Source organism: Molossus molossus, unplaced genomic scaffold (genome assembly GCF_014108415.1).
Source record: "Molossus molossus isolate mMolMol1 unplaced genomic scaffold, mMolMol1.p scaffold_m16_p_3, whole genome shotgun sequence".
Lineage (NCBI taxonomy): Eukaryota > Metazoa > Chordata > Mammalia > Chiroptera > Molossidae > Molossus > Molossus molossus.
This window is the reverse complement of record NW_023425366.1, coordinates 105,031,632-105,103,720: the sequence shown is the minus strand read 5'-3', so window position 1 is coordinate 105,103,720 and position 72,089 is coordinate 105,031,632. Positions and strand designations below refer to the sequence as shown.

At 42.7% G+C, this 72,089-nt stretch overlaps 2 protein-coding genes and 1 pseudogene across 3 annotated transcripts in view; 2 read left to right on the top strand and 1 right to left on the bottom strand.

Annotated features, from left to right (window-relative positions):
- Positions 1-3,605, bottom strand: part of ASL (argininosuccinate lyase) — a 9,930-nt gene extending 6,325 nt beyond the window's left edge. The window contains exons 1-3 of one of the 2 annotated variants that reach the window (XM_036279308.1): positions 3,555-3,605; positions 3,318-3,372; positions 140-334 (exon numbers count right to left, since the gene is read on the bottom strand). In XM_036279308.1, coding sequence (XP_036135201.1) covers positions 140-334; positions 3,318-3,329 — 207 coding nt within the window. In that variant the 5' untranslated portion in view covers positions 3,330-3,372; positions 3,555-3,605. Of the gene's footprint in view, positions 1-139; positions 335-3,317; positions 3,413-3,554 lie in introns of those variants that run through there. The other variant, XM_036279309.1, reaches the window with a different exon arrangement.
- A 21,136-nt stretch (positions 3,606-24,741) lies between these two features.
- Positions 24,742-62,679, top strand: LOC118642775 (CGRP receptor component). The gene is made up of 6 exons (XM_036280719.1): positions 24,742-24,795; positions 37,868-37,904; positions 40,179-40,277; positions 44,215-44,309; positions 57,286-57,343; positions 62,403-62,679. The coding sequence occupies exons 1-6, from the start codon at positions 24,788-24,790 to the stop codon at positions 62,544-62,546; spliced, it is 441 nt and encodes a 146-aa protein (XP_036136612.1). The 5' UTR covers positions 24,742-24,787; the 3' UTR covers positions 62,547-62,679.
- Positions 53,136-53,780, top strand: LOC118641497 (annotated as a pseudogene).
- Positions 62,680-72,089: the final 9,410 nt, after the last annotated feature.

Here is a 72,089-nt window from a genome sequence, read left to right as displayed (position 1 = left end):
GGGTACCTCTCTAGGCAAATAATCACCACTAGGGGATGCGAGGGGCTTGGGATGGCAATGCAACCTGTGCTCGGGGATTTGCTGGGAGCTGAGGGCCACAGGAAGGGGTCCTCAGGGGACCCTGGGGCACGGAGAGTACCTTGTCCAGGCCGCGGTGTATCTGGTCCATCTCGGCCTTGGTGAGGAGTCCTGCCTTCTCCAGGCCTCGGCTATAGGCCTTGCTGCCCTGCACATCCACTTCCCACAGCTGCCGGTCGTAGGTGATGGACGAGTTGAACTTCTCCATGATGGGGTCCACTGCTCCCACAAACCGGCCACCCCATAGCTTCCCGCTCTGGTCAGGAGAACAGGAACAATCAATCTCCTTCTCCCCAACCTCAAGAACAGTGCCTCTCACAAAGGACCCTCGGGAGCCAGCAGGCAGGGTTATCTCCCTGGACAGAGAAGGAGACTGACACACGGAGAGCCAGGCATTTGCCCAAAGTCACTCAGGGAGTGGGTGTGGGAACGAGGCTGGACACTGGAGTTAGGGCTCTTTCCCACCACGTCACACTGCTCCAGGAAGGGTGGCAGGGTACAAGGCGCCCCTGAGATCACAGAACTGGGGCCTTTCCTGCCACTGATCAAAGTGGAACTGATCAAAGTTTGAATCCGGCTCTTATGTACCAGTGATAATGACAATACTGGAGAACATCCACTGCATTCTCACTGTTTACCAGGCACCGTTCTAAATGCTTGGCACGTGCTGACGGAAACCCTCTATCTAAGTAAACAGCGATGCTATCCCCGTACAGAGGCGGAGATGAAGCACAGAGCAGTTATGTATCTTTTGCCCTTGCTGGGGGTGGTAGATCCAGGACTGCAGCCAGCAGTCTGAGGACAGTCCAGGCTCTGAGCCCACACTCTGAGCCCACGCTCTGCCAGGACCTCTGCTGGCTCTGCTATTCTGAATTTTTGTTGCAACAACAGGCAAGAAGACACCTGAGGGACCCCATCAGGTGCAAGTTACCTGCATCTCGCTCCCATAGCTTGGGCAGGACCTAAGGTCCCATTCCCTGAAACTTCTTTGGAGAGAACCTCTGACACACATGTTATCACTGGCCTTCTAGGAGGTCACCAGCTGACCCTCTGTCCCCCAGGAGCCAAGGGCAGAGATATGGGATAGACACCTCTGTTTTGAAAGAGGGCACAGGCCAGGGCATGGGACAGATGGGGGAGGGGGTGCAGAGCACCTGTGAAGCAGTCCGAGTGCCCAGAGTGCCAAGGATTAGGGGAGCATGCCAGCAGGGAGGTGCATGCTACTTCACTGGCATCTCTTCTCTGGAGTGGGATTTATATGGCTACTGGGGACATGTCCTCCTTTGTCCCTCTGCAATGTCTTGAATCTCTGTTAGCCACCTGACCACAGGCATGTTTTATAACCTCTCACAGTCTCAGGATTGCCCTTCTATCAATTTGATAAAATTTGCTAAGTGCATACATAGCCCAGTGCCTGGCACTCAATAAGGATTCAGTAAATTCTAGGTATTACTAAAGGAGCAGCTGAGGACTGCTGGGCCAGGGTGTGCCTCAGCTTGGTTCCTGTGTGCACCATGGGACCTCCACCATGCTCTGGCCCCAGGCTGTGAGCTGACCCCTCAGTGCCCAGCAGCCTTGGCCACCAGAGGACTCTGCCCTGCAGAAGCAGCCTCCACCCCCCTTCAGCCTTTTGAACTGGGCCTGCCCCTTACCCTCTGCTGCCCAGCAAGCCTCGATTTCCAGCAAAGCATGGCATGGGGCCCCAGTCCTGACTACTGGGGCCAGAGGGCCAGGGCCAGCCAGTAAGGATGGGGTGCAGGAGGGGCAAAGATCTCTCTTAGGCTCTGACAGGTACCCATTGCCTGGAGCCAGTAAGGACCATTACCAGGAGGATGGCCAGTGGCAAGTCTGGCACCAAGAGATCCCATGTGCAGGTCAAGGCCCTGCTCCTTAGCCAGAGATCTGGCACCACCTCCGCGATCAGGTTCCTGGACTCCCTGCCTGGGTTGTTAGTAATAACAACTACTTAACAAGTGGGGCTACAGCCAAACCAATTAGTGAGAACCCACAGGACAGCCTGGGGCAAGCAGAAGTCACCTGGCACCCTGGTCTCCTTAAAGCAGCCTATTCTGCTTGGGGCCAAGCTCCCACCCCACTGGCAGGCTTCAAAAGACCCCCAGAAGGATGTCAAAATGAGGTGCCACAACCTGGACAATGAGGAGAGGGGGAAGCCCTTTATGGGGGGGAGAGGGCACTGCTCCAGGCCAGCAAACATCTGGACCAGAATGATCTCATTAGGAGGGGCAGGGGCTCTGGGTTGGACTGAGATAAATGAGCAATAGCCAACTGAGAATTCACAAGGGAAATACCAGTGTTGTTATTGTGAGTATAATTTGCCACCACTTTTTGAGCACCTGCTGTTGCTTGGCTCTGTCTAGGCATTCATTATGTGCTGTTACACTCTCCTACGAGGTGGGCACTGTCACCCCTATTTCACAAACGAGAAAAGAGGTTCAGGGAGGTAGAGTGCCTGCTTCAGAAACCAAGTTTGTTTGGCTCCAAAGTCCAGGCCCTGCCCCCAGCCCTTCATCAGGACCTAGAAGCTAGCAGGGCGGGCATTTTTATCCCATTTATTCTGATACACAACAGGTCCAGAGGGAGGAAGTGATCTGCCAGCTAATGATGGCCAGAAGGGCCTGGAACCCAGACCTCCTGCTTCCCAGGCCCAGTGACATCAAGCGAACAGTGCCTTTTACCAGAAGGGTTCAAAGCTATGACCTCATGATCTAGTGCCTTACAGAGGGAGGCAGAAAACTATTATTACCCCCATTCACCAGATAAGTCAACTGAGGCCCAGAAAAGGAACCTGTGCCTCAGACTCCTGTCACTCAGTGGTCAGGAAGAGAGCCCCGGAGTCCTCTGGCTCTAGGAAGAAAGGAAGCTTCTGATCCCTGGGGCCACTGGGGCGGCAGGGCAAGGTCTCCTACCTCCTGGCTCTTTCCAGAGGCCAGAGTCACGTGGATTCTGCTACACAGGGACCGCCTTCCCCAGCAGTGTGCTTTGGTGGGTTTGCCACACACATTGCCCGGGGAGGGCTGCTGGAGGGACAAAGGTCTCTCTCAGGCTCTGGCAGGTGCCCACTGCCTGGAGCCAGGAAGGACTATTACCAGGAGGGCGGCCAGGGGCGAGTGTGACACCAGGAGATCCCGTGCGCAGGTCAAGGCCCTAGCGAGCCCCCAGGGCGCCCCTCCCCCTCGTCGGGAGTCTTGCAGGACCGGCGTCCCCGAGGTCCCACTCACCTCCGATGCCATGTTGGGTGTTTCTTCGTCGTCCGGGAGCCTCGATCCTCCGGGTCTGGAAGACAAGACGGGACTGACGACCTCCTCGGCCCCGGGGCGGGGTCCCGCGGGAGGAGCTGGCTTCGGGCTCCGGCTCGGCGCTTGGCCGAGCGCAGCCCTTGGGAAGATGGACGTAAGCAGCGCGTCGGTGCTTAGTGTCCTCCGCTCCCGCCCCTCGCCCGGCCGCCACGCACTCACCACCGCCTGCCCGCGCCGTCTGTCCCTCGCCTGCCGGCCCGCGGCGCTTTTCTGGCGGAGACAGCGTCAGCGACAGCCGGGACCTGTCCCCGCCCCCTGGCGGCGGCTGCACCAATCCCCAAAGGATCGGCTTGGTGGGCTTTGCCTCCGCCCTTCAGTCCGCGGTGGGCGGGGCCGTCTCCAGGGCGGCGGCCCCGGGGTGTGGGGACCGTGCCTGCGCGAGGGCGCTCCAGGCAGCAGCTGGAGACTCCGGCTAGGGGTGGAGGCGGAGACCGGCCCGGGCCAGGGAGGCCCACAAGATATACAATGTGGAATGGCGTGCTGATCATGTATTCATTCAACAAACACGTCCTGGGGACCTCCTGTTTGATAGGTACAGACTCAGGCACCGAAGAAAAAGCGATGAGCCTAAGAAATGACGCCTGCCTCAAAAAGCTTTAACAAAGCACGGACAAAAGTGTTCGAGGGTGGGGGAGTGTCACAGGTCACCCAAGGCAGCGCAAAGCAGAGGGGGTGTCTGTCTTGGATACTCGTAGATTTCCTTGACATGATTAATTATTCAACAAAAATAACAGGCTGGGTTCCAGGCACTGGGGGTGCAGCCCTGGACTCCTGCTCTGGAAGGGCTTCTAGGGGAGATGTCTCCTGAGTTGGGTCTTGGAAGATGAGAGGGAATTAGCGCAGTGAAGATTAGAACATTCCGCCCTGGCCGTTTGCTCAGTGGTTAGAGCGTTGGCCTGCTGTCCAGAAACCCCGGGGTTCGGTTCCCGCAGTTTGTCCCCGGCCCTGGTTGGGTTGTGCGGATGGCAGCCACTCGATGTGTCCCTTTCACGTCGATGTTTCTCTCTTTCTCCCTCCCACTCTATCTGAACAAAAAAATGGAAAAATGTCCTCTGGTGAGGATTTAAAAAAAAAAAAAAAAGATTACTGCAAAGGGAGCAGCCAGTCCAAAGGCCTGGAAACCAGAATGTGAATGGCCTGTTCACAGGGGCTATAACAAAGGGTCAGGGGCTTGAGGATGGAGGTGGGGAGGAGATGGGAAGCAAGGTGAGGCAAGATTGTGAAGGGCTTTGAATGTCAAGGGAGAGAGTTTGGTCTCTGTCCTGTAGGTCATAGAGATCAACGACTGGGATGCCTTGTGAGTTATGGGTGTTTAGCCCTCACTCAGGACTGGGCTTCCCAGAATGTATCAGACTTTCCCATGTCTTCTTAAATGCTCTTCCCTATGCCTGGAATGCCCTTCCCTCACTGTCTGTCTTGCTACCTCCCATTTGTCCATCAGTATTCTAGCCAAGCATCATCCGTGTCAGGGAGACTCTCAGCTGATCCAGGTGCTCCTGAGGGATCCTGAGCATAGGAGCATCTAGCAGTCTTTCCTTGAATTGGGAGTGCTGAAGTTGTGGCTTCAAGGTCTTCTTCCACAACCAAATGCGAGCTCCTTGTAAGCAAGATCTCATCCATTTTACCTCTGTGACCCCCAGCAGGCCACGAGGTGGAAAGGAAAGCCATGTGGTCCTGAAAACTGAGAGAGCATGTGGCAAGTCCCTAGGACCCACCTGCCAGTGTCTGAGGCCTGACATCCCTTTGTGGGAGGCCAAATGTGAAAGCCAGCAGTGCTCTGCAAAATGGGGTCACATTCTTTCCTTTTTTTTTTTTTTTTTAATCCTCACCCGAGGATATTTTTCCATTTTTTGTACAGATAGAGTGGGAGGGAGAGAGAGAGAGAGAAACATCGATGTGAAGGGACACCTCGAGTGGCTGCCACCCGCACGACCAACCAGGGCCGGGGACAAACTGCAATGGAAGTACGTGCCCTTAGCGGGAACCGAACCTGGGTCTCTCCAGACCGCAGGCCGACGCTCTAACCGCTGAGCCAAACCAGCCAGGGCTGGGGTCACATTCTTGAATACCCAGCAACATACAGGAGCCAAACCCTTTGGCAAATGAGTTGAGACTGGAAAGGGAGTTGAGAAAAATGTATGAGAGCAGGGCTGTAACCACAATGCCTAATCAGTTTCCAGATTCTATACTAAATATTTCCCATGATTAATCTCATTTCATCTTCACAACAGCCCTGTTAAAGGTGAATAAATTTAAGTTGCAAGGGCTTAGGGGTGATAGGATGTGCCCATGGGCACCCAGTTAGAGGGGGACAGTCTGGCTGCCCACGCTATACCACATGACAGAAAAGAGACTGTCATCCTAGGTTTGCTTGCTGCAAATAGCAAGCTTGGCCTCTGTAGAGGCCACTGCAGGCTTGGGAAAAGGAACTCAGAAGGAGGAAGACAGGGAGGCAGCATAAAGGCTTGTGAAGAAAAATACCCAAACAATCAAAAGAGTCTGCAGGTAAGGCCCCGAAAGTAGATATTAAAGTGGACATGACTCTTGACCTTGAAGAAACGTCCTTAGCATAAAAGACTCATGAGAGCTGAGTAGCCAAGTTCCTTCTGAAAAAGTTGAGACCTCTGAACAAAACCTCTGGGAGGCTAAGAGAGGCTCTGAGAAGCCTGCCTGCCAGTGGTCAGTCTGTTACCAGTGCAGGGAAGATGGGCAGGAGGGACAGATCATCTGTAACCACCAGGAGGCCACCCTTTGCTATCTGTAGTCCATAAAGAGATCAGAAAAGGGGCTCTGAAGGGTGACATTATCAGGCCTTGAAGAGACAACACTCAGCCCACATAGCAGTCTAGCTGCTCCTGCTCTAGCAGGAGGTTTAGGTGGACCCTAAGTTCGTTGTGGGAAAACAACCGGAAGGAAGACTGGGCTTTGGGCCACTGTGGGAAGCTATTGCAGGTACCTCATTCTCGGGGACCTCTCTGATCACCATCAGACCCAGCTCCTCTTCAGACTACCAGGATTGGGGTTGCTGGGGTTGGGGCCTGGGGTCAGTGTATTCCCAGGAAATTGCTAGTGTTGTCTGAATCCTATAATGCAACAAATGGTAGCAAGCCTTATTGAATGACAGGTGCCCAGTTTCATTGCCTGGAGACCCAGACCATAAAAAATGCTAAGGAAGTTCTTCAAGCTAAAGGGAAATGACATTAAGTGGAAGCTTGGGTCTAGGGGAAGAAATAAAGAGCACCAGAAAAAGCAACTATGTATAAAGGACTTTTTTCTCTTTTCCTCATTTATTTGAATACAAATAACTATTATTTATTTTTCCATTTATCTTTGGACAGATTAGGAGGGAGGGAGAGAGGGAGACAGAGAGAGAGAAACATCGATGTGAGAGAGACACATCGACTGGTTGCCTCCCACGCGACCCCGACCAGGGTCGGGGAAGAACTGCAACCGACGTACGTACCCTTGGCTGGAATCGAACCCAGGTCTCATTGGTCCATGGGCTGACGCTCTAACCGCTCAGCAAAACCAGCCAGGGACAAATAACTATTTAAAAATAACAATATATTGTTAGTTTTATAACAAGTGGGGGAAGATACTAATGGAATTATACTGTTGTAAAGTTCTGACATTGTACATGAAGAAATATAGTATTAATTCAGGCAAACTGGGATAAGTTAAAGATTCAGATTGTAATTCTTACAGCAACCACCAAAAAAATGTACATCTAAAAACCCAATAGCCCTGGCCGGTTTGGCTCAGCGGTTAGAGCGTCTGCCTGTGGCCCGGAGAGACCCGGGTTCGGTTCCCGCTAAGGGCATGTACCTCGGTTGCAGTTTGTCCCCGGCCCTGGTCGGTTGTTCGGGTGGCAGCCACTCGATGTGTCCCTTTCACATCGATGTTTTGATGTTTCTCTCTCTCTCTCTCTGTTCCTCTCTCTCCCTCCCACTCTACCTGAACAAAAAATGGAAAAATGTCCTCGGGTGAGGATAAAAAAATAATAATAATAAAAACCCAATAGAGGAGATAAAATGGACTTTTAAAATATTCTCAATCTACAAGTCAGAAATAAAAGACACAAGTACAGATAGGAAAAATAGCAAGATGAGCCCAGCTGGTGTGGCTCAGTGGATTGAGCGATGTCCCATGGACTGAGAGATCCCGGTTGGATTCCCAGTCAGGGCACATGCCCGTGTTTCAGGCTCAATCCCCATTAGGGGACAGGCAGAAGACAGCTGATTGATGTTTCTCTCTCATATCGATGTTTCTCTCTCTCCTTTCCTCTATATCTAAAAAATCAATAAAAACATTTTTAAAAAAGAAAGAAATAATAGCAAAATGGTAGACAAACAGCTACAGTTGACCCTTGAACAATGCAGAGGTTAGGGTGCTGAAGCCCACACAGTTGAAAAATCCATGTATAACTTTAGACGCTCGAAAATTTAACTATTGTTGACTGGACACTTTACTGATAACAGCTGATTAACACAAATTTTGTATGTTATTTGTATTATATACTGTAAGAATATCTAGACCTGGCCGGTTTGGCTCAGCAGTTGGAGTGTTGGCCTGCGGTCCAGAGAGACCTGGGTTCAGATCCTGCTAAGGGCACGTACCTCGACTGCAGTTTGTCCCCAGCTCTGGTTGGGTCGTGCGGGTGGCAACCACTCGATGTGTCCCTTTCATGTCAATGTTTCTCTCTCTCTCTCCCTCCCTCCCACTCTGTCTGAACAAAAAATGGAAAAATGTCCTCAGGTGAGAATAAAAAAAAAAAAGAATATCTAGAGAACATGCCACTCAACAACTGCAAAATAAATTACTGGAGCGCTTTACTAGCAGCAGATAATGATAATAATTTTGTATTTTAAAATGACTCATAAAAATATATTACAGTATAAACATATACCATGAATATAACTCAGCAATAAAAAGAAATAAACTATACATGCCACAACTTGAGTGAATCTCCAGGAAATGTTACGCTTAGTGGAAAAAAAAAAAAGCCCAATCTCAAAGGAATCAATTAGTATTGATTCTACTGATACAACAATTTTGAAATGACAAAATTTTAGACCTAGAAGACAGAGTACTGGTTGCCAGAGATTAGGGATGGTGCGGGGAGGCAGTTGTTACAAATAAAACATGCATATTCAAGTTTTTCTATGGACATATGCTTTCATTTCCCTTGGGTAAATACCTAGTAGAAGGTTGGGTCATATGGTAGATGTATGTTTAACATTTTAGGACATTAACAAATAGTATTCCAAAGTGGTATAGTTTTACTTCTCCCACTGGAAGTATATGAGTTCCAGTTCTGCACATCCTTATCAACACTTAGAATGGTCCGTCTTTTTAACTTATTCACTCTTATAAGTGCATAATGGCATCTCATTATTGTTTTAATTTGCATTTTCCTAATGACTGATGCTGAGCATCTTTTCATGTGGTTATGTGCCATCCGTATACCCTCTTTAGTGAGGTGTCTGTTTAAATTTTTTGCCCTTTTTTAAATTGGGTTGTTTGCTTATTGTTGTGTTTTCAGAATTCTTTATATGTTCTGCCTATAAGCCTTTTATTCAGATTTTTGCCCAGTCTGTGTATTGTCTTTTCTTTCTCTTAGTAGCATCTTTCTCAGAGCATAATTAATTAATTGTTATTTTGGTTAATACTCACCCAAGGATATTTTCCCATTTATTTTTAGATATGTTTTTTATTGATTTCTTTTTTTTTTTTTTTTTTTATCCTCACCCGAGGACATTTTTGCATTTTTTGTTCAGACGGAGCGGGAGGGAGAGAGAGGAAGAGAGAGAGAGAGAGAAACATCGATGTGAAAGGGACACATCGAGTGGTTGCCACCCGCACGACCAACCAGGGCCAGGGACAAACTGCAACTGAGGTACGTGCCCTTAGCGGGAACCGAACCCGGGTCTCTCCGGACCGCAGGCCGACGCTTCAACCGCTGAGCCAAACCGGCCAGGGCTTTTTTATTGATTTCTTAGAGAGAGAGAGAGAGGGGAAGGGAGAGAGAGATAGAAACATCGATGTGAGAGAGAAACATCAATCAGCTGCCTCCTGCATAACCCTCACTGGATATTGAGCCCACAACCCAGGCATAGAACCAGGACCTCTTAGTCCATGGGACAGTGCTCAATCTACTGAGCCACACTGGCTGAGCTTCCCATTGATATTTATTTATTTATTTATTTAAATTAATTAATTTATTTTTGTTTCCCATTGATTTTTAGAGAGAGTGGAAGGCAGGGAGCGAGGAAGGGAGAGAGACAGAGGTAGAGAGAGAGAAACATTGATGTGAGAGAGACACATGGATATTCTACCTCCCACACACCCTGACCAGGGCCGGGATCAAACCTGTAAACCAGGTATGTGCCCCTGATCAGAAGCAAACCTGCAACCCTTCCAGTCTGCATGCTGATGCTCTAACCACTGAGCCAGGGCAAGTTTTAAATTTTGATGATACAAGTCCCTTTTCAGATGCGAAAATTTTTTTCCATTCTGTGGATTTTTTTTTTTTTTTTTTTTTACTTTGTAGATTGTATTGTCTGTAGCCAAATGATTTGAATCTTGATAAAGTCCAATTGATCTATTTTTTCTTATGCTGTCTGTACTTTTGATGTCATAGCTAGGAAAATATTACCTAACCCAAAGTCATGAAGATTTATCCCTGTGTTAAATTTTTTTTTTTTAGTCCTCACTCAAGGATATTTTTTTCATTGATTTTTAGATAGAGTGGGAGGGAGGAAGGGAAAGAGAGGAACATCGACGTGATAGACACATTGATTGGTTGCCTCACGCACAACCCTGACCAAGGCTGGGGATAGAACCTGCAACTCAGGTACATGCCCTTGAACAGGAATCGAATCCGCGACTCTTTAGTCTGCAGGCCGACACTCTAACCACTGAGCAAAACCTGCCAGGGCTGTTAAATTAAAAAAGAATTTATTGATTGGTTTTATTTTATTTTTTTGTTTTTAGTTTAAAGCATTTTTATTTATTTATTTTTAAAATTTATTTATTTTTTTAATATTATTTTTGCTACAGATGTTTCTCCTTTTTTACCCCATTGGCACCCCCCTCCCCACCCCCTACCCCCTGCCCCATCCCCGGCTTTGTTGTCCATGTCTATTGGTTACGCATACATGCATATAAGTTCTGTGGTTTATCTCTTCCCACCCCACCACCTCTTCTGAGGGTTGTCAGGCTGTACCCTACTTCCATGTTTCTGGGTCTACTGTATTCCTCAGACTGTTATGTTCATTATATTCTGTATATAAGTGAGATCATGTGGTATTTGTCTTTTTCTGCTTGGCTTGTTTCACTTAGGATAACACTTTCCAAGTCCCTCCATGTCGTCTCAAAGGATAAGAGATCTTTCTTGCCCTGGCCAGTTTGGCTCAGCGGTTAGAGCGTCGGCCTGCGGTTCGGAGAGACCCGGGTTCGGTTCCCGCTAAGGGCACGTACTTCGGTTGCAGTTTGTCCCCGGCCCTGGTTGGTCGTGCGAGTGGCAGCCACTCGATGTGTCCCTTCACGTCGATGTTTCTCTCTCTCTCTCCCTTCCTCTCTCTCCCTCCCACTCTATCTGTACAAAAAATGGAAAAATATCCTCGGGTGAGGATAAAAAAAAAAAGAGATCTTTCTTACCGCTGCATAGTACTCCATTGTGTATATGTACCACTGCTTTTTTATCCATTCATCTAATGATGGACACTTGGGCTGTTTCCAGATCTTAGCTATTATAAATAATGCTGCTATGAACATGGGAGTACTATTGATTGATTTTAAAGAGAGAGAAATACCAATTTGCTGTTCCACTTATTTATGCATTCATTGTTGTTTCTTGTATGTGCCTTGACTGGGGATAGAACCCGCAACCTTAGCATATCGGCTGATGCTCTGAGTTACCCAGTCAGGGCTTGTTAATTTTCAATTAATTTATCTGAAAGGTATGAAGTAGGCATCCAATTCCATTCTTTTGCATGTGGATATGTTGTTATTTTAGTACCACTGATTGTAAAGACTATTCTCCCTCTCCTCCATTGAATTGTCAATTCAATGTAAGGCTTTATTTCTGGATCCTCAGTTCTATTCCATTGACCTATAAGTTTATCCTTATGCCAGTACCATACTATCTTGATTATTGTAGCACTGTAGTAAGTTTTGAAATTGGAAAGTGTAGGTCCTCAACATTGTTTTCCTTTTTCAAGATTATTTTGACCCTGAAGATCCCTTGCATTCCCGTATGAATTTTATAATTATCCGTGACAATTTTCGCAAAGGAAAGGCAGCTGGAATGGCGTTGAGTCTGTAGATCAATTTGGAGAGTACTGATATTTTGACAATGTTAGTTGTTCCAGTCATGAACATGGGATGTCTTGAATTTAATTTGATATTTAAAATTTTATTTTAATAACATTAGTTTTTAGCACACAAGTTTTGCACTACTTTTGCTAAATGCACTCCTAAATATTTTGTCATTTTTAAAGCTATTGTAAATGGAATTGTTTTATTGATTTAATTTCCCAACTGTTTACTGCTAGAGTATAGAAATACAATTGAATTCTACATACTGATCTTGTATTCTGCAATCTTGCCGAACTTGTTTATCTAGTACTGTTTAGTGGATTCCTCATGATTTTCTGCATACCATATCATGCCATCTGTAAAAACACATAGTTTTCTTTGTTTTCAATCTGAGGGTCATTTATTTATTTATTTTTGTTGCCTAATTCCTCTAGCAAGAACCTCCAGTACAATTTTGAATAGAAGTGGTGAGAGTGGACATCTTTGTATTGTTTCCGATCTTAGGGGGAAAGCACCCAGTTGTTTGTTGTTGTTGTTGTTGTTTTTTACCATTAAATATGTTAGATGTGGGTAATATTACTTTCCTATCATGGCCATAACAAAATGCAACAAACCAAGTAGCTTAAAGCAACAGAAATCTATTCATTCACAGTTCTGGTGGCTGGAGTTTGAAATCACGGTGTCAGCATGGCCATGCTCCTTTGGAAGGTTCTGGGGAAGAAGGCCTCCTTGCTTCTTCCTAGCTTCTGGTGACTCCTAGTAATCCTTGGCATTCTTTGACTTGTAGCTGCATCACTTTGATCTCTGCCTTCATTTTCACAATATCTCCTTCCCTGTATCTCCTCTGTGTCTTTGTAGCCAAATCTCCCTCTCTTTTCTCTTATAAAGACACCAGTCATTGAATTTAGGGCCTATAAACTAATCCAGTATGACCTAATTTTAACTTGAGAACAATGCAAAGACCCTATTTCCAAATAAGGTCACATTCACCAGTTTTGGGTATTAAAACCTTTCTGGGAGACATAATTTAATCAACTACTGTGGGGTTTTCATATATGCCCTTTATCAGACTGGGAACATTCTCTTCTATTCCTAGTTTGTGGTTATTTTTATTTAAACAATCAATTATGTTTATAGAGATTTAAACAGTAAAAAAGATTTTTATAGTCTGGCTGGTGTGGCTCAGTGGATTGAGCATTGTCCCATGGACTGAGAAGTCCCAGTTTGATTCCTGGTCAGGACACATGCCCGGGTTGTAGGTTTGATTCCCAGTAGGGGGTATGCAGGAGGCAGCTGATTGATGTTTCTTTCTCACATCCATGTTTTTATCTCTCTCTCCCTTCCTCTCTCTCTAAAAGTCAATAAAAACATATTTTAAAAAAAGATTTTTATATTAGCCTATATTACTATTTCCTGTGTTCTTTATTCCTTTGTGTGATCCAGATTTCTACCTGCTATCCTTTTCTTTTTGTCGAAAGCATTTCCTTAACATTTTTTTTTTTTTTTGAAGTGCAGGTAATGAATCCTTTCAGCTTTTGTATATATGAAAATATATTTATTTCATCTGTGTTTTGAGAAGCATTTTTTTCAAATATAGACTTCTAAGTTGAATTGTCCCCAGTATGTTAAAGATGTTGCTCCTCTGTCTTCTTACTTGCATTGTTTCCGATGAGAAATCTGCTGTCATTTTTATCTTCGTACCTCTACATGTAATATCTTTTCTCTCTTTCTCTAGCTGCTTTTAAGATTTTCTATTTATCACTGATTTTGAGCAATTTGATTTTGATGTACTTTGGTGCAGTTTTCTTCATTTTTCTAGTGTTGGAGATTATTGAGCATCTTGGTTCTGTGGGTTTATAATTTTTAACATTAAAGTATTTTTCAATTAAAATAAAATAATATATTTTTTCTACCCCCTTCTTTCGTCTCCTTTTTGAAGATTCCCAACTATTTGTACATAAGTTTGAAGTGTTCCACAGTTCATGATGCTCCTTTCATTCTTGTTGACTCTTCTTTCTGTTTCATTTTGGATGGTTCCTATTTTTATAGCTTCAACTCACCAGTCTTTTCCTCAACAATGTCTGATCTGCTGTAAATTCAATCCACTATATCAAATCTTATAGATTTCAACCCTAGAAGTTTGGTTTGGGCCTTTTTTATATCTTATATGTCTTTATTTAACTTTTCTTTGTATAAGGTGATAATTTTATCATTTTCATAATATCATGACATATTATTTTTTCTTGTGGTAAAACATGTAGCATTAAATTTACCATCTTAACCATTTTAACTGTACAGTTAAGTAGTGTTAAGTATGTTTAAAATGGTTTTTTTTGTTGTCGTTGTTATTGTTAATTGATTTTTAGAAAGAGTAGAAGGGAGGGGGAGGGAGAAAGAGAGAGAGAGACACATCAATTGGTTGCCTCCCACAGCACCCCAACCAGGGCCAGGGATCAAACCTGCAAGCTAGGTACATGCCCTTGATCAGAATCAAACCCTCTGGTGTGTGGGCTGGTGTTCTAACCACTGAGCACACAGCCAGGGCATGGTAAGTATGCTTAGATTGTTGTGAAACAGATCTCCAGAACTTTTTCATCTTGTGAAACTGAAACTATATCCATTAAACAATAATGCCCTTTTGCCCACCCCCTAGTAACCACCATTCTACTTTTTATATATAAAAATATGACTACTTTATATATCTTATATAAGTGGAATCAATATATTATTTTTGCGTGTGTATGACTGGCTTATTTCACTTAGCATAATGTCCTTAAGGTTTATCCATGTTGTGTGATGTGACAGGATTTCCTTCCTTTTTAAGACTGCATATTATTCCATTAAGAGAGTTTTATGTATCAACTTGACTGGGCTAAGGGATACCCAGAGAGCTGGGAAAATATTATTTCTGTGTGCATCTGTTGAGGGTGTTTCCTGAAGAGACTAGCATTTGAATTGGTGAGCTGAGTAAAGCAGATGGACTTCCCCAGTGTAGGTGGGCATCATCCAACCTGTTGAGGGCCAGAATAGAAGAAAAAGTCAGTGGAAGGACAAATTTGCTCTCTTCTTTTAAAATGCTTTTTTTTTTCTTATCCTCACCCGAGGACATTTTTCCATTTTTTGTTCAGGTAGAGTGGGAGGGAGAGAGAGGAACAGAGAGAGAGAGAGAAACATCGATGTGAAAGGAACACATCGAGTGGCTGCCACCCGCACAACCGACCAGGGCCGGGGACAAACTGCAACCGAGGTACGTGCCCTTAGCGGGAACCGAACCCGGGTCTCTCAGGACCGCAGGCGGATGCTCTCACCGCTGAGCCAAACAGGCCAGGGCTGCTCTCTTCTTTTAAATTATTATTATTTTTTTTAATCTTCACCTGAGGATATTTTTCTATTTATCTTCAGATAGAGTGGGAAGGAGGGAGAGACAGAGAGAAAAACATCAAGGTGAGAGAGACAGATCGACTGGTTGTGTCTCGCACAACCCTGACCAGGGCTTGGGGACAAACTGCAACTGAGGTATGTGCCCTTGACCAAAATCAAACCCGTGACTCATTGGTCCACGGGCCAAGGCAAATTTGCTCCCTTTTGCTTGAGCTGACACATCTGTCTTCTCTTGGCCCTTCTGGTTTGCAGGCTTCTGGATTCAGATTGGGACTTAACACCACCTCTTGGTTTTCAGGCCTTCAGACTTGACTAAATTACACCATTGGCTTTCCTGGCTCTCCAGCTTACATATGGCAGTTTGTGGGGCTTTTGGGCCTTAATATCTGTATGAGTCAATTGGAATAAATCTTATATATCATATATATCCCATTTGTTCTGTTTTTCTGGAGAATACTAAGACATTCATTGTATGTATATACCACATTTTGTTTACATATATTTTGTATTTTTAATTTTTTTTATTGTTTTATGTGTGAAAGTAAATCAGGTCCAACTGACTCCATCTTGGCCAGTAGCAAAAGTCTGGTGGCAGATATTTAATATAAAAGAAGGGTGATGGAGTTGGACTTACCTTGGTTTAAATCCCAACTCTGTCAATTATTGTAAAATGGGGAGAAAGCCCGTATATCCAAATGCCTATTTGGTTCTTTTCCTTGGATATTTAAAAGGCAACTAAAACTCAACATATTCAATTCTGAACCCAATGTTCCCTGCAAATGTTGTCATCATTTGGTTCTTCAGATGATAGGAAATGGCAACACCATCCATCCAGTTGCTCAGAAAAAAAACCTTGGAGTCATCCTTGACTTCTTTTGTTTGTTGTTAATCCTCAACTGAGTATATTTTTCCATTGATTTTTTAGCTAGGGTAGAAGGGAGGCAGGGAAGGGGGGGGGGGGAGAGAGAGAGAGAGAGAGAGAGAGAGAGAGAGAGAGAGAGAGAGAGAGAAAACATTGATGCAAGAGAGACATATCGATTGGTTGCCTCCTGTATGTATGACCCAGACCAAAGCGGGGATCAAACCTGCAAGCCAGGTACTTGCCCTTGACCAGGAATTGAACCCGAGTCTCTTTGGTAGGGGGGCTGATGCTCTAACAGCTAAGCCAAACCAGCCAGGGCCTTTTTTGTTTTTTCACACGCAAATCTGATCAGTCATATAATCCTGTTGGATATATTTCAAATTATACATCCAGAATCTGACTGCTTCTTCCTGGACTGAACCACTATCATCTTTTGCCTGGACTAGTAATTACAGAAACCTTCCCCCTGGTGTCCTGCTTCCACCCTTGCCCTTCTAGGATCTCTTCTCAACACAGGAGCCAGAGGGATCCTTTTATAACTTAAGTTAGAACATGCCACTCCTCAAAACTCCTCTGGTTCCCCCTTTCTTTCTTGAGAGAGAAATATTGATGTGAGAGAGAAACATCAATTGGCTGCCTCCTGCACACCCCCTACTGGGGATCAAGCCTGCAACCCAGGCATGTGCCCTGACCGGGATTTGAGCTGGGACTTCTCAGTCCATGGGACGATGTTTAATCCACTGAGCAACACTGGCCAGGCAGTTCCCCATTTCATTAAAAGTGAAAGGCAATGGCCTTCCAGTGACCTGGAACTCAGTGACCTGCCCTGCTCCCTCCTTCCTTACCTCTCTGTCCTCTTCTCCCGTGACTCTCCTGATACTCAGTCACTCTACTCCAGCCACACTGGCTCCCTGAGTTCTTAGAATTTCCAGGCATGTTTCTGCCTTGGGGCCTTTCTACTTCTTGCTGTTCCCCTTGTCTTAACTGTTGCCCCAGGTCTCCCTACATCTCACTCCCTCACCTTCTTCATGTCTCCACTTACATGTCACCTTCTCAGAAAATGAGGACTTTCCTTGACTACTTTGTTTGGAGGAACAATTTGCTCCTCCTCCTCTCTCTGCCTCTCACCTTCTTCTACACTGCACGTACCACTCTCCGACATACTATATTTATCAGCGATTTGTTTGTTTGCAATTGTCCCTGCACACTAGAATGTGAGCAGGGATTTCTGTTTGTTTTATTTTTTAATGTCTTCCAAGTAACTAGAACACTGAAAGAATACAATAAGTATTTGTTAAATGAAAGAAATGAGTCAATGAATAAAAATACCTAACTCATATGATTTGTTGTGAGAATCTGAGTTAATGTTACATACATAAAATCTTGAGATGGTCTGGCAGCTACATGATCAGCACTCATTAAATGTGCTGTCCTGGCTATTATTTTTTATTTTTTATCTTCACTCGAGGACATTTTTTGTTGTTGTTCAGATAGAGCGGGAGGGAGAGAGAGGGGGAGAGAGAGAGAGAAACATCAACATGAAAGGTACACATTGAGTGGCCGCCATCCACACTACCCAACCAGGGCCGGGGACAAACTGCAACCGAGGTACATGCCCTTAGCGGGAACCAAACCCGGGTCTCTCTGGACCGCAGGCCAATGCTCTAACCGCTGAGCCAAACAGGCCAGGGCCTAGCTATTATTGATAATAACAAATGTGTTCTCTGGAGAAGGGGAAGAGAAGAGGGAAAGGAAGAGGCTCTTACCTGATTGCACCTCCTGAGCATCATCCTAGGAAATCCCAAGCCCTGGCTCCTGCCTGAGAAAAGGAGAAAACGTTAAGGAACACATTTAGAGGTAGGCTGAGGCTTTTTCTCTATATCAATAGGACAATAAATAAAATAACAATGATAGCTATTAACAATTTCAATAACAATTTCTTGAGCTCTAAATGTGTTCCAGGCACTATGCCAAATACCTTATACACAGGGTATTGGTTATCTCCTTAAATCTTCACAACTGCCCCTTGTGGTCAATGCTATAATTACTCCCATTCTACTGATGAGAAGATTGAGTCTGGGAGAGATTAAGTGTCTGGGAGAGATTAAGTGACTTGCCCAACAACACCCAGCTAGGAAGTGGCCGAGCTGGGAATTGAACGCCAGCAGTCTGGCTACAAAACCATCATTCTGTGCAGGGCAACGATAACATCCACCTTGGGAGCATGCCAAGAGGTTGATTTATCAGAAATTTATTACCTGAGGGATCAAGGTAAGAAGAACTGGCTAATAGAATCCTTACTGAATCTCACATGACAATCAGCTGTCCTTATAGACCTTGTGGTGAAAACAAAGTTGGACCAGGAGTCTGGAGGCCTGTGGGCTGCTGCACTCTTCAAATGCTGAATTAAGATAGACTGTACATAGTGTTGAGAGTGCAGAACCCAGCCTGAAAGAATGCTGCAGAGGATGGCAAGAGCCCCAATCCTGTGAGTGATTAATAGAGACAGTTGTTGGTGACCCAGCCTGGCCAGAGGCCTCACCACTGGTGGCACTTTAGTAGGGCTCAAGCGACAGTTACCATTCTAGAGTATAGTTCCTGACAGGCTCCGAAAGTCACAGGAGCCAGGGGTTGAATCTCAGCCACATCACTCCGTGGGTGTGATCTCAGGAAGTGACTTAACCCCTTGGAGGCTCATTAAAAAGAGGATACTGTCCTGGCAGGTTTGGCTCAGCGGTTAGAGTGTTGGCCTGCGGTCCAGAGAGACCCAGGTTCAGTTCCCGCTAAGGGCATGTACCTCGGTTGCTCTCTCTCTCTGTCTCTCCTTCTCTCTCCCTCCCACACTATGTGAACAAAAAAATGGAAAAATGTCCTCGGGTGAGGATAAAAAAAAAAGGATCCTGGGCATTGAGTGAAGAAGAAATTGTATTATGTACTATGATTTATACTAAGTAATCAATAAGTGGTACTTGTTATTATTAATAAATGAAACCCTAGTGGACCAGGATATGCTGCTTTGAAATAATAATAATTAGGACTAGTATTTATTCAGTGCTTTTCATTTGGGATAGAACAAAACATCCCAAATTGTGAACAACTCATAATTATTGTCACCTTTGATCATCCTGGGGGTCGAATGAGTTTGGCTAGGAGGTTCAGTCTTAGGGTTTCTCTTGCAGTTGCAGTCAGACACTGGGGTCATTTCAAAGGCTTCCTTTGTCACATGGCTGAGCAGGAGGAAAATCTGCATGAAACAGGATTTGCATGGGAGTGTATCCGTTTTCTATTGCTGCTGTCACAAATTATTGCACGAAACCCCAAAAATGTATTGTCTCATAATTCTACAGGTTAGAGGTCCTACCTGGCTTTTACTGGGCTAAAATTAAGGTGTTGGCGGGGCTGCAATCCTTTCTGGAGGCTCCAATGGAAAATTTATTTCCTTGCCTTTTCTGGACATAGAGGCCACCTACATCCCTTGGCTCATGGCCCCCTTCCAGCATCTTTAGAGCCTGAAACATTGTATGTCTCTGACCATTATTCCACAGTCACACCTGACTCTGACCTCAGCTGGGAAAGAGTCTCCTCTTTTAAGGACCCATGTGATTAGATTGGGCCTGTCCAAATGATCCAGGATAATCTCCTCATCTCAGAGTTCATAACCTTAATCACATCTTCAGAGTCCCTTTGGATTAGGGTGTGGACACCTTTGGGGAACCATTACTCTGCTTACCATATGGAGAGACTCCAGACACATGTCCCTGAATGGGGCTGACCACTTCTCCCTACCCCCACCCCCAGGCCTGCATAGACAGGTAACACATTTTCTTACCTCTAACTCAACTCATGTCAACTGTTCCAAGGTAAAGTGGGCAATGAAGGGCTCCATGATCTTCCCAAGAAGATGGACAATATATCTGCAATGAGAACTAGATGGAATGCATATATCACCTTATACCCAGAGCTTTCTTTTTTAAAAAAATTTTTTTTTCTTTATTGATTTTAGAGAGAGAGGAAGGGAGAGGGAGAGAGAGATAGAAACATTGATGAGAGAGAACATAGATTGGCTACCTCCTGCATGTCCCGCACTGGGGATTGGGCCCACAACCTGGGCATGTGCCCTGACTGGGAATAGAACTGGTGACTTCTTGGTACTTGGGTCAATGCTCAATCACTGGGCCACACCAGCCGAACTATTCAGAGCTAGCTAGCTAGCTAGCTTGCTTGCTAGCTCGCTCGCTCCCTCCCTTCCTTCCTTCCTTTCTTTCATCCTCACCCAAGAATATTTTTCTATTTATCTTCAGATAAAGTGGGAGGGAGGGATAGAAAAACAGGGAGAGAAAGAGAGAAATATTGATGTGAGAGGGACACACCAACTGGTTAACTGATTGCTTTCCACATGGGGATGAACCACAACCGAGGTACGTGCCCTTAACCAGAATTGAACCCGTGACTCTTTGATTTGTGGGCCGACACTCTAACCGCTGAGCCAAACCGGCCAGGGCCAGAGCTTTCTTTATTTAGTATCTTACTTTCTTGCTTTGGATATATAGAAGGATAATAGTTAACATTTTCCTCCCATGCTTCCCATTTGCCAAGTGCTATTCTAAGCACAACTCTGTAAGGGAGGTACTGCTATTATTGTTTTATAGATGAATTAACCAAGACACAGAAAGGCTGTTAAGAAACTTGCCTAAGGCCACACAACTAGTGAGTGACAGAGCCTGCATTTAACTCAGGTGTCTAGCTACAGAGCCCACACCTGTAACCATTACATTTGACTGCCTCATTCCTGTGTGTCCCAGGAATATACCCATGAGTAGATGTCAGCAAGGGTCTACAATTCCTGCTCCTAGGATGATTTAAAAAAATGGATCACAACCCCATTCTACTTTGTTGGTGTTTCTTTCCAGGCCGTGACCATAGGCAAACTTTCTGTGTCTATCCTCATTTTCAGCTTGGGGGTCCAGGGCTGATCAACAATGGACAATGCCTATATTCAGCTGAGGGCCGAATGCTGTACAGGATTTATCTTTCTTAAGAGTTAAAGTCTTGCCATCAAAATAACCAAAGAAGGGTCTAGTGCAGAATAGGGAGGTACCCCTAATGTTGGCAGGCCCTAAAATTGAGAGAGGTCAAGTCGGGGTGGTGCTGGTGCCTATGGGTGTTGGAGTTGGCCAGAAAGGAGTGAGAACCACGGCCCTGCCACTTCCTAATTCCTCTCTGTGAAATGGGCTGATCATAGCACTCAACTCCTGAGAGAAGTAAATGAGACTATGCTAAGGCAGTGCCTGGAGCACATCCTCATGGGAACTTTGTGAGGGTTAAATGAGCACACACATGTGAAGGGCTTAGACCAACTCTCGGGCACCTGGTAAGCACCAAGGAAGTCATACTCTTCTAACTCTTTCTGGGTGATTTAACTTTAAGGGCTTTAATTCTACTTCAAAAGCTCTATCTGCTGATTTTCTTCTGAGCTGTAGACCTAATCACTTCAATGTTTAATAGGACTTTCCACTTGGAAGACTTACAGGGCTTGCTCATGCTCTGGTCCTCTGTGTATATTTGGTAGCTCTGCTTAAAAAGCCAGCTGTTGAGGAAAAAAGGCCCTTTACTTGGTTTGTATGTTTTGGGTGGCAAAGAATAAAGACTCATAAAGAAAGCTCAAGTTAGAAAAGCTGCAGAGAGGCCCTGAATGGGGCCAGACCAGGCTGGAGTTTCAGCCCTTGACTAGCCCAGATTTGTTGGCTGGGTTATCTCGTTCTGCAGGCTCCTCCTTTGGGCAACCTTCCCCTGGGAGCAGGCCTGAGTCCTGACTACTCATCTGCCCCTAAGGGGTAAGCTGGATGACTGCATATGGCCCCAAGGTCTTAGGGTGGCTTTCCTTGGAGATCCTGGAGCTCGGCCATTTTATTGTGAGGCCCTCAGAGGCACTAGCCTCTCTTCTATGGAAGCTCATTTCCAAAGCTTTGGCCTTGAGTGCTTCTCCCCTCTCCCAGCTCACACACCCTTGGCTTTGTGACGCCTCTCCACCTCATTAGTCATTTCCCTTCTGCTCCATCGCGTCTAAACACTACATATTGTAGTTATTGATGTCCAGAGCTGGTTCTCCAACTAGGCTGTCAGCTAGCCAGGCAGGGAGTGTGTATAATTCACATTTGCATCACCACCACCACCAAATGGGCCATCACTGTTTGCTGAGTGAGTGACACATGAGATCTTCAGTACTTCTTTGCGGGGGTCACTCTCCTAAAGAGAGGCACAGGGGACTCTCCAGCAGGGCCTGGGGTGGCATTTTATTAAAATTTTTTAAAAGTAAATTAGTTGTTTTAAAAATATTTACATAATTAAAAAATAACATGTGCATCAGAAAACATTTAAAAAATTCTGAATGTGTAAAGTTAAATGTTAAAAATTCCCCTCACTTATTTTCCAATCCAATATGCACAGGGAAATACCAATAAAAATTTTTTAACAGCTCTATTAATATATAATTCAGATACCCTACAATTTGCCATATAAAGTGTAAAGTTCAGTGTTTTTTAGTATATCCCTAGGGATGTGCAACCATTACTACAACACAATTTTAGGATATTTTTGTTTCCTACAAAAGAAACTCTATTAACTGTCATTTCCCATCACCATCCCTCTCCCAGCCCTAAGCAACCACTGATTGATTATCTTCCTGTCTCTATAGATTTGCCTATTATTGGACATTTCATATAAATGAATCATAAAACATGGGGTCTTCTGTGTTTGGCTTCTTTCACTGTGCATGTTTTTGAGGGTCATCCATGTTGTAGCATGTATGGGTACTCCATTCCTTTTTATCGTTAAACAGTATTACATTGTATTAATATAGCACTTTTTTATCCAATCACTAGTCACTATTAACAGTTTAAGACATCTCCTGTGTTTTTTCAGATTGTCTGGATTTGAATCCCTGATGAACAAGTTCCTAGATAAGTGACCTTGGGTAAATCATAATCTTTCTAAGCCTGCCTCTGTTTCCTTAATAGTACATTTTGAATAACAATGGAATTTACTTCATATAGAGTCATGAGTGTATGTCAAAGTAATTAATATTTGTTGAGCACTTAACTATATGCCAGGCATGTTATAAGGATTACCTAACAGCTCTATGATTTTGAGATTAGGGAACTGACATTATCTCCCAAGGTCAAACAGCCCCTAAGAAAATGCTGGAAGTAAACAGAATCACAGGCTGACCAACTGCATAGCCTTCACAATATCATGGAGTAATGAAGTGCTTAGTCACAACCTTGCAAAGAGAATGAGTTTAGTAAATAATAACTGACAACTATAAAAAAGCAGAAAAGGCCCTGGCCGGTTTGGCTCAGCGGTTGGAGCGTTGGCCTGCTGTCCAGAGAGACCCGGGTTCAGTTCCCACTAAGAGCATGTACCTCAGTTGCAGTTTGTCCCCTGCCCTGGTTGGGTCGTGTGGGTGGCAGCTACTCAATGTGTCCCTTTCACATAGATGTTTCTCTCTCTCTCTTCCTCTCTCCCCCTCCCACACCATCTGAACAAAAATGGAAAAAAAAAAAAAGTCCTCTGGTGAGGATAAAAAGCAGAAAAAATTGACTCACCATCTAAAGACACACACCACTTAATATTTTGGCACTTTTCCTTCCAGTCGTTAGGAAATATTTCAAACATACCAAAAAAAAAAAAAAAAATCCAGAAGATAATAGACATCAATCTCCCACACCTGCCTTTTAAAAATACATGAAATGTAGATTAGGTGGCTCTACCTCCCAAACCCTTCAATGGTTCTCAAACTTCCTAATGCCACCACTCTTTAATACAGTTCCTCATGTTGTGGTGACCCCCAACCATAAAAATATGTTCGTTGCTACTTAATAACTGTAATTTCGCTACTGTTACGTCTTAGGCAACCCCTGTGAAAGGGTCCTTTGACCCCCAAAGAGGTCGCAACCCACAGGTTGAGAACCACTGCCTTAGATATTTTATTCCCTCTGTATTATTTTTCCTTAGACTATTAGGGTCACACCACCATCATTATCTAGTTTTAAAAATCTTTATCCTGAGCATTTCCCCCAATACCAAATATGTTATATGACTTTTCATGGCCGCATATTATATTGTATGACTGAAACATTATTTATCAATTCCCCATTGTTGAGTATTTAGGCTATCTCCTAGCAAAAACCATCACTACACATCATCTTTCAAAGAACCTGCTAATTCCCTTCAGATAAATCCCTAGAAAGGCCAGAAAGTCAGACTGCATGCCGTTAAGGCTCTTGATGCGTAATTTTTGGCTATCAGCTCTCAAGAAAGAATGGGCACAGGGAGAAGGCAGGCTGGGATTTCTTTTAACCTTTTAAAACGTTTTATTCAATTATAATACACATACATAAAAGTGGACATAGGTGTACAGCTCACAGCATTCTCAGCAATGTACACGCCGCGTACCCAGCACCCAGACCACGAAACCACCTTTCCAGCAGCCCAGAGCCGCCTCACCCCTCGGCATCACCACTAACGCGATGACGTCTTTGCAACCTCAGTAAATGAAGTTTGGTGTAACCTAGACCATGAAAACATGAGCTAATTCCCGTCTGCAAACGCTTGACAAGCTGCAGTGCGGCCGGACGAAGAGACAGAGTACTGCCATTGAGGGTGGCAGGCGGCACAACGATCGCGCGGGGTCCGCCAGACTCCCGGCGTGCCGTGCGGCGATCCCGGCGTGCAGCGCGGCGCGCGGAGTCGGGGACCCGGCGGTGGGCGCGGACGGCGGAAGCGAGACTGTTTTCGAGCTGACGGCGGGCGGCGACGAGGCGGGGTCGACATGGAAGTGTAAGTCACTCCGGGCGCGGTCCTGGCTGTGCGCCGAGGCTCGCAGCTGGGGACGGCTAGAGGTTGGGAGCTGAGCGCCGAGGGCACTGGGCGCCCCTCGTCCGGCCTTGTGGCGGGGGCGACGAGCGGGAGGCGGGGAAGGAGACTCGCTCCGCTCCTCTGCCCTCACACCCACCCGGTGCCTAGGACCCCGGCCGCGTGCCTTTCAGTGTGCCTGCTTCCTCTCCTAGCGTTTTCGAGGTGACAGTGGTGAGCCCCGCCCGGTATCTAGCGCGGACCGAGGCGGAATAAAGCCTCGAGTCTGCCCTGGAGGTACCTGGAGGAGAGAGGGATGCACTTTGCCCGGGCAGCGGGCTCTTGGGGAGGCCTGACTCGGAAGAAGGCTCTCCAAGTTTGAGGAGGAGCTGTTCGCCCTGTAAGGGAAGCGGCGGGTTTTCTGGGAAGAAGGAAGTGCTCGAGCCTGGATTGTGGCTGCACAAACAGCGCGGGTTGTGCGTGTGTCGAGGGAGTAACAGCCGTTTAGCTGTTTAACTCCACGTGGTCTTTCCCAGCAAGGGTCTTTTCCATGTTTGCTCATTACTACATGCACAGGGCAGTTTTGGCAGCCACTCCGCACGTGGGTTTTTGCATGGCTGACATGAATTCGTAGGCATATGTATATTGTGTTTGTCTTTGGCACTGATTATTTAATACTCACATTTTCCCTGTATGTTCTTTTGCCTCACGTATAATGGTCATATGAACTGTTTTTCAGACTTAAAAACACACACAATATGGGTATGTGCCTGAAGTGAAAGCTTCATGAAACAATACCTATTGTATGCAGTACACTCTGATAGTGTCTTGTCAAACCTACTCAAAAAGAGTCAGGAGGCTTTGGCTAGAAATAAGTGACAGAGATTTATTCAGGGGTCTTAGAAGTGGCTAACTGGAAACACAGGCAGAAACCTAGAGGTGTACCTAAGAAGAAGGAAAAGTTGAGTTCTTAACAGTAAAAGTCATATCCTTGAGAATAATCAGTGCTGCGTTCTTAGCCCCGGGATTGGTCCGGGACAGTTCTTAGTCAGCTGTCAGGCTGTCTGGATGATGAATGTCAGGTGGCCTAGAGGGCGGGTGCCAGGAGGTCTGGTCCTGAGTCCATTAGGGGATAGTCAGAGGGTTATCTTTGGGTTTTGATGTATGTCAGGGCATTGATGCTCAACTGGTGTCTTGTTATTAATGCAGGACTGGAAAGTTCTAAAATTTGAGTTCTCACACTAGTTAAGACAAGAAAAAGAATCATTTCCTCATGCCTCCATCTTCAAAATGTAATAATTTAGAAGTATGGTTAAAATTGCTTCATTTGCCCTGCCTGATTTGGCTCAGCAGTTAGAGCATCGGCCTGCAGACCAAAGAGTCACGGATTGATTCAAGGGCATGTACCTTGGTTTGTCCCCGTCCGTGGTCCAGTTGTGCCAGAGGCAACCAGTCTATGTGTCTCTCACATCGATGTTTCTCTCTCTCCCTCCCTCCTATTCCGTCTGAAGATAAATAGAAAAAATATCCTCAGGTGAGGATTAAAAAAAAAAGTAATAAAATTGCTTCATTTAATATATTTCTATATTCACTCTTTCCTCAGTCTCTTCTCATTTAAACTCAAACCGAATGTTGACTCACTAAATTGATTTTGCAATCCAGTAATGGGGTTTAATCTGAGACTTAAAAAAATATTTGCATTGCTCTAGCCCAAGCCATCATGATCCATTTCCCCCTTTACTGAAGCATTTCCTGTCAGCGTACAAACCTGTTTTAATTTATCCGTATTAAAAATTTTATTGTCGAACTTCTAGTCAAGATGACGGCGTAGGTAGACGTGGTATCGCGTCCACCCAAAACCATATCAAAGTTACAACTAAACTACAGAACAACCATCATTTGAAACCGCCTGAAATCAAGCTGAATGGAAGTCCTACAACTACAGAATTAAAGAAGCAGCCACATCGAGACTGGTAGGAGGGGCGGAGGCAGAGGGGCTGGTCTTGCACCCACGTGTGGCAGATAAAAATCAGGACACCTTGGTTGGGAAGGTCCTCCCTGAGGATTGAGGGGTCCTGACCCACACCAGGCGCCCTGCTCAGGGTTGCAGTGCCAGGAAGAGAAGTCCCCATAACTTCTGGCTGTAAAACCAGTGGGAACTGAGGCAGAGGGAGGCTGAGGCGGCTGGAGCCCTAGGCAGCTCCTCTTAAAGGTCCTGCGCACAGACTTATCAGACTCACTCCCTCTAAGATTGGAGGGGAGGCAGCTCGAGGGGCGCCAGAGACATACGGGGAAGAACTAAGGGGCGCCAGAGACATACGGGGAAGAACTAAGCTGTTTGGCATTGGAGCAAGGGCTGGAGAGGGGGCTTTCTCCGGGACAAAAGTGTTGTCAGAGACCTTTATTCCTTTGGTGAGCCCTTTCCTTTGGTGGCAGACAGCCGCCACATCTGGGACTCGGGCAACCTGGCTCACACTGGTTGCCCCGCCCCACCCAACTTTCAGGCCCACTCAAGGTGTTGCCAGTTGCTTTATCATAGGATTGGGCTGTCTTAAATCCTGCTTTAGGTTTTCCTAAATTCTTTCAAACAAGCAGCATCTGGTCTCATCTAGCCCCATACCTCTCATTAAGTAATACACAGAAACAAACACAGGGAGGCAGCCAAAATGAAGAGACAACGAAACAGATCCCAAATGAAAAATCAGAACAAAATTCCAGGAAAAGAACTAAGTGAAATGGAGATAAGCAACCTAACAGATGCTGAGTTCAAAATACTGCTTATAAGGATGCTCAATGAACTTAGTGAGAACCTCAGTGAACTTAGGGAGGGCCTCAAGAGCATAAAAAAGGACCAGTCAGAAATGAAGGATGCACAGTCAGAAATGAAGGAGGCACTAACTGAAATAAAGAATAATTTACACAGATTCAATAGTAGAGTAGGTAAAGCCAAGAAGCAAACCATCGATTTGGAATATAAGGAAGCAAGAAACACCCAATCGGAACAGCAAAAAGAAAAAAGAATCCAAAAAAATGAGGATAGTGTAAGGAGCCTCTGGGACAACTTCAAGCGTGCCAACATTCGCATCTTGGGGGTGCCAGAAGGGGAAGAGAGAGAACAAGAAATCGAAAACCTATTTGAAATAATAATGGTAGAAAACTTCCCTAACTTGGTGAAAGAAACAGACATACATGTCCAGGAAGCACAGAGAGTCCCAAACAAGATGAACCCCAAGAGGTCCACACCAACACACATCATTATCAAAATGCAAAACTTTCAAGACAAAGAGAGAATCTTAAAAAGCAGCAAGAGAAAACTGTCAGTTACCTACAACGGAGTTCCCACAAAACTTTGTCAGCTGATTTCTCAAAAGAAACTTTGCAGGGCAGAAGGGAGTGGCAAGAAATATTCAGAGTGATGAAAAGCAAGAACCTACAACCAAGATTACTCCATCTTGCAAGGCTGTCATTTAGAATCAATGGCCATATAAAGAGTTTCCCAGACAAGAAAAAGTTAATGGAGTTCATCACCACTAAACCGTTATTATATGAAATGATGAAGGGTTTTTTATTTTTCTCCATCCTCACCTGAGGACATTTTTCCATTTTTTGTACAGATAGAGTGGGAGGGAGAGAGAGAGAGAAACATCGATGTGAAAGGGACACATCGAGTGGCTGCCACCCGCACGACCAACCAGGGCCGGGGACAAACTGCAACCGAGGTACATGCCCTTAGCGGGAACCGAACCTGGGTCTCTCCGGACCACAGGCTGACGCTCCAACCGCTGAGCCAAACCGGCCAGGGCGATGAAGGGTTTTTTGAAGAAAAAAGTAAAATGTATGAACAAACAAAAAGGCAATGAATACATATCTATCGACAACTGAATCTACAAACAAAATAAACAGGCAGAATAGAAGCAATCTCATAGATACAGAGAACAATTTGTTGGTTGCCAGATGGGAGGGGGTTTGGGGGAATGGATGAAAAAGGTGAAGGGATTAAGAAGTACAAATTGGTTGCTAGACTGACAAACCTTAAAGGGAAGGGGATTGGGGGGGGTGGGAAGAAATAAACCAAAAAACTTACATGCATAATCGATGGACACAGACAACAGTGTGGGGAAAGGCAGGAGGGGGGCGGGAGTGGGGAGGAGCAGGAAAAATGAGGAACATCTGTAATACATTCAACAATAAAGATAAAAATAAAAATAAAATCAATAAAAACGTTAAAAAAAAGTTTGTTGTCCCCACATTTATGTCCATCTACTGCTTCATTTCTGCTTCCTGTCACAACAAAACTTTTTAGAAATGTTGTTTATCCCCTCATTCTCTCAGTCATTCGGTTGGGCTTTCATCCTCAGTGGTGTACAGAAAGGGATCTGTGAAAATTCCTTGAGCCCTCCATGTTGTGACATCTCGAGGTTGATTTTCTGGCCTCAACTTTCTTGATCTCTTAGCAGCATTTAATACAGAAACTCTAGAAACTCTTGGCTTTGTGACATGCTCTCCTGGATTTCCTCCTACATCAAGGACTACTTCTCTGTCTCCTTTCCTGGCTACCCTTCTTCCTTTCTTGGTTTCTAAATGTTGAAGTATTTTAGGATTTAGTACTAGAACTCTTTTTCTCCACACTCTTCCCTCATGGTCATTTACCCATCTATATGCTGCTGATTCCCTTTACTTTCATTATCTATGCAGTTGCTTAGACCAAAAATCTAGCCCTTTTTCCTCACCTCTAAATCCAGTCCATCAGCCAATACTGTCATTTCCGCCTTCAGAATATATTTTGAATGCAGTTACTTTTCACTCCACTGCTAATTTTCTAGTCACCATCTCTGGTCTGGATTAAGCAATAGCCTTTGGCTTTCACTCTTGCCCGCCCCACTCAGTTCTGTTTTCCACACAGTAGACAGAGTTACCTTCAAATGTTAATTGGACCAGGTCACCCCTCCCATTCCCGCCAGCCCTTTATTGGTTTTCTGTTGTACTTAGAGGAAATCCATATTCCTTGCTAGGACCTGTATAACCTCGTAACTCACCAACCATATTTCTTATCTCTTGCCACTGTCCTCACACCCCAGACACACACACACTATCCACTTGCAGTCAGGTAGTTTCTGTAACTTTCCAAGCCCTTTCCTACTGCAGGACCTTTGCCCTGCTGTTTCCTTTTCCTGGTATACTTTCCCCTTATCTTGCTCTCTCCTTGAAAAAATTTTTTTTTTTTTCTTTATGGGTTTTTTAGAGAGAGGAAGGGAGAGGGAGAGAGAGATAGCAACATAGATGAGCAAGAACATTGATTGGCTGCCTCCTGTATGCCCCCCCACTGGAGATTTGGCCCACAACTTGGGCATATGCCCTGACCAGGAATCGAACTGGTGACCTCTTGGTGCATGGGTTGATGCTCAACCACTGAGCCACACTGGCTGGGCAAGTGTCCCTTTCCAATGTTGCGCTTCCTCTTTGTTCAATCCAAAATAATTTCTTTTTTGTCTCTCATAGCACCTTGGTTTACTTTTTCCTTAAATAGTTACCAGTTATAATAATGTATGTTTTTTACTTGTTTAGTGCCTTGTCTCCCTCATGAGAGTAGAAGTTTTATGAAGTTAGAGGCCAGTGTCTATTTACCTAGTGCTTAGCATGGCATCTGGTACGCAGTAGGCATTCAAAATACTTGTTGAACGAAGTAATACAATAATACTTCGTCAATTTAATAAATATACATTAATTAGCTAGCTTCCTAATTGCTAAGCATATCAATTTTCTGATATTCTTAAGTGAAATGGTTTGAATCAAGGGTTTTTTTCTCTTGTTGTATCCTCTCTTACTTCTCCCGAGGAATCCTTGACTTACTGAAGCTAATCAAGAATTTTGAGCTAGCATTTTATGGGAAAATGAGTGTGTCTGAGGCAGGCATGTGATTTGGGAATAGAAGGGCCCCTGAAATGGAAAGGTCTGGATGCCCAACTTCTAGTTCCTGCCTGCCCTCTAGCATGAGATGTGACTTCTGGCAGTGTGGTTCTTGGGATTTTCAGTAGACACCCTGTGTCTCTGAAAGGGCAAGAAGACACGAATGGAAAACTCCCCTGAGTTATTACCACTATTTTTTCCTTCAGTCACTGAGTAAATACCTACTGAGTATATAATATATAAAAGACATATACTGGAAAATTTTAAAGGTAAGGAATATTTATGCTTTTATTTGGTTGAATGACAGAATTTTTTGTTGTTGTTGGAGAATACCCTTCTCTTATAACTGATAGGATTAATAAGCAAAAATAAGCAGAGATATAGATTTGTATCATAGTGTAAATCATTTGACCTGATTGAGGTTTATGAGATACTGTATTCAATTACTGCACAATACACATTCTTTTTAGTGCACATGGAACATTCACAAAGATCTACAATTTGCTGGGCCATCAAATAATTTCCAGTAAATTTCAAAGAATTGAAATAATATACACTATGTTCTCTGACCACAAAGAAATTAAATAAGACATCAGTAACAATAAAATATCCATAAAATTGATAACTTCTTAAATTCTTTAAATTAAATGTATTGGGGTGACATTGGTTAGTAAAATTATATAGGTGTCGGGTGTACAATTTATAATACATCATCTATATATTGTATTCTGTGTTCACTACCCCAAGTCAAGTCTCCTTCCATCACCATTTTTGAATGACAAAATTTAAAAATAAAATCTTCTGGAGCATTATTTGGAAACATTTTTCTTATATAAAAGGATACAAAAATTTCATAGCAAAATTAAGTATATACTGTATATATGGTATTTGTTCTTTGTCTAAGGCTTGGGATGACTTATATACCTGGAAAGCTTTGTGTTCACTCTTTTATTTTATTTTTTTTATCCTCACCCGAGGACATTTTTTTCCATTTTTTGTTCAGATAGAGTTGGAGGGAGGGAGGGAGGGAGAGAGAGAGAGAGAAACATCGACATGAAAGGGACACATCGAGTGGCTGCCACCTGCATGACCAACTGGGGCTGGGGACAAACTGCAACCCAGGTACATGCCCTTAGCAGGAACCGAACCCGGGTCTCTCTGGACCACAGGCTGACGCTCTAACCGCTGAGCCATACCGGCCAGGGGCATTCTTTTATTCTTGAACTTACTATACATAGCTAGAAAAATGGACTTTATTTATCTCTGTAGTACCTTTTTGAGTAGTGTCAGAATTTTCTTTATTTTATAGCTTGGAAATATTGAGGTTTAAAGAAGTTGGCTAATAGGTCCTATAACAATTCAGTAACAGAATTGGAAAGAGGATACTCATTTGTTAGCTCCCAAGAGAATGATACAGATTAAATTGTTCATCCACTTGGATGGCCACCCAGTTTCCTTGTACCAGACTTTAGTTTTCCAGAACATGACTTGAATCGATAACATAGGTTGAACCTAAGAGATTTGAGCAATTCCATTCGTCACTGCTTTCGTAAGAGTTAACTGTGTGGCAATTAATAGGCACTGTTTGCCTGGGCTTTTTGTGTGTGTTTCTAAGGAAAGTTTGCCAATGGATCATTTTGTTCTGTTTTTCAAAATAGTTGTTTACATCCATTTAATTGACTCAGCAAATTAAGCAAATTTTATAGATTAAATTTCAAACAGCAGGTCAACTTCAGTCAATTAATTCATTACTTAAGGAAATTAAGTGACTGCCTATAAGTATAGATTTAGACAGTCTTTAAAATTCACTTGGAATATATGCTTTAAACACTTGTAAATAAAATCAGTAATATTCTAAGTCTTTTAAGAGAATATGAAGTTTTGTGTGGATGGGCAGTTTCCAAAGCCTGAATGCTTGTGAATGTATTACATGGTCCTGAAGTGTTAGCTAAAGAGGAGACAATTCCTGCTCAGTAGGGATCAACCGCTTGTAAATATAATTGACAGGTGTACCAGTTGCTGAGTTTTAATTACTCTAAGAAACACTGAGGAGAAATGCATTTTATGTCCTTAATTGTAAGTTATACTTACGTCTTTTTTTAACCTTATGGAATTCTTTAGTTTTACTTTTCCACTTTTCTCAACATGTTTTTTTAAAAATATGTTTTGTTGTTTTATCATCTGTGTTGCAAAGAAGGCAATACTTTTATTTTGTTATTTATTTATTTATTTTATCCTCACCCGAGGACACTTTTCCATTTTTTGTTGAGAAAGAGTGGGAGGGAGAGAGAGGAAGAGAGAGAGAGAGAGAGAGAGAGAGAGAGAGACATTGACGTCAAAGGGACACATCGAGTGGCTGCCACCCGCAGGACCAACCAGGGCCGGGGACAAACTGCAACCAAGTTACACGTCCCTAGTTGGAACCAAACCCGGGTCTCTCTGGACCGCAGGGCAGGCCGACTCTCTAACTGCTGAGCCAAACCAGCCAGGGCTCTCAACATGTTAACTTGAAAATTTTCAAACCCAAGGAACTGTTGCAAAAAGAGTACCACACTTACCTTTATACCCTTTACATAGAGTCAGCATTTGTTAATATTTTGATATATTTACCCTCTCTCTCTCATATGTGCACGCTTCTCTTTTATCTCTCTCATACACACACGCACACACACACTTTACTTAATCATTTGAGAGTTGTAGTTATGTCATTTTACCCAGTCTTATGAAGGCATTTGTCTATGTAAATACATTACCATTATCGTACCAGTGAATTTGGTGCTGATATAATCACTCTTATTAAATACAACCTATATTCACATTTCTCCTGTTGTCCCAATAATGTTTCTTTTAGCGATATATATGTATGTATGTATAAATTTTTTTCCCACCAATTCAGGATCCAGTCAAGAAGCGCACATTGTGTTTAGTTGTCATGTTTCTTTAATCTCCTTTACTCTAAAAACAGTTTTCTATACTTTTTTGTGTGACATTGGCATTGTGAAAAATGGCATTGATATTTGAAGAATGTACGACAGTTGTTTTGAAGTCTATTCCTCAGTTTGGATTTGTCTAATTGTATCTTCATGGCTAGATTCAAATTAAACATTTTTTTGACAGGATTGCTACAAGGCATGTGTCTTTCTTAGTGCATCACATCATCATTATCGGTGCTGTTAAATAGAATAAGTTGATTATGTTGATGTTTGCCAAATCTCACCATATCTTCTTCCCAACAACCTGCCACTTAGTGGTGGTTATAACTTCTTCAGGATAAAAACTGCCTTGAAATATTTTCCCAGTACAAAATTTATTTAGGACTTCATAAAAGGAAGGTATTATATACTTATCGACAATTTATTGAATAAAAGAGGGCCTAACATATATTGGCATTTATTCTATTAGCTGAGTTTTAAAAAATTATCTTACTAATAAAAGAATCAATGAGTAAATCAGCTTCTTCCAGCCAGTCTGCAGGATACATTACCTGTTTAAATATCCATTGGTACCAAAACTAGAGGTTCATTAAAATTAACATGAGAGAGAGTTTCCCTCCTTTGGATATTGGTTCTAGAAAAGGCTGATGATGTTTTTTTGGATTAACAATATTGCATTAACAATATTGACTTAAGCAATGAAGCAATAACTTGGAAGAGCCAGGGACAGATTTCCCAGGGCATGGACTATTCTGTATAAAGGAGGGGCCATGATTTGGAAATGAAATTGTAACAGTGGCACCTGGAATGGATCCATTAGCTTTGAGGAAAAGTAACATTTATATTTTTCCCCAGCCCAGTTTGTTCCCAGCAAGGATGTCTTTTTTTTTTTCTGGTTCGTGCCCCTAGTGGGAACCGAATCTGGGACTCTTTGGTCTGCAGGCTGACGCTCCAACCGCTGAGCCAAACTGGCCAGAGCCAAGCAAGGATGTCTTAATTGCTGTGTATTTTAAGGCACACAGGGAGTAGTAACTCAATTTAAAGCAAAGATATGAGGAAGCTTTGTGGGCTGCCTTCCTGATTAAGTAGGCAAAGATGACATATGATTTGATTTGTCATTTTCCATTTTAAATGAACCATATCACATACACTAATTATGCATTGGCTTTCCTGTGGTCAGTTCCTTTCATTATTTATTTTTAATTATTTTTTCCTTTACTGATTTTAGAGAGAAAGGAAGGAAGAGGGTGAGAGAGATCTTGCATGTCCCCCACTGGGGATTGGACCCACTACCTGGGCATGTGCCCTGACTGGGAATCAAACCAGCGACCTCTTGGTGCATGGGTCAGTGCTCAACCACTGAGCCACACCGGCCGGGCTGGTAGTTCCTTTTAAATAAGATATTCTTTGTGACCTGAGTGCAGTTGTGGTCATTTGGGCAAAACAGCACTTTTGTGAAATCCTAGCTATTTGTTGAGTGACTAGTAGCATTTGGTAAGCTTCACATGCTCATTTGATTACAGTGCTGACATCACTGATAACCAAGTCCTAGGTTGTATCCTTGAGTTAACCATCTACTAGTTTTGCTTTATTTATTGACTGGGGAAATCGTCCATCTGTTTGACTCATGCTTTTGACATTTATGTCATCATTTTTATCATATAGCCTCACTCCTGGTTTGAGAACTTACAGTAGTCTTTGTTGCACATTATGTCAAGTCCAAACTCCTTCCTGAATTTAGAATTCTGCATTACTGGTTTCCATTTATCCAATCCAATCTTACTTTTCACAATTCCATAGTTATTGTCCATTTCAGTTAGGCTTATTACTGTATGACTTTAAACAAGTTTTTAAATCTTTGGGCCTCAGTTTATAAAGAAGAAATAATAGCTCCTACATCACAGGGTTTTTCTCTGGACTGCAGGCCAACGCTCTGACCGCTGAGCCATACTGGCCAGGACTATCACAGGGTTTTTAATGGGAATCAAGTGAGATGATACCTTTTTTTTTTTTTAATCCTCACCTGAGGATATTTTTTCTATTTATCTTCAGATAGGGTGGGAGGGAGGGAGAGAGAGAGAAAGAAACATTGATGTGAGAGGGACACATTGACTAGTTGCCTCCTGCACGACCCTGACCAGGGCTGGGGACGAACTGCAACTGAGGTACGTGCCCTTGACTGGAATTGAACCAGTAGCTCATTGGTCAAAGGGTATACGCTCTAACCACTGAGCGAAACTGGCCAGGGTGAGAGATGATATCTTTTAAAAATAATAGCTTCCAGTCTTGTCAGTGTGTCTCAGTTGGTTATGTTGCCCATGCGCGAAGAGGTCACCAACCAGTTTGATTACATATTTCAATTTAATCCTGTAAACAACCTTATAATATTGGTACTGTAATCGCTGTTTTATTTATTATTATTTTTTTATCCTCACCCGAGGACATTTTTTCATTTTTGTTCCTATAGAATGGGAGGGAGAGAAAGGAAGAGAGGGAGAGAAACATCGACGTGAAAGGGACACCTCGAGTGGCTGCCCCCTGCACAACCCCAACTGGGGTGGGGACAAACTGCAACCGAGGCACGTGCCCTTAGCGGGAACCGAACCCGGGTCTCCCTGGACCACGGGCTGATGCTCTAACCGCTGAACCAAACCGGCCAGGGCTGTAATTGCTGTTTTATAAATGAGGAGATTTAGGCTCAGAGAGGTTCAATAACTTGCCTAAATTTACATAACTAATGTATGGTGGAGCTGGATTTAGAATCCAGGGTACACTTCTAGGTACCAGTTTATCCCCATTTTTTGTTTGTTTGTTTATTTGTTCTAGATGAAGAAGCTTAGAGGGGTTAACTAAGTCACTAAAACTCATACCTTATGCCCTGGTCGGTTTGGCTCAGCAGTTAGAGCATCGGCCCGCAGTCCAGAGAGACCCAGGTTCGGTTTCTGCTAAGGGCACATACCTCGGTTGCAGTTTGTCCCGAGTCCCGGTTAGGGTCGTGTGGGTGGCAGCCAGTCGATGTGTCTCTCTCACATTGATGTTTCTCTTTCTCTCTTCCTCCTTCTCTTTCTCCTGCTCTATCTGAAGATGAATGCAAAAATGTCCTTGGGCGAGGTTAAAAAACTAAAAAACCCAAAAAACCCATACCTTACAGGTAGCTGGGGTAAAATTTGAACCCAGATTATTATAGTAGACTTTAATTATTCTACTAGACTTCCTTCAGACTATTAAAAACAATGAATACTTTCTGACATGATATTGTAGAATGGCTCAATTATAGTTTAATGCAAGTCACATTGCTGTGCTCATTCATAAATGAAAGATGACATTTTGCCTTGATTGATACACATGAGTGCTATGCTTTTGATCACTGTTTGACATATGAACTGAACCTGTTGAAATTATACAGAAGACCCTGCTGGTTTGGCTTAGTGGACTGAGTGTCAACCCATGGACTGAGAGGTCCTGTTTTGATTCCCAGTCAGGGCACATATCCGGGTTGCAGACTTCATCCCTAGTAGGAGGCACGCAGGAGGCAGCTAGCTGATCACTGTATCTTTCTCCCATCAACTTTTCTATCTCTCTCTCCCTTCTTTTCTCTCTAAAAAAAAAAATTAATAAAAACATATTTAAAAAATAAATAATATAGAAAATGAACATCTTTGTTGTGGTTTTGTGGAATATCTGGCAGGATTTCTGACATTGCTGGAATTCCCAGTGGTGGTGTTAGTGTTAAGAATCTCATTTTTGGTGATTCAGCAGGAGGACTTGGCTGCCCAATATGTCAACAGCTGGTAGAAGGCAGATGGTACTGGGAAGAGGTCATGACTGTGGGATGAGACAACACTGTTTCTCTAGATAATTCTAGCACCCTCACACTGTTTATGGATCCCCCACCCCCAGTGTTCTTCCTGTAACTAACTTCCTCGATGTCTGACTTCTCTTAACTTCTGCCTACGTAGACTAGGGATAAGTAGAGTATTTTAGTCACCTACCTGGTAATGGATGTGTGATATACTATGGCTGTAAAAAGGAGGGCATGTTCTGAAATTGTCTATTACCAGCTAAACCAGTAGGAATTAGGTCATTTCTCCTAAAGGTTGTTGTCCCTAAATTCCTGAACTGGTCTACTGACTTTTGACAGAGGAATTATTTCACAGATACTGAATTCAACAAAAGGATATGAGCCCAGATTATGATAATTTACTTTTCTTTTGCAGGAAGGATGCCAATTCTGCTCTGCTCAGTAACTACGAGGTAAATAGCTTTGAAGTATTTTCTTCTCTGGTAGTTTGTTCATTGCTTTTGAAGATTATTAAATTAGTTGTGGTTAGAAATGACTAAATTAATTTGAATTTTCCACTTTAAAATAGGACAGATGGCACCATCTGGTGAACCTTGGAATATTCTAAGCTTGGTAAATTATAGTAATTTAGGAAAGCTGGGAGGACTTTAGTGTACCATAGGCAACCTTCCCCAAATTTGAAAATATTGGATTTTCATTTGGGATGCCTAAGCATCTATTTTGGGACTGTTTCTATCAGTAAAAGTTTCTATTAAGATATGTATGACTTTTCTTAATTATCACTCATTGCCTATAAAATACTTTTATGTTATTATTTTGATCCTAATAGTCGCATAAGTATTTAAATCTTCATTTTGAAAGTGAGAGCTTACTTGACTTATCATTATGAATAATTTAGTGAGAACTAACAGATTGAGGATTTTTGGGCTTGAGAGTTGGGTTCTTGGGACAAGGGGGGAAAGAAGGAAAGAGGTTGGTGAGAGGGGAGATATAACATTATTTTTGCCTACCTTCCATTTTGCCTGGATCTTGTTTGGTACTAGCAAAACCATCTGATAGGTTAATTCCAGGTGTAGAAGGAACCATTCATACATTCATTCATTGTCAGTTTTTCATATGCCAGAGTCTAAAGTTATATAGACTTGTAGGAGATTTGGGTCTCCACTGTGTGGTATACATAGAAGATAGTAGAATTAACACCATTGGCCATATCCCTCTCTTCCTAAAGATTCATCTTAAATGGTTGCTGCTCATAACAGGAAGAAATGGTTGTTGGTTAAGCCATTGGCTTTTAGGAACTTCTTGTCCAGTTTGAACTCTGCTACGTGTGTGTGGGTGTTATATCCATTGGAGAAACATTGATCACATTAATTGGGTCTCATGCCACTATTTGTGAAAATGACAGACAGGCAAATAATTGCATTGTATCTAGTAATGATCTATGAATTCGTGAATCTACACTTCCCTCAATTTTCTGGTATAATCACTAAAACAGGAAAGAGATATACTCCCCACAACCTCCTTAACACTAATACACATGTTTCTCCCTTGTGGGGAAAGTTTACTTATGAAGTTCTAGAGCATTTTTTCCTTCCTTTTTTGGGGGGGGTTAACTGTATTTTAGTACTTGCCTCATAATTTCTCTTTCCCCAAATAAATTATACTAGATTTGCATATTAGAGAAGTAGAATCCTTAAAAAAAATTTTTTTTTATTTCAGAAAATTTTACTTTTAAATACTCAAAATAGCCCTGGCCAGTTTTGCTCATTGGTTAGAGTGGTGGCCTGCGGTCCAGAGAGACCCGGGTTTGGTTCCCGCTAAGGGCATGTGCCTCGGTTGCAGTTTGTCCCCGACCCTGGGTCGTGTGGGAGGCAACCACTTGATGTGTCCCTTTCACGTCGATGTTTCTCTCTCTCTCTGTGTCTTCTTCTCTCTCCCTCCCACTCTATCTGAACAAAAAATGGAAAAATGTCCTCGGGTGAGGATAAAAAATAATACTAATAAAAAAAAAAAATACTCAAAATATTTTTGAGACCAGAGGAGATCAGAGATATGGTATATTGGTAGGAAAAATTTCTTTTTTTTTTTTTTACCCTCACCCGAGGACATTTTCCCATTTTTTTGTTCAGATAGAGTGGAGGAGAGAGAGGGAGAGAGAGAGAGAGAGAGAGAAACATCGATGTGAAAGGGACACATCGAGTGGCTGCCTCCCACATGACCCAACCAGGGCTGGGGACAAACTGCAACCGAGGTATGTGCCCTTAGCGGGAACCAAACCCGTGTCCCTCGGGACCGCAGGCTGACGCTCTAACTGCTGAGCCAAACCGGCCAGGGCTTCTTTTTTTTTTTCAAATCCTCACCTGAGGATATTTTCTCTATTTATCGTCAGATAGAGTTGGGGGGGAGGCATCGATGTGAGAGAGACACATTGACTGGCTGCCTCCCACATGACTCGGACCAGGGCCGAGGACAAACAGCAGCTGAGGTACGTGCCCTTAATCGGAATCAAACCTTTGACTCATTGGTCTGCAGGACAGTGCTCTAACCGCTGAGCCAAATTGGCCAGGGCAAAAGAGCATTTTTTAAATGTCACCTACTTCTTGATTTGTGTTTACTTTAATGCAAGAGTTGGGGGTACTATTTTATTTATCTTCCAAATCATTGACCTTGGAATAGATATGTTTCTCAAATTTTTCTATAAAAATCTTTTATATATCTCTTCCTAGGTGTTCCAGTTACTGACTGATCTGAAAGAGCAGCGTAAAGAGAGTGGAAAGAATAAACACAGTTCTGGGCAACAGAATTTGAATACTATCACCTATGAAGTAAGTTTAGGCTTCTGGAGGTCTACCTGAACTACCATTGAGGGGGCGTTGTTTATTCTTCTGATGACTAGCGACCAAATCAAGATTGCCTACTTTCTGGTTTGAATAGTTGTACTATAACTCCGTTTTTATTCTGTTTGTGAAAGTGGAAAGAGTTTGGCCAGTTGCAAGGGTTAGCCAACTACAAAATTAAAGGAAATAGTCTATAAGACTGCCCTCATTTCTAACACCAATTTCAAGTCAGGGATCCCAAGACCATTCCCACAGTCAGTGATTTTCTGGAAGTACTCAAATAACTCTCTGAAAGCTGTCATATTCACAGTTACTATTTATTATAGGGAAATGGTACAGAGTAAAATTGGCCAAGGGAAGAAGCAAATAGGACATATTCCAGGAGAAATATCAAATACAGAACTTCCACTGTCCTCTTAATATGGCTGTGTGTGTCAATATGCACAGAATATTGCCAACCAGGGAAACTCAGTTGAGCTTCAGTGTCTGAAGATTTTATGGGGGCTCTATTACACAGGCATGATTAAATGATTAATTGCCCATGTAGTTCATCTCAGCTTCCAGGCTGAGTAATACTGTATGACCCAAAGCCCCTATCCTAAGTCTCATTGTTGAGGCTATCTAGTATTATCTATGGCCTAAGACAAATATACTGCTGCCCTAGCAGGTTTGGCTCAGCGGTTAGAGCATAGGCCCACAGACCAGAGACCCGGGTTCAGTTCCCGCTAAGGGCATGTACCTCGGTTGCAGTTTGTTCCCAGCCCCGGTTGGGGTCATGTGGGTGGCAGCCAGTCAGTGTCTCTCTCTCTCATATCTATGTTTCTGTCTGTCTCTCTCTCTCTCTTTTTTTTTTATCCTCACTCAAGGACATTTTTCTATTTTTTGTTTAGATAGAGTGGGAGGCAGAGGGAGAGAGAAACATTGACGTGAAACAAATAAGGGCTTAGGATAGAAGAAGCAACAGGAGAGGGACTAGGTGGAACTGCTTTGGTTCACTGAAAAGTCATAGGAAAGGGGGCCTTGGAGATAGGTTCAGGGAGTTAGCCAAGGACAGTTGCCACTGCCCATTGCTCCCCTGGTTGCAAATCTTACGGGGACTCTTAGAGTTTAGGAGATGCATACCTGAGAGGGAAGAAAGGCATGGGTGCTCCAGGGAGGGATTTCTTTTTCTTTTTAATCCTCACCTGAAGATATTTTTCCATTTATCATCAGATAGAGTGGCGGGGGGCGGGGAGAGAAAGAAAGAAACATCATGTGAGAGAGACACATTGACTGGTTGCCTCCCACATGACCTGAGCAGGGCCAGGGATGAACTGCAACCGAAGTACATGCCCTTGACTGGAATCGAACGTGAGACTCATTGATCCGCAGGCTGTTGCTCTAACCACAGAGCAAAACCAGCCAGGGCTTGGGAGAGAGTTCTTAATGTGAATGACAACTCATCTGAATATGGAATTCTTGGATTCATCTTTTATTGTGCAGGGCACTAGACATATTAGTTGATCTGTTAATATTTGTTGTTGTGGAGGAGTGTGAGACCAACCTGATTGTTTTCACTTTTGAGAAACTCTTTACTCAGATGCTGATGTTACTGGTGTTTTTTTTTTCAGGTTTGAAATTCTTTTCAAATTAATGTCTGGTGGAGTTCCCTTTAGAAAACAAATAAACCCCTTTTATTTTGAAATAATTTTACTCTTACTAAAGAGTTATAAAGATAGTGTCAGTTCCCATGTGCCCTTCCTTTAGTTTTCTGTATGTAAATCTTACTACATCTTATTAAGCTAAACTAAAGATTTTATTTGAAATCTCTCAATTTAACCACTAATCCCCCCTTGCTGTTTGAGGATCTAGTCCAGGACATCATTTTGGTTTTTTTTTTTTTTTTTTAATCCTTATCTGAGAACATTTTTGCATTTATCTTCAGATAGAGCAGGAGGGAGAGAGGGAGGAAGAGAGAGAAAGAAACATCAATGTGAGAGAGGCACATTGACTGGTTGCCACCCACACAACCCCAACCAGGGTCGGGGACACACTGCAACCAATGTAGGTGCCCCTAGCGGAAACTGAACCCGGTTCTCTCTGGACCGCAGGCCAACGCTCTAACCGCTGAGCCAAACTGGCTAGGGCCAGGACGTCATTTTGTATTTAGTTAACATGTTTCCTCAGTATCTTCTGATCTGTAACAGGCCCTTAGTCCTTCCTTGTTTTCCATGACCTTGACACTTCTGAAGAGTATTGGTCAGGTATTGTGTAGAATGTCCCTAGATTTTGATATGTCTGATATTTGCTCATGACTAGACTGAAGTTTATGGCATTGGGGGAAGAATACCATATAGACAGTATAGGGAACATGATGATATCAGTGTCTTATTATTGATTCTGTTAACTTTGATCACTTGGTTAAGATGTTTTCTGTCCGATTTCTCCATTGGAAAGTTGCTGTTTTTCCTTTTCCATTTTCTATTAAAAGGAGTCATCAAATCCATCTCCTATTCAAGGGGAAAAGGATTAGGCTTCACCTCTTGAAGGAGGGATATCAAAGAATTTGAGGATATATGTTAAAACCATCACAGTAATTATTTAATATTTTGGGGAAGATGCTGTGAGGCTATGCAAATATCCCATTTCTCCTTAATCTTTTGCCCATTAATTTTAGCATTCATTGGTGGGTCTTTCCTGCATTAATTATATTACTGTGGTGGAACTGCCTAATGGTGATTTATTTTCCTCATTTCTTTTTTGTTTAATAGTTAGAATTCTTCTGTAAGAAATTGTCGTTACTTCTCATCTAAAATATTTAGTCATTTATATCCATATGGATTCATGGCTCTTTATTCTTTGGGTTTCCTTTTTTTTTTAATCCTCACCTGAGGACATTTTTCCATTTTTTGTACAGATAGAGTGGGAGAGAGAGAGAGGAAGAGAGAGAGAGAGGGAAACATCGATGTGAAAGGGACACATCGAGTGGCTGCCACCCGCACGACCAACCAGGGCCGGGGACAAACTGCAACCGAGGTACGTGCCCTTAGCGGGAACCGAACCCGGGTCTCTGGACCGCAGGCGGACGCTCTAACCGCTGAGCCAAACCGGCCAGGGCTCTTTGGGTTTCCTATATTTAAGAAAGTTATCTGAATTATGATAATGCAGTTATCACATGAAATTTTTTCTTTCTTTTTAAGATAAAAGTTTTCTTCTAAACATTTCATTAATCTTCCTGTTTTATCTACTGGTTTTCTTTTTTTTTATCCTCACCCGAGGACATTTTTCCATTTTTTGTTCAGGTAGAGTAGGGGGGGGAGAGAGGAACAGAGAGAGAGAGAAACATCGATGTGAAAGGAACACATCGAGTGGCTGCCACCCGCACAACCCCAACCAGGACCGGGGACAAACTGCAACCGAAGTACATGCCCTTAGTGGGAACCGAACCCGGGTCTCTCCAGACCGCAGGCCGACGCTCTAACTGCTGAGCCAAACTGGCCAGGGCTCTACTGGTTTTCTTTTTTTTTTTTTTTATCCTCACCCGAGGATATTTTTTCATTTTTTCTTTTTTTTATACAGGTAGAGTGGGAGGGAGAGAGAGGAAGGGAGAGAGAGTGAGAAACATCGACGTGAAGGGACACATCGAGTGGCTGCCACCCGCACGACCAACCAGGGCCGGGGACAAACTGCAACCGAAGTACGTGCCCTTAGCGGGAACCGAACCCGGGTCTCTCCGGACCGCAGGCCGACGCTCTAACCGCTGAGCCAAACTGGCCAGGGCTCTACTGGTTTTCTTTTTGAGGAATTCCTACTATATGAAGATTGACTCTCCTGAAGGCATTTGTTTTATAGAAGATTTTTGAAACAAAATTATAGAATACTACATTATACCCATTGCCTTCCCTTTTTCTCATTCATGTTTGCTTTTTCTTTTTCTTTTTGGTAGACGTTAAAATACATATCAAAAACACCATGCAGTCACCAGAGTCCTGAGATTGTCAGGGAATTTCTCACAGCAATGAAGACCCACAAGTTGACCAAGTAAGTAAAAATTATCTTAAATAGGAAGAATGACACACAATGAAAATAACTTACAAAAGCCACCCTCAGCAACTGTGTATTTATATTTAGTTGGGTTTTGAATTCTAATCAACACTTAAAATGTGTCCTTTTATTTAAAAATTGATTTGAGAGAGAGAGAAACATTGATTTGTTGTTCCATTTATTTATGCATTTATTGATTGATCTTGTATATGCCTTGACCAGAGATCAAATCCACAACCTTGGTGTATTGGGACAATGCTCTAACCAACTGAATTGCGTGGCTAGGGCCTCAGTGTACTCTTTTAAAGTAGTATTATGGGCCCTGGCTGGTTTGGCTCAGCGGTTAGAGCATCGACCTGTGGTCCGGAGAGGCCATGGTTTGGTTCCCACTAAGGGCATATACCTCAGTTGCAGTTTGTCCCTGGCCCTGGTTGGGTCGTGTGGGTGGCAACCACTCAATGTGTCCCTTTCACGTTGATGTTTCTCTCTTTCTCTCTCTTCCTCTCTCTCCCTCCCGCTCTATCTGAATAAAAAATGGAAAAATGTCCTCGAGTGAGGATAAAAAAATAATTAAATAAATAAAGTAGTATTATGGTATTGTAGATGAGACACATGAGACTTCAATATAGGGATCTTTATAGAGCCAGCAACAGAACATAGTGGGGTTTTTTAATCTGAAAAGTTTTTTGGAGTCCCAGTTCTGTGACCTGTCCCATCACCCCTCTTAGCATTCAGACCAAATTGGTTGAAAAATGGGGCTCACAAATTAAACTGCTTTTTATAAAGTTGATCGGTTAAGTCATTTGACATTTGTGTTTGGGGAAAAAATGGCTTGATAATATTTTAATATGCTCTTCTAGTTGTACAGTTGTTTTTCTTGGTAGCTTTCTTGAATAAGGTAAGCTTGCCCTGCACGGTTTGGCTCAGCGGTAGAGCATTGGCCCTCAGACCAATGATTTCGGCCAACGGCACATATCTTGGTTGGTTCGTCCCCAGCCCTGGTCAGCGTCGTGTGGGAGGCAACTAGTTGATGTGTCCTTCTCATGTTGATGTTTCTCTCTTTCTCCCTCCCACTCTGTCTGAAGATAAATAGAAAAATATCCTTGGGTGAGGATTAAAAAAAAAAAGGGTAAGCTTGTAGGAAATAAAAACATGAAGAATCATGAAGAATTAAATCAAGATTTTACATGAAAAGAAAACTACCCCTATGCTTTTAGAACTAATACCAGAGCTGATAAATTCCAAAGTGTTTGTTATTTCATTTAGGATAATCAATAATTTTCTTTTGGAAGAACCATTTGTTTTTCAGGTACACAGTTGATACACTGTCAGTAAACTAAGTGCCCTTCTCCCCTTGCCTCTTTTCTCCAAATGAATTCTGAAGACAAATAACTTTCAAATGTGTATACATATGTGTGTGTGTGTGTGAGTTTGAAATGTGTATAGTTTGTCTTGTTTTAATTGTAAAATATACAGAATATTAAATTTATCATCTTAGCCCTGGCTGGGTAGGTCATACATTGAAATAGTATTTAGAAGCGTTTTAGCATTTATGTTCTATTATTTTATATATTTTAAAGAACTTAAGAGTACAAAAGTAGTCCTATATGTTTCCCCAGAATTTTACTATTTCTTTTGCTCTTCATTTATTCCTGAAGTTTCATGTAAACTTTTTACTATTTACTTCAGCCTGAAGAACTTCCTTTAGTATTTCTTTTAGAACAGGTCCAGCTGGCTGTAAATTTTCTTTTCAACAGAGAATGTTGTTATTTTTTTTAAAACTCATTTTATTGGTTCTAAATGCATTTATTTTTATTATTTATTTATTTATGTTTTTATTCCTCACCTGAGGATATTTTTCTGTTTATCATCAGACAGAATGGGAGGGAGGGAGGGAGAGAGAAAGAAACATCAAAGTGAGAGGGACACATCGACTGGCTGCCTTCTGCACTAACCTGACCAGGGCCAGGCATGAACTGCAACTAAGGTATGTGACCTTGACTGGAATCAAACCTGGGACTCATTGGTCCGCAGGCTAACTCTCTAACCATGGAGCAAAATTGGCCAGGGCTAGAATGTTATTTTCTTTAATTACTGAAGGATAGTTTCAGTGCATTGAGAGTCTTTTTTTGTTGTTAAACTTATCTTTATTGTTGAATATATTACAGATGTCCCTCTTTTTCCTTCCATTGATCCCCTCCTCCCTGCTCCCACCCCACTCCTACCTTACCCACACTGTTGTCTGTGTCCATTGGTTATGCATATAAGTTCTTTGGTTTATCTTTTCCCCCTCCCCCCTTCCCTTTGAGGTTCGTCAGTCTAACAACCAATTTGTACTTCTTAATTCCTTCACCTTTTTCACTCATCCCCACAACCCCCTCCCATCTGGCAACCAACAAAAAGTTCTCTGTAAGAGTCTGTTTCTGTTCTGCTTGCTCATTTTGTTTGTAGATTCAGTTGTTGATAGATATGTATTTATTGCCATGTTGTTGTTCATATTATTGTTCTTCAAGAAGACCTGTCAACATTTCTTATAATACTGGTTTGGTAGTGATGAATTCCTTTAGCTTTTTCTTCTCTGGGACACTCTTTTTATGGCCTTCAATTCTAAATGATAGCTTTGCAGGTTAGAGTAATCTTGGTTGTAGGTCCTTGCTTTTCATCACTCTAAATATTTCTTGCCACTCCTTTCTGGCCTGCAAAGTTTCTTTTGAGAAATCAGCTGACAGCCTTATGGGAGCTCCCTTGTAGGTAACTAACTGCTTTTCTCTTGCTGCTTTTAAGATTCTTTCTTTGTCTTGAACCTTTTGCATTTTGATGATGATGTGTCTTGGTGTGGACCTCTTTGGTTTCATCTTGTTTGGGACTCTCTGTGCTTCTTGGACTTGCATGTCTGTTTCCTTCACCAAGTTAGGGAAGTTTTCTATCATTATTTTTTTCAAATAGGTTTTCAATTTCTTGCCCTCTCTCTTCTCCTTCTGGCACCCCCATGATGCGAATGTTGGTATGCTTGAAGTTGTCCCAGAGGCTCCTCATTTTTTTTTTTGGATTCTTTTTTTTTTTTTTGCAGTTCTGATTGGGTGGTTTTTGCTTCCTTATATTCCAAGTCAGTGGTTTGCTTCTTGGCTTTACCTACTCTACTATTGAATCTGTGTAAATTATTATTTATTTCAGTTAGTGTATCCTTCATTTCTGACTGGTTCTTTATTATGCTCTTGAGGTTCTCACTAAGTTCCTTGAAATTCTTACTAAGTTCATTGAGCATCCTTATATGCACTGTTTCGAACTCTATATCTGTTAGATTGCTTATCTCCATTTCGTTTAGTTCTTTTCCTGGAGTTTTGTTCTGTTCTTTCATTTAGGTCATTTCTTTGTCTCCTCATTTTGGCTGCCTCCCTGTGTTTGTTTCTATGTATTAGGTAGAGTTGCTATGTCTCCTAGGCTTCCTATGGTGTCCTGTTGTAGTAGGTGTCCTGTAGTGTCCAGTGGCACAGCCTCCCTAGTTACCCAGCTGGGCCCTTGAGGTGCACCCTTTGTGTAGACTTTCTACCCTTCTGTTGTAATTGAGTCTTGACTGCTATTGGCAAAGCAATGGGAGGGTTTTACTCAGGTTGATCAGCTGCAAGGACTGGCTGTGTCTGCTAACCACCAACCTCTGACTACCTTGGATGATCAACTGTGCAGGGGCCCACCACGTAGAACAAGACTTATTTCAGCAGGGCTCTGGTATCCACTGAGTCCATTCCTTGAGTGTGTCACTTGTGGAGGTGGTTGGGTGGTGGTGCTTCGACATGGTCTGAAGCTATCCACTGGGTGTGTTGGTTCTGGGGCAAGGTCAGCTACTGCCTGTGCTCTATCCAGGGCCATCTGGCATAAGCTACAAAGTAATCTGCTGATGGCTGCTTCTTGTGCTGGGCTTGGAGGTGTCCAGGAAAAGTCAAGTTGTGAACCAAGGCTGGCTGCTTCTAGTGCCAGGCCTGGGGCCACTTAGGGAGAAGTATGGGGCTTGCTGTGACCAGATGCTGTTTGAGAGAATTTAGGAAAATCTGAAGCAGGATCTAAGATAGGCCAACCCTGTGTTAAAGACACTGGAAACAGCTTGGGTGGACCTGAAAGTTGCGTGGGGCGGGGCCTCAGGGAATCACCAAGGTGGGGCAAACAGTGTGAACCAGGTTGCTGGAGTCCCAGATCTGGTGCCTGTTTGCCAACACACTGGCCTCCACTAGCACATCCGTCTGGGAGAATGCTGCCTCTCCAGCTCTTGCCCCAATGCCAAACAGCTCTGTTCTGCCCCATATGTCTCTGGTGCCTTTCAAGCTGCCTTCCCCATGCTGGAGCCTGGAGGGAGTGGGCCCTTTAAGAGGAACTGCCTGGGACTCCAGAAGCCTCATCCTCCCTCAGCCTCAATTCCCATTGGTTTTTACAGCCAGAGTTATGGGGACTTTTCTTCTTGGTACTGGAACCCTGAGGTGGGGCGGCTGGTGTGGTATGGGGACCCCTTGCTCCTCTAGGAGGACCTTCCCAGCCCAGGTAGCCCTCCTGATTTTTATCTTCCACACGGTGTGGCACCAGCCCATCCACACCTCCACCCTTCTTACCAGTCTCAATGTGGCTTCTTTAATTTCGTAGTTGTAGGACTTCCATTCCGCTCGATATCAGGCGGTTCTGAATGATGGTTTTTCTGTAGTTCAGTTGTATTTTTGATGTGGTTGTAGGAGGAGGTGAGTACCGAGTTTACCTGAGCTGCCATCTTGACTGGAAGTCCAAGAGTGTTTTCCTTCAATGCTTTAACGATGCTATTTCAGTGGCTTCTGACTGCTATGGTTTTTGATGAGTAATCACTGGTCTTGCAAATATGTAACATGTTCTTTTCCTCTGACTGCTTTCAATATTTTTTCTTTTTAATTCCTCACCTGAGGATATTTTTCTACTTATTATCAGATAGAGAGGGAGGGAAGGAGGGAGAGAGGGAGATAGAGAGAAGCATCAATGTGATAGAGCCACAACAACTGGTTGCCTCCCTCATGCCCTGACCGGGGACAAACACAACCGAGGTATGTGCCCTTGACTAGAATTGAACCTGTGACTCATTGGTCTGTGGGCCAACACGCTAACTGCTGAGCCAAACCAGCCAGGGCTCAGTATTTTTTCTTATCTTTGGTCTTTGAAAATTTGATTTGTTTTAAATTTTATTTTTGCTAAGCTTCTTAATTATGTAAATGTTTATGTCCTACCAAATCTGTGAAATTTCAGGCCATTATTTCTTGAAATATTTGTTCTGCTTTGATCTCTTTCTTTCTTTCCAAACTCCAATGGCACTATTGTTGAAGGGAGGGAGAGTGAGAGAAACATCAATGTCATATCGATACATCGATTGGTTCCCTCCCGCACATGTCCTGACCAGGGCTGGAAATCAAACCTTCAACCAGGTATGTGCCCGAGACCAGGAATCAAGGTCTGCGGGCCGACAGTCTACCCACTGAGCAAAACGGCCACGGCACAATACTTCCTTTTGATTGACTTCATCTCACAGCCATATACAGAATTCAAGTGGCCTTTACAGATCCTTTGCTGAATGATTCTAAAGCTTGACACCAGCCCTTGCCCCAAAACCAGATGATTCAGTTCCTTCCTGTATGTTCTTGGTGCCTTTGAAGCAGCCCCAGCACTGGAGCTCAGAGCAAGTGAGTCCCTATGGACCCTTTAAGAGGAATGCCTGAGACTGCAACAGCCCTCCACCTCAGTTAGCCACAATCCCTGCTAGTTTTCACAGCTAGAAGTTATGGGGACTTCTCTTTCTGGCACTGGAACCCTGGGCTGGGGGCCCTGGTGTGGCACTGGGACTCCTGACTCTTTAGGAGGAACCTCCACAGCTGAGATACCCCTCCCAATTATTTTTTTTTTCCTTTAGGGAGAGAGAGACATCGATCAGCTGTCTCCCGCATGCCCCCTGCTGGGGATCGAGCCCACAACATGGGCATGTGCCCTGATGGGATTTGAACCGGACCTCTCATTCCAGGGGAAGACATTCAAAATCCACTGAGTAACACTAGCTGGGTGCACCTCCCAATTTTTAACTGTGACAGGTGGGTGTGGGACCAGCTTGTTCCAGGTCTCTGCCCTTCCTACCAGTATTTATTTGGCTACTTCTTTGTAGCCTTAGTTATAGGACTTCTCAGTGATGGTTGCTCTGAAGTTTAATTGTAATTTTGAAGGGTCATGGGAAAAGGCAAGTACAGTATTTATTTATTCTGCCATCTTGACCAGAAGCCTTTCCTAATTCTTCCATTGCTGTCCCTCTTGATTTCTTGGCTGTTGTCTCCATTTGAATTGATGACTGAACAAAGTAAGCAAAATCGTTAATTTTATGTCTATTTTTCTTTTTTTAGTCCCCACCTGATGATGTTTTCCCATTGATTTTCAGGTAGAGTGGGAGGGAGGAAGAGAGAAAGAGAGAAACATTGATGTGTGAGAGACGCATCTATTGGTTGCCCTCCTGCACAACCCCAACTGAGGCTGAGGATCAAACCACAGCCAAGGTATGTGCCCCTGACTGGAATCGAACCCGTGACTCTTCGGTCCTTGGGCCAACGCTCTAAATGCTGAGCCGAGTTGTCCAGGGCATGCTTACTTTTTTAAAAATATGTTTTTATTGATTTTAGAGAGAGAGGGAAGGGAGAAGGAAAGAGGAAAACATCAATGAGATAGTAACATCAATTGGCTGTTTCCTGCATGCTTCCCACTGGGGATCGAGCCAGCAATCCGGCAGGGAATCCAGCTGGTGACCTGGTGCATGGGATGATGCTCAACCAACTGAGCCACACCAGCCAGGCTATTTTCATGTCTACTTTTAATGAAATGGTTGATTTCTGGAGCAGTTTAACTTGTACATAGGTTATTCATGACTGTCAGAAGCAAAAGCTACTGGCAGTGTTTTTCTAAAACCTACCACTAGAGGGAGCAGGCAGGCTTCTTTCACCGTGGCTGGTGCCTGGCTCTCCTAGAAAGGAGCCAACCTTTGCGTCCCATTGGTATTCACTTGGCCTCAGTGCCTGATGATCCAGGCAGTTGCTTGCCATGTACCATCAAGATCCGGGCTATCTTGCTGAAGTGCTCTTTAATCCTTAATAAAGTTTTTCTCTACTTTTCTCTCAGTGATAGGAGATTAAAGATACTAGCCCTTAACTGGTCCAGTTCTAGTAGTGCAAACTGGAGTTTCATTAATTTGGTTAAATACCTCCATTACTAGAGTTCTTGAGGGTATGTATTGTTGGAACCATGTTATATTTGACTTTACAACTTTATTCAGCAAAATAGTAGTGTTGAGACTCAATTTGAATTCACTTTGACACTAAGTTCCATGTCATTTTTTTCTTTTTTTATCCTCACCCGTGGACATTTTTCCATTTTTTGTTCAGATAGAGTGGGAAGGAGAGAGAGAGAAAAACATCAATGTGAAAGGGACACATCGAGTGGCTGCCACCCGCACGACCAACCAGGGCTGGGGACAAGCTGCAACTGAGATACATGCCCTTAGTGGGAATTGAACCCGGGTCTCTCTGGACAGCAGGCTGATGCTTTAACTGAGCCAAACCGGCCAGGGTGTCATTTTTTTCTTTAGTGTGTTAATTCCCCAAGGCTTTTGGTTCTTTAATCATTTTAATTTTTTGCCTAAGGCATTTAATTCTTAAGAACTGCAGCCTGGCTTGCAGCCCCAGGTCTGTTCCTGAGATCTCCCTAGGATGTACAGCTGTGACTACCAGGAATAGAGGAAGGACTTACCTTTAAGACCTGGCTTAGGCAGGTCTGTAAATAACTTTGGATCCCTAAAAGGGACTCTTCTGTGCACAGATTACTCTTAGGATTTGGCACCATATTTGGGGCATGTACCTCTGGGGCCAGCAAAGCTCCGAGTGGAAGGGTTGTCAGGTTTCCCTAGTATCTGGAGTGTGATTACCATGTCTGCTTTCAGAACATGGAATCCTGCCTCATGTCTCCCCAGTGTTCAACAGTTGTCTCTCTGTTGAACCTCTTGAACTCAGTGCTACCCTAGCCTTTTCTTTAATTTATCTTCACATTTATTTCATGCCTGCTTTGTCTCAATTGTTGGGGATACAAAGATATGAATACTATGTAACTGCTATCGTAGTAGAGACATAGTAGAGAGACACTGAAGTGTCAGAATTTGAGTAGAACATTTTGTCTATAAGAGGTTACACTGGGTTTAATGTAAAAGAAGAGTTGATCAGATGCAGGTGAGTTAATGTTGTCTAAGTAGAAGGATCATAAGGTGCTAAGGTGTGGAATCAGGAGGTAGTCTGATGCTTTTCTGTGTAGTATTTGCAGTTTTGTTTACAGTAGTACTCCTTTATCCTTGGGGGATACGTTCCAAGACCCCAAGTGAATGACTGAAACCATGGATAGTACTGAACTCTGTATATACTATGTTTTTTTCTTATATATACATAGTCCTGGTAGCCCTCTTCACATCCAGACCTCTCAGATGGTCACTTCTGCTGCAATGAGAAAATGATCTAAAATGAAGTCAGTTCCCTCACATCTCTTCAAATTTGCTTTTTCATTCCACATTGCTATGGTCTCAGTAGAACACAAGCCCCTTCACGGAAACTTTGGACTTCTGTTTTTCTAAGGGTTTTTCCCTTAGATATTTCAGCCCCTCCACATGCTTGTCTCCTTAGTTGGCAAACATGCTCCAGTCTCCCAGAACCTGCCCTCCTCAGGCTATAATTTTTAAAAATTTTCTGTCCTGTCAAGAGGTTATTTTGGTCTGGGACACTGAGCTAAACTGGACCTACAGCCACCATGAATAGCAAAGGTCATTCATTATCCAACACAGCCAATCTACCCTGCACGCCTTCTCAGAATTCAGTGTACCATCAGACCTTGCTTCCTCATCAGACTCTGCCCTATACTGATGCTCTACCTGTGTACTCAGACAGAGTGCTATTATCTGAGCTTTGTGTACCCATGGCCTGCCACAGTCCCACCATGCCAGCTGTTTTTCTTGGCACCTCACTGTATCTTCCCATGGCCCATTCTGTGGTCCCATCTACCCACCTGGTTCAGCAGTGCTGGTGGAAGGAGGGTATGATGCAGTGCCAGATTTGAAGCTGGGCTACTGGTTCACATTCCTTCTCCACTGCCAGGATGCCTTCCCAGTACTGCTCAGCTTGCAGTCATGTAGGGAGCCAGTATCCTTGTAACTCAGTGGAAGGGAAACTTCTTCATGGGGCTCAGATGGTGGCTATACCATCTAATAAGGACCCAAAGCCACATCTGTACCAGGAAAGACATCAGGTAACTTCAGCACATGTCACAAAGTAACTGCAAGTCATGTTAACTTGAAGTTGCAGTTTAGACACGTGTTTGGTGTCTTCTGGTGCCCAAACCTTCAGGCACTTTTCAAACTTTATAAGGAACCACGTAATGGTAGAAATACCTCCCTAAAGCATTTTGAGGTAGGGCAGGTATCTACCCATTTATAAAATGAATGGAGAGGAAGCAGCCCTAAGGATCTTTAATTCTTCTGGAGTAATACTGTATCATACTGGTCTTTGCTTTTAGTAATAAGATGTCAAATTAGATTTGGAAGGAACTTTGATCTTCCTAAGAGTTAAAGTTGCCAAATCATTCTGATTGGTCTTTATTAATCTCTTTTTAAGTGTTTGGTTTATATCACTTGTTTGTTTTATGCGTGGGCAGATGCTCTAACCACTGAGCAACTCAGGCCAGGTGTAGCACTTGTTTTAAATGAAACACATTAGTTGCCTGCCTTTTCCTTTTCATTTTTGGCCCCACATCCCACCTTCAGCCCTAGTCTTTCATTCCCTCTCGCCAGCCTCTATTGAATCAGTGGTGCAGGGCATAAAACCGGACAGGCTAACTTCCTTCTATCCTTGCACTTCTCTCTGCTTGTTTAAAATAAACAAACAAAAAACTAGTCTTTCACAAGGATCTTCTGAAATCCCCTCTGTGCCTTACTCACAGAGCCCTTACTTCTGCATTTGCATCTCCTCAGGCCGAAGTGGAGGGTGCCTTTTGGACCCTCTTCAGGTTTTTTCCTACATGAATCAAACCCAAATTTAATTTGGTGCCAGAAAAATGAACTTGTTTTGAACAAAGGATATCAACACAAACAGATATTTTTATACTAAAAATGTAGAATAAAGACTATTTTGAATGCCCTGGCCGGTTTGGCTCAGCGGTTGGAGCCTCAGCCTGCGGATCAGAGAATCCTGGGTTTGGTTCCCGCTAGGGGCACGTACCCCCCCAAAAAAGACTATTTTGAAGATTTGAATAAAGTGATGACATTTTATTACCAAAAAAGAGGTTATTTCCTCCATAATTTTTCCTCAGTCTCCACAGTTCAGTTGTCTCCACAACTGTCATTCCATTGAACTCCTTGCACAGGCCACCATTGCCCTCTTCTTTGGCAAATCTAGAGACTTCTACCAGCCTATTTTTCTGTTTTTGGCATTTGATATTGTTGAATGAAATTACCCTCTGTTTTGAACTTTTCCTCTCTTAGTTTCTCTAACAGCACTCTCCCAGGGCTTCTTTTTCTCTTTGCTCCTTTTTAGTCTTCTTTGCTGCCTTCTCTCCTGGCCCCTTAAATGGAGGTGCTTTATGGTATTGTCCTGGGTCTTCACTTCTCTGCATTTGGTCTCTGGGCTATGCTCTCCATCATCATGGTTTCACATTACTCCTTGCTAATAAATCCATCTCTGGTCTTTTTCTTTAGTTTTAGACCAAACGAGAACTAAAACTAGACAATCTGCTTGGTAGAATCCTTCTTGTTGTGTTGTGAAAGTACTGCCAGTTTGGCCCTAGTCGGGTAGCTAAGTTGGTTAGAGCATCATCCCACTATGCCAAGGTTACAGTCTTAATATCTGGTCTGGGCACATACTAGAATCAGCCAATAAATGCATAAATAAGTGGAACAACAAATCGATGTTTTTCTCTCTCTTCCTCCCTCTCAAATTGATAAATAAATAAAAGTATCACAAACTTAAATTCAAATTTCAATTAATATATTTTTTCCAAACAGGCTAAAAACCTAACAATAAACTTTGACTCTTTCCTTTACCCTGTCCCCACCAAACCTAGTCAGTTGTCAGGTCTGTTGACTGACTGTACCTGAGGGTGACCAAGAGCATTTGACATGTCCAGATTCTTATTGCCATCCCTGCTGCTGCTGCCCCAGTTCACGGCTTTGTTTTCTTTCACCTGGGAGTATGACAGTGTCTTTGCTTCCATTTTCTCAGGTCTTCCAGAATTGCTTTGAGCATCAGCCTGAGCATGTTAGTCCTTTCCTCTGTTGCTCTCTAGTGTCTACAAAGTAACAACCTCTTGGTAGTCAGGGCCCTTTGTAGTCTTGTCCCAGGTGACTCTCTCTGTCTTTTTTAAAAAATATATTTTGGTTTTTAGATAGACAGGAAGTGAGAGGGAGAGAGAGAGAAACATCGCTGAGAGACATGAGTTGGCTGCTTTCCCCCTACTGGGGATCGAGCCTGCAACCCAGGCATATGCCCTCACTGGGAATTGAACCAGTGACCTCTTGGTGCATGGAACGATGCTCAGTCCACTGAGCCACACAGGTCAGATAATTCTTTCGGCCATGTGTCCCATAACCTCTCTAGGAGCCATCTCCTAAAGCTCCATGAATTTTTGTAATTCTGGGCATTCATTTGTGCTGTTCCTGCCTTACTGCCCATTTTGTTTATCCTTTCTGCCTAGAAAATCCTTCGGAGCCCAGTGCAAGGGTCTTCTCTGTGAAGTCTTCCTCTTCAAGTCTAGAGTAAATGTTTGAGGATTATGAGGAGTAGAACTTGACTACAACTTCTTTAATAATGACTACCATTTATGGAGAAATTACTGTGTGACTAGAAGCAGATGGTTAAGAACATGAGCTTTGATGGTAGTCCCAGCTCTCCATTTACTAGCTGTGTAACTTTGGACAAGTTATTTACCATCTCAGTGTCCGTTAAATCTGACAGTTAACTGTGCTTGTCTGATGGAAAGTAAGCAATACATGGTAGTTGCTGCCACTATAAATGGTAAGATTTTCATCCCTCCTCACCCCTTGTGAGATAGTAAATATATAGTCATGCATATTTTACAAACGATGAAACCAAGGCGTGGGGAATCTGGGTAACTTGCACTGCTTCCTGAAACACATGACTGTGGGAATTGTGGCTTACTCACTTTTTAAATTCTATAATATCTTTAAGCTCAATAAGTATTTATTGAATTGAATTCAAAGATGAATCTGGAGCTCCAGGTCAGATTGAGAGAGAAATTTAGAAATTGTTATCTGCACAGGGGTGGTAATTGAAGCTGTTCTCTTTTAAGTCCTGTCATCTTTGAGAGTCCACACATTTTACCCACCCCTTAAGCAGTGACAGATGGCAGTTACTATCTTCAACTGTTACTTGAATCTTTTTTAAAATTTGCTTCTATGTGTCTTCTTTCCCCAATTGGATTGTAAGCTCTTTGAGGGCAGAAGACCTTACCTTGTATTACTGTGTGTCAACTCCTGCCCCTTTAGAGTCGTTTTTGTTTACTAAGAAAATAGGTCAAACCTGAGTAACATTTAATCATAATCTCAAAAAGAAATTCTCAATCAATGACCATCCAAGATGATTTTGTTAATCTTTACTTTCTATAATTTGAATTAAGAAAACTTTTTTTTTTTTTTTTTTTACCTTTTCCAAATAAAATTTATTAAACCTGTATCTCTAATATTTGCTACATTTCTTACAATCTAAGCCTCTATACCCTATAGGATTCTAATACACATTAGTACCCTTGAGTTTCATTTTATAGTTGAAGAAGCTGAGGGCCATGTTTCAAGTGGTTCTCCCATTTGTTACCTTACAGCTTGATAAAGAATCAAGATCCTTAGGGGTATGAGTTTTAAGTGCTTTTTTTTTCTTCTTTTTTTTTTTGACAGAGCTGAAAAACTTCAGCTGCTGAATCACAGGCCTATGACTGCTGTTGAGATCCAGCTGGTGAGTGAAGGAGACCTGAACTTGGTGTGTGTATAGGGGCAGTAGGGGGATGGTTTCTGGGTCTGAGATGTAGAAAGCGTGCTATAAAGACTGACAGACAAGCCAGGAACTGACATATCTTGAAAGGATCGTCAGACCACTCCATTTTATAAGTGAAAGGAAACCTCATCAATTTTATCCTAGTTAGTATGTACTTAGGTAAAGTAGAAGACTGGAGGAAATTTAATTCCTTCTATTTGGTAGCTCTTTGTCTCACCTGATGTCTTATGTGATTCTGGCCATTGCTTTCCTGTAGGGTTATTGCTAACCCAGATGTTGGATAAAAACATTAGACTTGACATGACTGTGCTGGAATTCATCTCCCTCCACTCCTACCCTTTGACCCGTTCTTCCTGAATTTCTTTTCTTGGTTAATGGAGCATATGTGCACTTTCCCACGTGCTCTCCTTCTCTCTCACTTCCTGGCCCAGCTTGCTAAGCCAGGAACCTGGAAGTCATTCTCTTCCTTTTATCTCATATTTAGTTAGTCCCCAGGTTCTGTTGCTTCTATCTCCTCTTATTCTTCCTTTCCCTGCTGCACTGTATTACTTTCTGTCTTTATTTCTCAGCTCAGCTCTTGAGGTTCTCAGCTCAGCTTGGCTCTCATCATTCTCCCTGCCTCCAGACCGGCCCCCTCCAGTCTATCTTCTATACCACTGTATAGTTCACTTTCTAAAGCCACAATTTGATTATCTTATTTCCCTGCATAAAGCCATTAAGAGGGGCCTCATCACTTGGAAAGTCTAAATTGCAGTCACAGCACAAAGCTTCAGAATTGTGGGAGGCAGCTGGAGTAGGAAGCTGAGATGGCAGAAGGAGAATGTGAAAATGAGGTCCAGCGCTACAGCTGAGTGGTTGCTGTGTTGGCCTGCTGTGGCAGTTCCCTTCAGTTGTACAGACCAGAGAGCATCATTCAGCTACCAATATTAGGCAGGCCATTTAACTGCCAGTAAAAAACTTTGGCTGAAGAATTAATAAAATGAGAATAAAACTGTTTCCAAAGTCAGTTTTAGAAGTATATAGCTCTTTGTCAAATTTCCTTCAGAAAAGTATGGAAGAAAATGACCAAAAATACTTCAGATCTTTAGAATTTAAAAACAGACAAAAACACACCTCTTTCTTTAAAGGGTCATGGGTATTTAATTTTTGAGTACATTTTTTTGTCTTTGTGGTAGTGTTTCTGTCCTTCAAAATGTACTCAAAATTAAGTTAGAAAAATTTCTTCCACACAAAGGGTGCCTTTTTGGGTAACTGACCTCTAGGATACATAAAGATTCCCTTTTAAACCCTCATTATTATGCTTTCAACTGTGTTGGAGATTCAACTTAGAAAAGAGAAAAAACAAAACAGCAAGAAACTAATACCTTTCCCTCTGGGTTAAAGATCACATGTCTCCTCCAACTTTAATCAGCAACATATGTTGTTCATGGCATAATGACAGATGGAGAAGAGATGAGGAGGATTAGTGTGACCTCATCCCAGAGCCTGTAGAAAGCTCTGTCATTACTTGGTAAGATTAGCTGCTATTAAGAGTGCCTGCCAAATGCCAGACGTGGTGCTAGGGGCTTTGTCTATGTCACCTTTCACCCCTCACCATCGTCTTTTCTAGTGAGTGGCTGATCTGGGTCTGTCTGATTCAGAAGTCTTACTATGTTCTTCCAGGCCATGTGCTTTTGCATCCCCTCACACTATTTGTTCTCTTCTCCTTTCCTTGGTAAAAACCATCTATGTTGTTTCCCAGTAGTTGGACCATTTTATAGTCAGAGTTTTCCCAGCCTGGGATTTGGCTATAAAAGATAGCAAATCATTTACCAAGGCTTGTAGCAGTACTTCTCACCAGAGTGGAATAAGAAATGAGGTTTTCACATAGAGTGGAAACTGCAAAGGACTTGGGAATTTCCTCATGTTAACCTTACAACCGTTTATGCTTCCCTGGGTCCAGAAGTAATCCCAGCATCTAACCTTTGTTAGTGTTCAGTTTTTGAGGCTGAAGCTTCTCTTTTTCACTTATACCTCAGCTATGATTGTTGGGATCCTGAGACCCACAGGCATCTAGTGTCTGCTCTCTGTTAAGAAATGAAACCACCCAGTTTCTGTAGTGATTATAAAATATGTTGACTTTTATGGCTTACAAAACACTGTAATGTCTGTTCTTGTTTGGTCCTGGCTATACACATTACTTTCATTTTATATTAAAGAAAATTGAAATGTACAGAGGTTAAAGATGACTGGTCTCAAAAAAGAAATTTATAGAGATTGAGTGAACGGTTCTGGGTCAGGTAGCTAAAAGTGTCAGTGACTATTAGATTTTGAGATGTTTGAGGAAAGTAGGAGGTTAGATCTGGCAGCTTAAAATGAGAAACAACCATTTTTAAAGTTCATCAGCTCAGTTTGACAGTGGGTATCGATATAATCTTTCTATGTGATTAAAAACATCATTTATGTAAACTCATCTGCAAATACTTTGGGTTTTTAAATTTCATTTGCCTTTATATTCTGAACAACTTGAAACCTTTGGTGTCAGAATGTTGAGATGGTGCTTTGCAATTTATTTGGGAAGAAAAGGTGAAGAATAATACAGTTACTGTTATTTACCCTGGTGATCTAAGATGGGTTAATAAGTTTTTAGTTTTTGAAAGTTTCTTTTTGTGTATATTTTATTTTACTTAATGCAGCTTACAGGTTTACTTTCTGTGACTGGGAATCTTGGGTTGAAAAATTCCTGACTGTAATTATCCCTGAGGGTTGTGTGCTTATCAAAGCTGCTCCTGGCAAATTTGGCTAAATAGAAAGCTCATCAGCCCTTTTGCCAAAACACCTCGCTGACACCTAATCTTAGTGGTGTGTCTGCCAAACCCAGAGATTGGGATGCAAGAAGATGGCCTGTTGAAGTTCTTTGTTTGATTTTCTAACAAGGAAGGCCTCTTTGAGGTCATATAACCAAACTCCTAAACCGGTGGACTCGAGTCTGCCATACAGCATCTCTGAGAGGAAATGATAGAAACCTCCTACTGGGGGGACATGGTGTTCTAGGAAGAGCTGGGATGCAAAGTCAAAAGACCTTGCTCCTACTTCCTGTGAGACCCAGATCGAGTTTCCTTATAATGCTGAGCCTCCACGTATTTGTATCTTGTCCTGACTTTATGTGCAGCGTTCTTGAGGTCTGGTGGCAGTGATTCAGGGAAAGCCCTTCATAACTGTTTGCACAGATACTGCTGGGAGGTTGTCGTTGTTCTAACAGTAGTTCAGGTCTCCTTCACCTTCTTCCTGAGGCAGGAAACAGTTCACCATCAACTGCATATGCTTTGTTCATAAGCTTGGAGACATTCTTCTCTCAAATGGAGATCATCCTTTCTCAGGATTAAATCACATTGGATAGATCCCTCCTTCCTCTTTCTTCATTCTTTGGAGGCAGTCTGTGCTAGATTACTGCCTTTCACAGATCCTAGTTTTCATGTCTGACTTTTAAAACGGGCTTTTGGGGATTGTTTCTTGTTCAGTAGAGAAATTACAGTTTATTGAGCCTTTAAAGCTTTAGAAAATGGACATTTTCTTTCACAGCATGATAGGAAGTAGTTTCATTGCTTCACTCAGGATCTTCCCCACCCTAGAATATCTAGGGTTATTCTCTAGGCATGGAAACATTTTTGGATTATGATGAATGAAGAGACCAATGTTTTGTCAGGAGTTTGCAGTATGATCTTGGATGTGTCACCTGATTTCTTTAGTTTCTAGACTGTTATTTATAAAGTGAGTCAGTAGACTGATTTCAGGATTGTAAGCCTAGCTAGTCATCTTTCTTTACTTAAATCTGCTGGATTTCTTTCTAGAATTCCTCTTGGTCTTAGTTGCCAGGTGGTGGAGATTGCTGTAGGAAATGCCATAGAATAGGACCTTTAGTTGAAAAAACTGTGTGGTAGACAGCTAATGCCACCAAGTGAATGTGATTATACAACTTGACTGCCTGTATACTTTTAAAAGGGGGCTAACTATACATTATGTTTGTGTTCATTATCATATTGAGAATTAGAGGTGAGGCTTAGAAAATGGGCTTATGATTGTGGGTATCACTTGTGTGTTCAGATTTTCAGGACCATGTCGGAAACCAGGCTTTAATAGGTGGATCTTCGATGAGGCAGTGTGAGGTTGTTTTCCAGCCGTCACGCATCAGACTCCTGTTCTGCATGCTCAGGAGATGACAGAGGCCAAGTAGTGTGTGAAAGTTGGGTAGGCCTGGCTTGGAATTCTAGTTTTGCCCCCTGCCAGGATTGTTGTGAGGGTTAAAAGAAATAATGGGCCCAGGTGGTGTGGCTCAGTCGTTGAGGGTTGACCCATGCACCAAGAGATCGCCAGTTCGATTCCCAGTCAGGGTACATACCCAGGTTGTGGGCCTGATCCCCAGTGATGGGCACGATTCCCAGTCAGGGTACATACCCAGGTTGTGGGCCTGATCCCCAGTGATGGGCATGCAGGAGGCAGCCGATCGATGTTCTCTCTCATCAATGTTTCTATTTTTCTTTCTCTCCTTTCCTCTCTCTCTAAAATCAATAAAGAAAAAATATTAAAGAAAGAAATAACAGTTATGAAGTGTAGGGTGCAGCACCAGGCACATAGCTCCATAAAGAGCTGGTGGGGTTAATGAGAATTAGAAAAAATATATAAACTATTTGGGACACAGTGGGCAGTCATCAGATGAGTTGTTGATACAGTTTATAATTTACAGGTGAGCTTGTTGTGAAATACAAAAGTATCTAAAGCCCCACTTCACTCCCCAGAGGTGTTTTCTTTGCATATACAACATATTCATATTTATATAGGGTAGAACTGTTAGGGTTTTCTTTTTCTTTAAAGAAAAATGCTAACCTGCAACTCTTTTTTCACTGACCGATTTTGACCTGAGGTGTCTCCGGAGCCAGGCCCTGAGCTCTGAGCTGAGAGGCTGGGCTGGGACTGGGAACAGCCTGGGGTGGCCCAGCCTATAAGGCTCTTTTGTAACCCTGGCGGGTTTTCTCTCTGGCAGATGGTGGAAGAGAGTGAAGAACGGCTCACGGAGGAGCAGATTGAAGCACTCCTCCACACTGTCACAAGCATTCTGCCCGCAGGGCCAGAGGAAGAGCAGCAGAAAACTGCCGACGTGACGATGGAGGAAGAGGACCCCGCATAGAAGAGCCCAGCTGGGCCAAGCATCTCATGACGTTGGAAGGCCCAGCAGCCGTTTTTCAGGCACAGAGGATTGTTTGTTTAGTTTTACCCTAGCCCCAACAGACCTGATTTAATGGTTAGTTGGGTAAATCACACAAAAAATAAGCCTTTCTCAAAGATAAGCAGAAGAGAAATACTTTGCCTCTGGGCGAAGAAACATGGTGAAGACAGGCTGAGGTTGTCAGGGCAGAGAGCTAAAGAAAGGAGGACAGAGTTAAAGAGGACAATGACTGGAACCCTCTGTGGTGAAAATACTTCTTCTGTAGCCTTTGCCACGGTAGTGGGAATCTTCTTTATACACAACTAGTAAAATACTTGCGTTGCCTTTGATGGGCTGTGTCTTACTAATTAGTTTCATCTACTTTCCTGGGAACTTCCGAGGCAGGGTGGGGGGCACAGAGTGCCGTTAGGATGAGAACCAAGTTGTGAGAATCCAGTTAGGTGACTAGAAACTCCAGAGCAGCTCTAAGTTAAAATAAGCCACTGGACTTGATTCACCTTAGAGCAGTGGTTCTCAACTTTCCTAATGCCACAACCCTTTAATACAGTACCTCATGTTGTGGTGACCCCCAACCATAAAATTATTTTCATTGCCACTTCCTAACTGTAATTTTGCTACTGTTATGTCTTAGGTAACCCCTGTGAAAGGGTCATTTGACCCCCAAAAGGGTCACAACCCACAGGTTGAGAACCGCTGTCTCGGAGGAATCTTTTTCTCGAGAACAGCAGAATAAGGAAAGAATAGGTTCGTCAACCCTTCATTGGGTCTAAAGGCCCTTTTTCTCAGATGGCATGGACTCTGTGTGTCAGCCCACTACTTACGTAGTCTTAAGTGTTGGGACACAGCTCATTTCAGTTGAAAAGAGGCACTTCAGGCTGAATGGCTGGCAACAGAAATGCAGTGTTGGTTGCCTTTCTGACTGCCCTCAGTTTTTTATCCTGGGCAGGTGTTCCCTGTTGAGACCAGGTGAGCTTCATTTACACGATGGACAGATTATTTGCATCTTTAAAAGGGGCACAATTATGTACCTCTTCATAGACTGTAAAAACTAGATGTTGATTAATAAGAATTTGAATTTATTGGTATTACAGGGTTGTTTCCGTTTTTTTATATAGTTTTTTTTTTCTTTATTGATTTTAGAGAGAGAGGAAGGGGGAGAGAGATAGAAACATCAATAAGAACATTTATTGGCCACCTCCTGCGTGACCCTCGTTGTGGTTTTGGCCCCATGTGCCCCAACCAGGAATTGAAACCGGCAATCTTTAGTGCATGGGTTGACGCTCTACCACTGGGCCACACTGGCCGGGCTATTTCAGTTTTTAAAAAATTAAAATATTAAGATAATTATCATGTGAAGAGCTTGTTAATATTCAAGCATTGGAGAGTTCAGTAGCTCCAGATGTGTGGTTGCCTTTGGTCCTGGAAATATTGAAAAAAAATCTGATTTCCCACATTCACTGTGCTCCCTATTTGGGAACGAAAATACCCATAGACATTAATATTCCAAACTGTCACTCCTTTTTGTTGTAAAATAGCATATTTTTAGTGCTGCTGTAAATTGGATAATTTCCCACTCTCTTGTGATTTCCAGGTTTTCATTTTCTCTACCTCCTCCCCTCTCCTAGTTGTAATTATGTCAGTCTTAACCTTATCATCTAAGGATCAAGGGAGATAGCTGCTTACAGGCAGCATTGAAATGAACAGGACATTTATTTTTAAATCTTTCTTGAATATTGGGAATTTTACCAGGGGCTGTTGATTTGTTGATTTGATACATGTGGCTATGTATTGTTGTTTTCATCTGAACCCTGATGGATTTAGGACTTAATCCATTTAATAATAAATTGTTTCCAGGTGACTGCCAACTTGTGTTATTTTTTACAGTTCTTTCAAAAGTTTGTTTTGCCATGGATAGAAAGAAATCAATTGAAATCTGACTTAAAATTTAAAATGTGTAATTTTTTAAATTATTATTTTGTTTGTTAATCCTCACCCGAGGATAGATTGCTTTTCCATTGATTTTATTTTTTTAGAGACAGTGGAAGGAAGGGACAGAGTAGGTGGAGAGAGAAACAGAGACAAACAGACAGATAGACATTGATGTGAGAGAGACACATGGACTGGTTGCTTCTTGAACCTGCTCTGACTGGGGACAGGGATGAACCTGCAACCCAAGTACATACCTTTGACCAGAAATCTAACCTGAGACCCCTTGGTGTGTGGGCCGACGCTCTGACCACTGATCAACACCGACCAGGATATGATTTTTTTTAAAACATTTTTTCCTTTATTGATTTTTTAGAGAGAGAGAAAGTGAGAAGGAGAGAGAAATAGAAACATTGATGAGGGAGAACATCAATTGGCCGCCTCCTGCATGCCCCCCACTGGGGATCAGGCTCACAACCTGGGCATGTGCCCTGACCAGGAGTCAAACTGGTGACCTCTTGGTGCCTGGGTCGACATTCAACCATTAAGCCACACCAGCCTGACTGATTTTTAAAAATTTTTTATCCTCACCTGAGAACATTTTTGCATTTATCTTCGGATAGAGTGGGAGATAGAGAAGAATGAAGAGAGAGAGAGAAACATCAATGTGAGAGAGACACATCGACTAGTTGCCACCCACATGACCCCAACCGGGGCTGGGGACAAACTGCAACCAAGGTACATGCCCCCTAGTGGGAACCGAACCTTGGGTCTCTCTGGTTCGCAGGCCTATGCTCTAATCGCTGAGCCAAACTGGCCAGGGCAGTTTTTTTGTTGTTGTTTTAATTAAATCTATTTAGATCTAAATTCCGTGTTGGATTTCAGGAATGTTTTTAGTTTCTATATTTGGCATTTGAACATAGCCTCAGTTTCTGATTAAACCATACAGACTTTGGAATACTTTTCTTTCATCAGAACCATATTCTGTGTAATAGTCCTGTCACATTAATAATTAACATTTTAGAAAGAAAAAGTCATAATTTACACAAGAAACTCAACCAGGATCTCATCTGGGAAGGGAACTGGGGATTCTGGGAGACTTGCTTTTCATTTTACATTCTTCTATAAGGTTTCAATTTTTGACCATGTGATTGTTTCATTCTTTTTTGATGTTAATTCTCACCTGAGGATATTTTTTCATTGATTTCCAGATAGAGGGGAAGGAGAGGAGGGAGAGAGAGAGAAACATCCATGTGAGAAAGACATACTGATTAGCTGCCTCCTGCATGACCCTCACTGGGGCTGGGGCTTGGAACCTGCAACCCAGCTGTGTGCCCGTGACTGGAATCGAACCCACAACCCTGCAGGCGACACTCTTAACTGCTAAGCCAAACCATCCAGGGTGTGATTGTTTTATTCTTTAAAAAGTAAAGTATGTCCATTTGCATGTTATTCTCAGCCTCTGTAAAAGTTATTGAATGTGTAGGTGACAGTTAAGTCTTGTCCCAAACGTGGAGGCTGAAGCCCAGCTCAGTCACTGTAGGAGAGGCAGCCCTCAGGGAAGCTGGGACAGGTGCTGCATTGTGGCAAAATACAAATTCTGAGATGTCATAATTACAGCAGGCCAGAGAATGGAAAAGAGAGAAGGGAGGTTAATCAGTTAACAAAACCAAGGCCAAAATCCAACAAATGTCTGTTCATCTTCCTGAATATGTTGAAATTTTGAATCAACTTCCAGGCTTCCCTTTCTGCTCTTATTTAGAGAGAAGAGGCAACCACCACATGCCACCCCCCCATCTTGTTTACACATGAACTTTCCAGGCTGTTGCCCACAACCAATCCAAAAGCAGCAAGTACTTTTTTTTTTTTTAATCACTTCCAAGTATGTATTTATTTTATTTATACATTTATTTTAATTATTTTTGTTACAGATGTTTCTCCTTTTTTTCCCCATTGACACCCTCCTCCCCACACCACTCCCCACCCCGTCCCCGGCTTCGTTGTCCATGTCCATTGGTTAGCAGCAAGTACTTCTTATTTTTTACGGACTATGTGCCTAACCCAGAACTACTCCGATTTACCTCCCGGTCCAATGTAAATTGTTTGAAAACAACTCAAGTCGTTATTCCCCAAACTTCCTGTATAAAAGAGTCTGAATGGAGTACATGCTTGTTCTGACCAGCCTTGCTGCTGCTGGCTTAGACTGCATGCCCCATGACCTGGGGCTTTTTCCGGCTGGCATGTGGCTCAGTAAACCCTTTCAGAAAAACTTCCGGCCTCAAAGGTTATTGTTGAACAAGCATACGAAGAAGATAAGGTTTTGAAAACTAGTGCCCAATGACTAGCTAGATAGACTTTTAGGTTTACCAGCCTTTGTTATTCGCCTTTTGTAGGGTCAATTTTTTTTTTTTTAACAGACATGTCTTTTTTGTCTGTTTTAGAAAGGAAAGGAGAGAGAGAGAGAGAAACATTGATTTGTTTTCCACTTATTTATGTGTTCACTGGTTGATTCTTGTATGTACCCTGACTGGGGTTGAACCCTCAACCTTGGTGTATTGGGATGATGCTCTAACCAACTGAACTACCTGGTCAGGACTCTTCTTTTTTTTTTCGTTTCTTTTTAGGGTAAAGTTATGGTTTTTAACTTTTTTTTTTTAGTTATCTGTCAGGAGGGTACTACTGAGCTCTTTAATAATTAAGTTGATTTCAAGTTAGATTTTACCCAAATATTTAACTTGCTTCTTTTTGCTGAAGTTACAGTATGATCCATTGCCACCTCAGATGACTTACCATTTATTCAGGGCTCCTTTATAAAACAATGGGCACCATTTCCCTAATCAATCCTTGTGTAAACATACCAGCTCTCAAGAGCTTGCACCGTAGTCAAAGGTGAATAAATTAATGCTCCGGTGTATTCTTTGCTAAGTCATTTTCTCCCCTGACATCAATTTAACACCGTTCGTGTAAATTGATTATTTCTCAGTAAACTATAAACTGGATCACATACCCTGAAAATCATCAACCTTATTTAATTAGAGTGAACAAAGGAGATAAAAGGAAGCAAAACTGCCAAGAGATCTTTTTATATCTTAAAAAGTTAATATATAATTCACATACCATAAAATTTACCCATTTAAAATGTACCATTCAGTGGTTTTGAGTATGATCACAAGGTTGTACAATCATTACCACTACCTAATTCCAGAATGTTTTCAATCACCCCCAAAATGTAAGAGCTAAAAATGTAAAATATAGGGAAACGCTGCATGAGCTTGGATTTGGCAATGATTTATTGGATGTGCACAGGCAACAGCAACAAAAATAGATAAGTTGGCCATAATCAAAGTGTAAAACGTACATGCACCAAAAGGCACTATCAAGAGAATGAAAAGGCAACTGACAGAATGGGAGGAAAGCTTTGCAAATTATACATCTGATAAGCAATCATTATTTTAGAACTCCTACAATGGTTTTATTATTAATACATTCTTTTGGAATAAACAAATATTGTATCAAGACTATCTTCAAACTTGTTCTAAAGTAATAAAAGGAAAAATGAAACCAGGAACCATTTTTTTTTTACCTCAGTTAACCTTTTTTGATTTAAAAAAAATGTTTTTCTTTTGATTTTGAGAGAGAGGGATAGAAACATCGATGAGAGAGAACAACAATTGGCCGCCTCCTGCACGCCCCCCAGCTGAGGATCAGACCTACAGCCTGGGCATGTGCCCTGACCAGGAATCAAACTGGCGACCTCTTAGTGTATGGGTCGACTCCCAACCACTGAGCCACACCGGCTGGGCACCTCAGTTAACCTTTTTATTTAAAGTGACATAAGCAATCCCCAGAATTACCCTGATTCATTTCCATAGTCATGGGCAGTTATACACTGGGGCAAGTATCCTGTCTTGGGGTATATGCATGTGAACAGTGTGATCATGTATGTGTTTGGGTAGTGAGAAGAAATAAAACATAAGACTGAAAATGGAAAATTGGAATTGACAGCTCTTTGGTAAAGGGAGGTAGCTTTTATCATATATTAAATCACTCTAGTTGCAATACAAAGAAAGCATGCATTTGCAGAGACAGAAGGCAGGCAGCAAGGCCAGCTCCCAATTATTGGACTAGTATAGGAGCGAAGTGATGTGAACCAAAACAATGGAAGTGAGGGTAGAGTCAACTGTTGGAGTTCTTTATGTATTAAGAACTCCTATGGGGACTTAGAGGCAGGGGTGCAGGAAGGGCCAAACCAAAGAACTTATACGTGTATATGCATAACCAATAGACACAGACAACAGTGCAGTGAAGGCTGGAGCGGAGGGTGGGGGAGGAGGGTGTCAAGGAGGAAAAAAGGAGGGACATCTGTAATACTTTCTTTTTTTTTTTTTTTTTTTTTAGAGTGGGAGGGAGAGAGAGGAAGGGAGAGAGAGAAACATCGACGTGAAGGGACACATCGAGTGGCTGCCACCCGCACGACCAACCAGGGCCGGGGACAAACTGCAACCGAAGTACGTGCCCTTAGCGGGAACCGAACCCGGGTCTCTCCGGACCGCAGGCCGACGCTCTAACCGCTGAGCCAAACCGGCCAGGGCGTACTTTCAACAGTAAAGGTAAATTTAAAAAACGCCTACAACTCAAAGAGGAAAAAACTACCTAGTAATTAAAAAAATTAGTAAAACTTTGAATAAACATCTCTCCAAAGAAGATACACAAGTGTTCCATAGGCCTGTGAAAAGATGCTGAATGTCACTAGCAATTAGAGAAATGCAAATCAAAACCACTATGAGATCCACACCTGTTAGGATGGCTATTGTAAAATAAAACAGAGTAACAAGTGTTGCCTAGGACGTGAAGAAATTAGAATTATTGTGAATTGCTTGTGGGAATGTAAAATGGTGCATTCACTGTGGAAAATACCATGGTAGTTCCTCAAAAGTTTAAACATAGAGTTATTAAATCCAGCAATTCCACTTCTAGGTATGTACCCCCAAATAATTGAAATTAAAAACTCAGATATTTGTGTACACAGCAGAATAATGTTCATCCTTAAAAAGAATTTATTTTCATTGTTGAAAGTATTACAGATGACCCTCCCTTTTTTCTCCCATTGACACCCCCTCCCCACTCCTACCCCCACTCCCTGCCCTCACCGGGTCTTGTCTGTGTCCATTTGTTATGCATATAAGATCTTTGGTTTATCTGTTCCCCCCTGCCCCCCCGCAGCCTCCTCCCTCTGACGTACGTCAGTCTGTTCCCTGCTTCCGTGTCTCTGGATCTATTTAGTTCGTCAGCTTATTTTATCGTTATATTCCACAAATAAGTGAGATCATGTGGTATTTGTCTTTCTCTGATTGGTTTGTTTCGCTTAGCATAATACTCTCCAGGTCCCTCCATATTGTCTCAAAGGATAAGAGATCTTTATTACAGCTGCATAGTACTCCATTGTGTATATGTACCACAGCTTTTTTATTCACTCATCTGATGGGCACTTGGGCTATTTCCAGATCTTAGCTATTGTAAACTGTGCTGATATGAACATAGGAGTGCATATATTCTGATTGGTGTTTCAGACTGCTTAGGATATAGTCCTAGAAGTGGAATCATGGAATCAAATGGCAGTTCCATTTTTGATTTTTTGAGGAAACACAATATTGTTTTCCATAGTGGCTGCACCAGTCTGCATTCCTATCAGCAGTGTACTAGAGTCCCCTTTTCTCCACACTCTCGCCAGCACTTGTTTGATGATTTGTTGATGGCAGCCATTCTGGCAGGTGTGAGATGATACCTCATAGTCGTTTCAATTTGCATCTCTCTGATGATTAATGATGTTGAGCATTTTTTCATATGTCTCTTGGCCATTTGTATGTAATGTTTGGAGAAATGTCTATTCAGGTTCTCTGCTCATTTTTTTTAATTGGGTTCACTTCTTTTTGTTGAATTGTTTTGAGTATTCTATATATTTTGGAAATTAACCCCTTTTCTGATGTATCATTGGCAAATATGTTCTCCCACACAGTGGATTCCCTTTTCATTTTGGTGCTGATTATTTTTGCTGTGCAGAAGCTTTTTAGTTTGATGTAGTCTCAGGTGTTAATTTTTGTCTTTGTTTATCTTGCCCATGGTGATATATTGGTGAAAATTCTGCTACATGTGATGTCTAAGATTTTTTTTTGAATAATTATCTCATTTTATTTAGTATCAAAAGAGTAGTAGTAATAAAACAATTACAGATTTTCAAGCCACACATTTAAACACCACTACAATATTTCTGGGTTTCCTTTGAGAGATGTAAGCATCTCAAATTCCAGGTTTGTACATTGATTCATTCATCGTTTAATAAGCATTTTCTGAATAAACAATGGGTCAAGCACTGTGCAAGCTTTTTCAGTACAGAACTGAATAAAACATCATACTTATTAGCCTGTAACATAGTTTAGCAGATGATACAGTTACATAAACACATAATTATATTGAGATACATTTTAAAAGAGTATTATGAAAATTGTGACAGCACAGAGGACAGAACAATAAATTGGCTATTTCATGAGAAAATTACAAATATCTTCACTACTATTGCTCGCAGCCTACTTCTTTTCTCAATGTTCAAGTCGCAAGCCCTGTCAATATGATGCATCTCGATACTGTAGGATTCATTTTCACATCTGGAACTGCATTAATTAAAATTAAATTTAGCAGAGAAGTGGGTCAAGATGGCAGGTAGGTAAACGCAGTATCGCGTCCTCCCACAACCACATCAGAATTACAGCTAAACTACAGAACAACCATCATTCAGAACCGCCTGACATCGAGCTGCATTACAACTACGGAATTAAAGCAGCAGCCACATCGAGACTGGTAGGAGGCCGGAGGCAGATGGGCTGGTCCCTCACCCACATGTGGCGAATAAAAATCAGGAAGACACCTCGGCTGGGAAGGTCCTTCCTAAAAAGTGAGGGGTCCCTGTCCTACACCAGGTGCCCATCTCAGGGTCCCAGAGCCAGGAAGTAAAGTCCCCATCACTTCTGGCTGTAAAACCAGCGGGAACTGAGGCTCAGGGAGGCTGAGGCTGCTGGAGCCCCAGGCAGCTCCTCTTAAAGGGCCCGTGCACGGACTTACTCAGACCCGCTCCCTCTGAGCTCCGAGGGGAGGCAGCTTGAGGGGCACCAGAGAACAGGCTGTTTGGCTTCCAGACGAGGGCTGAAGGGGCAGCTTTCTCCTGGACAGATGTGCTGGTGGAGACCATAGTTCCTTTGGTGAGTCCTTCCCCACAGGGCAGGCAGACAGCCGCCATATCTGGGACTCCAGCAAACTCGATGTCTAAGATTTTGCTGCCTACATTTTCTTCTAGGATTTGTATGGTTTCACGAGTTACATTTATGTTTTTTATCCATTTTGTGTTTATTCTTGTGTATGTTGTAAGTTGGTGGTCTAGTTTAATTTTTTGGCATGTAGCTGTCCAATTTTCCCAACACCATTTATTAAAGAGGCTGTCTTTACTCCACTATATGCACCTGCCTCCTTTGTTGAATATTAAATGAGCATAATATCTTGGGTCAATTTCTAGGTTCTCTGTTCTGT

Excerpts from the sequence above, each read along its gene's own strand:
- LOC118642775 (XM_036280719.1), top strand. Across the intron at positions 40,278-44,214 it reads TGAATACTATCACCTATGAA|ACGTTAAAATACATATCAAA; the intron begins GTAAGTTTAGGC and ends TCTTTTTGGTAG. Across the intron at positions 44,310-57,285 it reads AAGACCCACAAGTTGACCAA|AGCTGAAAAACTTCAGCTGC; the intron begins GTAAGTAAAAAT and ends TTTTTTTGACAG.